Source organism: Phaseolus vulgaris, chromosome 6, assembly GCF_051622355.1.
Source record: "Phaseolus vulgaris cultivar YP4 chromosome 6, ASM5162235v1, whole genome shotgun sequence".
NCBI classification, from domain to species: Eukaryota; Viridiplantae; Streptophyta; class Magnoliopsida; order Fabales; family Fabaceae; genus Phaseolus; species Phaseolus vulgaris.
Genome location: NC_143503.1, coordinates 21,076,034 through 21,136,981, shown reverse-complemented (window position 1 = coordinate 21,136,981; position 60,948 = coordinate 21,076,034). Strand labels below are relative to the sequence as shown.

General features: G+C 31.0%; 6 protein-coding genes across 9 annotated transcripts in view; 1 reads left to right on the top strand and 5 right to left on the bottom strand.

The window, feature by feature from the left end:
* Nucleotides 1–7,260: 7,260 nt before the first annotated feature.
* On the top strand, nt 7,261–12,396 carry LOC137831217 (uncharacterized). Its single transcript, XM_068638808.2, has 3 exons — nt 7,261–8,035; nt 9,216–9,344; nt 10,248–12,396. Exons 1-3 carry the CDS (start codon nt 7,622–7,624, stop codon nt 11,811–11,813), a joined length of 2,109 nt encoding a protein of 702 aa, XP_068494909.1. The 5' UTR covers nt 7,261–7,621; the 3' UTR covers nt 11,814–12,396.
* Nucleotides 12,397–14,028: 1,632 nt separating this feature from the next.
* LOC137831220 (6,7-dimethyl-8-ribityllumazine synthase) lies at nt 14,029–16,476 on the bottom strand. The gene is made up of 4 exons (XM_068638812.2): nt 16,029–16,476; nt 15,825–15,923; nt 14,473–14,645; nt 14,029–14,374 (listed from the first exon to the last, which is right to left on the bottom strand). Exons 1-4 carry the CDS (start codon nt 16,312–16,314, stop codon nt 14,180–14,182), a joined length of 753 nt encoding a protein of 250 aa, XP_068494913.1. The 5' UTR covers nt 16,315–16,476; the 3' UTR covers nt 14,029–14,179.
* Nucleotides 16,477–16,831: 355 nt separating this feature from the next.
* On the bottom strand, nt 16,832–24,908 carry LOC137831219 (peptidase uncH). 3 transcript variants are annotated; one of them, XM_068638810.2, is made up of 19 exons: nt 24,721–24,908; nt 23,538–23,725; nt 22,946–23,050; nt 22,767–22,838; nt 22,435–22,582; nt 21,903–21,985; nt 21,439–21,494; nt 20,513–20,646; nt 20,341–20,431; nt 20,179–20,244; nt 19,737–19,959; nt 19,101–19,202; nt 18,749–18,834; nt 18,554–18,676; nt 17,914–17,983; nt 17,730–17,821; nt 17,482–17,586; nt 17,281–17,411; nt 17,033–17,204 (listed from the first exon to the last, which is right to left on the bottom strand). In XM_068638810.2, the coding sequence occupies exons 1-18, from the start codon at nt 24,879–24,881 to the stop codon at nt 17,295–17,297; spliced, it is 2,022 nt and encodes a 673-aa protein (XP_068494911.1). In that variant the 5' UTR covers nt 24,882–24,908; the 3' UTR covers nt 17,033–17,204; nt 17,281–17,294. The 3 variants fall into 3 exon arrangements, with proteins under 3 accessions (XP_068494910.1, XP_068494912.1, XP_068494911.1); XM_068638809.2 differs by having other exon boundaries at nt 16,832–17,411; nt 24,721–24,907; XM_068638811.2 differs by having other exon boundaries at nt 16,832–17,411; nt 20,513–20,643; nt 24,721–24,907.
* Nucleotides 24,909–26,549: 1,641 nt separating this feature from the next.
* On the bottom strand, nt 26,550–34,242 carry LOC137831216 (peptidase uncH). The gene is made up of 18 exons (XM_068638807.1): nt 33,853–34,242; nt 32,896–33,083; nt 32,175–32,279; nt 31,990–32,061; nt 31,662–31,809; nt 31,124–31,206; nt 30,607–30,662; nt 29,744–29,880; nt 29,564–29,657; nt 29,410–29,475; nt 29,114–29,336; nt 28,464–28,565; nt 28,123–28,208; nt 27,920–28,042; nt 27,472–27,541; nt 27,285–27,376; nt 26,996–27,100; nt 26,550–26,915 (listed from the first exon to the last, which is right to left on the bottom strand). The coding sequence occupies exons 1-18, from the start codon at nt 34,197–34,199 to the stop codon at nt 26,802–26,804; spliced, it is 2,211 nt and encodes a 736-aa protein (XP_068494908.1). The 5' UTR covers nt 34,200–34,242; the 3' UTR covers nt 26,550–26,801.
* Nucleotides 34,243–37,672: 3,430 nt separating this feature from the next.
* Nucleotides 37,673–43,274, bottom strand: LOC137831215 (integral membrane hemolysin-III-like protein). The gene is made up of 6 exons (XM_068638806.1): nt 42,895–43,274; nt 41,516–41,708; nt 40,747–40,900; nt 38,625–40,421; nt 38,454–38,537; nt 37,673–37,970 (listed from the first exon to the last, which is right to left on the bottom strand). Exons 4-6 carry the CDS (start codon nt 39,277–39,279, stop codon nt 37,858–37,860), a joined length of 852 nt encoding a protein of 283 aa, XP_068494907.1. The 5' UTR covers nt 39,280–40,421; nt 40,747–40,900; nt 41,516–41,708; nt 42,895–43,274; the 3' UTR covers nt 37,673–37,857.
* Nucleotides 43,275–58,889: 15,615 nt separating this feature from the next.
* The window catches only part of LOC137831214 (heat shock protein 70 (Hsp 70) family protein), a 5,864-nt gene continuing 3,805 nt past the window's right edge, over nt 58,890–60,948 (bottom strand). For both annotated transcript variants that reach the window (XR_016521703.1, XM_068638805.1), the window contains exons 6-10: nt 60,726–60,926; nt 60,261–60,407; nt 60,058–60,186; nt 59,834–59,964; nt 58,890–59,334 (exon numbers count right to left, since the gene is read on the bottom strand). Coding sequence is in view for 1 of the 2 variants with exons in the window: in XM_068638805.1 (XP_068494906.1) it covers nt 59,253–59,334; nt 59,834–59,964; nt 60,058–60,186; nt 60,261–60,407; nt 60,726–60,926 (690 nt within the window). In the remaining variant the exon portion in view is untranslated. The remainder of the gene's footprint in view (nt 59,335–59,833; nt 59,965–60,057; nt 60,187–60,260; nt 60,408–60,725; nt 60,927–60,948) is intronic.

Here is a 60,948-nt window from a genome sequence, read left to right as displayed (position 1 = left end):
ACATATGTTACGGTGTTTAAAAACTTTCCCTTAAACTTCTCCTCACCCACTTGTTGTCTTAGCTTATGATCATCATTGAAACAAGGGACTATATGTTATAACATATGTATCAATAATTAAAACACAAATCCAATAATAATTCTCATATCATCCTAGATATGTGACTACAAATTTATACAATTCCACCAATCTCAATAAGCATTGTCATATAATATAACTTATTAAACAAAATCACAAAAATCAATTAAATTTACAATTTAATATTCATTTAACATTAAAAATAAATATTAATATACAATCCAATCCATTAAAGAGACAAGAAAAAAAAATTTAATTGTTAATTTTTTTAAACATTTTTTTAGCTTGAGCGAGAATGAACTCACTTGAGCGAAAATTTGGTAGGGATGATTGATTTTCAATGTTGTTTTCACTTTAGCAAAAAAAAAATTCCGCTTAAGCGAAACCATGACTGAAAGCCAAGTTGAGTTGTAGGACTTTTTCGCTTGAACGAGAATTGACTCGCTTGAGCGAAAATATAAAAAAAATCAATTCCAACAACAGAAACAAATGTGTTTTCAATTATTTTTTTTAAAAATATTCTAATAATACAACATCTAAACAATTCAAAACAATCAATTCAAACCATATTTGTTCAAACATCATTATTCAATCATTTTAAGTCAATCTTAATAATTCAAACTCATAAAATTATCAAAATCATAATCAAAACCCAGTTTAACAAACTATATACTTTAACATGCATAATTTAGTTACTAAATTAACTTCTTATCCAAACTAGCAATCCTAACCTTCTATAAAAAAAACATAAATAGTTTCTTTTACTTGAAATGTTTTACTTCTAAGCAACCTCCCAAATTAAATCAATAATGCTAAATTTTAGTATAAGGTTAATCAAGTCGAGATGATCACTTTTCTCAAATGACTCAACCAAGAGTGGTGACAAAATCCTAAGAAAAAAAAAAGAGAAGAAAGAATCTTTAGGATAAATAAGAACTTACTTTGTTTGGAAATATGATAGAGTAGAAATGATCCTTGATTCATTAACTACTATGAGGTATGATTAGATTCTGAAAGAGATGAGGTATGAGAGAGAAATCTTAGAGAGCATAGGGAAGGATAGAAATAGGAAGGGAGAAGTGAGAATGGAGAGATAGATAGAGAGAGAGAGAGTGAGTTGCAACCTTAACAACAAAAAATTTTGTCATAGAAAATTAGCTTACCTAGAATAAAAATTAGGATATGATGCTCATATATTCTCTTCCTCCTTTTCCCAGGTGGAATCATCCGACGTGAGATTTCACAACACTTTGAGCATACTAATATCTCTACCTCAGAATTGCTTTATTTGAAAGTCTATAATTCCAATTGTCTTTACTTCAAAAGAGAGATTTCCTTTTACTTACATTGAATCAGACTCTAGAATATAATTGGGATCAGGTACCCTTTTCTTTATTTTTGATCCATGAAAAATGTTATGAATGTTGGCCAAAGGAATAGGTAAAGTAAGTTCACATGCAACATGACCTATTCTCTTGAGAATCTGATAAGGTCCTATGAACTTTACGGTAAACTTCTTAGATTTGATTGCTCTTCCTACACTAGTGAATGATGTAACTCTCAGAAAAACATGTTCACTGACAGAGAATTATAAATGTCTTCTTTGATCTACATAAGATTTTTGCCTACTCATGAATGTTTTCAATCATTCCTAAAGCATATTGACTTTCTTATTTTGTATTAATTTTGGTCCAGTTAACACAATTTCACCATCTTGAAACCAACATAACGATGTTCTGCATTTTCTCCCATACAATGCTTCAAAAGGAGTCATCCTCACCTTAATAACATAAAAAATATATAATTATATTTAATCTAAAAATGATTGAAAAATATAATGAAATTAATGATGAAATATAAAATAAATATCTTAATAATTAATACTTAATAAATTTTGGATGATTTCTATCTCAGATATAATACCATTTAAAAATTAAAAAATGAAACACTGTATTCCTACTTTTAAATTTATTTTTTCCCAAATCATATATTATCTCTTAAGCTTATTTTGCATCCATTTCTTTTCATATTTCATGTCAAACAAGTGAAGACCAATTTTCACTATATAAGTGGAGACAATTATGATCTTACAATAGTATATGCAACTCACTTCTTGATATGATATTATAGTCTATCCTATCAAGGTTTGATGGGTTTATCGTGTTAGAATATGACCTTAAAAAAGAGGGGGTGGATTGTTTATGAAAGATTTTTGCAAACTTTGAAGGTATAATGAAGTTCAAAGCAGAATCACATATATAGAAATCTAGAAAGCAATCAATTAAAACTGTTTAAGTTTATTAACAGAAAATTAACTAGTTGTTTTTGCAATTCAACCGGTTTTTTATATTAGCAAAATTAAAAAAACAACTTAAAAACAAAATTTAAATGAGTTCAGGGTAAGAGAAAAGCACACAAACAATTTATACTGGTTCACTCTTATCCCAAGAGCTACATCCAGTCCCCAGAAACCACTGGGTATCTACTATGCAATCAAAATCCAGATTACAACCACCAAAGAAGTGACCTTCAACACCTCAAGTCACACACTTCCTTTGGCACACAAACACCACAGAAATCAGAATACCCTCTGATTCTGCACTTACACACCAGTATTCAGAAATACAATAGATTCAGAAAGGATTACACCTGATGAAGATCAAATCAAAAGATTACAACAATCCTATTCCATTTCTTTGAGAAAATCCAAAAGCTTGAATGCAAATCTTGAAAACTCAAATATGTTTTCACACTTTCACACAATGTCTCAAAACTACTATCAAACTTTAAGAGTATAACAACCTCTTTAAATACTCCAAAAGTTGTTAAAAACATTTAAAGTAGGAGTCTATTCAGTTAGAAAACATTTAAAGCTGATTTGCAAACATAACAAAAATTTTGTTATGGATTTTCAACAAACAATCGGTTGAATCCTCGAAACAACCGATTGAATTGGTTTGACAGCAAAGTCAACTAAGTCAAACAGCTTCAAACCCTTTTCAAAAACCTCTAAGTGATAAAAAACCGATTGAAACGACAAAACAACAGGTTGTTTTTGTTGAAGATGGATGAAGCTTCTTCTCTACATAGTCTTAGTGTGTGTTTGATGTACAAAATAGCTTGTTTGCTTTGATGTTTGTAATGCGTTTTTAGATGATCTTGTATTTAGGATAGTGTGAGTTTAAGGTTGCCTTTTGCTTCATGACCTACCCTATGCCAAATCCAGGTGATCAAGATCAAGCACAAAGAGTGTTTAAATGTCTTTCCAAAAAGATCCTTAAGTTTTCTCACAAAATCAGGATACTGCACAAAAATAAATCTGTTTCTTTGTAAAAGAATGGTTTATTTTTGTTTTGCTGAAAGGTTTTTCGAAAGTTTGTTAGGGCACCAAAAAATGCAGTTCAATCAGTTATTTCAGTTAAGCTGAGCTAACAGTTTTCCTGAAAAACAATTTGTTTGTTTCGAAATTAACCTGTTGTTTTTATAACAACTTTTTAACTGGTTTTTGAAAAGTTGTTAGAAACTGATTTCTATAAAATGAAAGGCTTTTCTCACATGAAAGGGTGTTGAGCAATCACGGTTTTAGTAAAGATTAAACGTTTTCTGTGAGAAGAAGGATTGAAATGAGCTTTTGAAAGGGTTTTCCAAAGGGATCTTCAAGTGTGCTTGTTCTAGGAGAACCTTGATCTTGGTGAAGGTGCTGATACTGTTTTTGCTGCAATTGGAACAACTGGTTTTTGTTCTTGCATCTTCTTTCAGGTGTTATCCTCCCTTTAATTCTTGTTTGTAAAGGTGGTTGTGTGAGTCACTCTTTAATAGGGTTTCTTGGAGTGCAAGGTGTGTTGAAATAGAGTTTTTCTGCTTTGGTTGTATGGTTCTTGTAGGGTTCAAGAACTGTTGTGTGTTGAAATTGATTGCAATTGGTTTTTTAGTGAATTCCACCTTGGAGTAAGGTGAAACTGGATGTAGCTCATTATGAGTGAACCAGTATAAAGTGTGCTTGCATTATTCTTCTCATCCCTGCACTCGTTTCTGATTTCTGGTTAATCTGTCAAGAACGAAATTTGTTCATTTGAAATTAAACCTATTATTTCCGGACTTAATGAAACTGTTCTTCTTGATCTGGAAAAGTTCTTTAAACATAAACAAAGCATTTTGAATATGTGTTTTTAATTGGCTTAAGGACGAACAATTTTCTCCATTAAATCTTTGGTAAAGATTCATTCTCTTTGAAGTTTTGTGTTGAATGAACTTGAGTGATCTTTTGGTATAAACTGTGTTCTTCAAGCTGTTAAAAATTAACCAATTTGGTTCGGTTAACTTTCACTGTTTGATCTCAATCCTAATTTGAATAAGTTCTGATTGTGTTAAAGTGTTTTGAAGAATCAATATGTTCTTTTTTAAAATCAAGCTGTTCTTTTTCCTCTGATATACTGTAAACCAGTTTGTGATTTACGGAAATTTTATAATTTCAATTCACCTCTCCCCTCTTGAACTTAGACACTAATAGACCCAACAGTTTTTCCACTTCTTCATAAAACAATCTTTTTCAAATAAGGTTTTGATTCCAAAATGTTTTAGATTCAAACAAAGAGGGGATTACACATCATTCTACCCAAAACCCACCCACACACACAACAACTTCAGCCTTCCATCAAACACCATGGATTTGGAGACATCAAAGCTTCAAGATCATCCTTGATCAACATATCGTGTCACTCGTTATAAGACCACCCACAAATATCTAATTCCACACATGAGATGTCCATACCTTGACGTGAAGGGGTAGTGTATAAGTGAGGACAATCCACACCTTACAAGCCAATTTTGTGAAAATGGATTAAACTTAAACTAACTTCCTAATAAACTTTATGTCTTTATCTAGTCTTTATTCATATTTTACCTCAAACAAGTGAAAAAAGTGGTCAATATTTAATAAAATATTTATAATCATTAAATATAATTAATAGTAGAAATTAAATATTTTTATAGGTTCCTTTAAGTTTACCTAATATTATAATTTTTAGCCAAGTAGATAATACGTAAAATTAAACATAACTTCTAGAAACTTTTCTTACAAAGTTATTAAAATCAAAGGAAGAAAAAAATATTTAAATGGTAGATGTTACAAGGGTAACATTGAAGTAGTTATTAATGTCAACTTTGAAGTAGTTTTAACATTTTGAATGGATAGAATATGAAGATGTCAAATTGGAAATGTTTTATTTTATCTAAATTATGCTAGTCTATAAAATGTAATGGGTGTAACCTAAGAGGTTGTGATTTTAGTGATCCCATGTTGTAATTTTGAATGAAATATAAATATGTATGCATATTGGTACGCGGAATCTTGCCTAATCTTGACTGAGTGTTTTACGTATATCTCACTCAAGTGACCACTCGTCACTTAAGGAAGATACATGTTTCTAAATCTAAATCTTATCACTCAAGCAACAAATATGCTCAAATGATGAGGAACATCGATCAAGTGACAACTTGTTGTTCAAGTGAGGAAAGAGCCAAATACCTCTCATGTATTAATGAAGGACATCATTCAAGCGATAAATCCCATTGCTCAATAAATAACATGTCATTAAAGCGAGGAGAGAATCAAATGCATCTTTTACTTTTCTAGATTATAATTCAAACAAGGATACCTTGTTCAACCAATATTTTATATGACATGTTTTATTGGTTAAAATTGCTTTCAAATATTATGACTTGTGTTCTCAGTTTTTATATGACATTTTTGTCTTTATTATTGAAAAGTCAAGAGTTATACACTAATAAATAGTTTGACATTTAGATTTAGATTCTATGAATGATGTGAATGTTAGTTATTTAAGAGATAAATTAAATTGACCTAGTTTAAAAATAATGTGAAAATTAAATATTGGAAGGATTATGTGAATAAGATATTTAGACTACACTTGTAACATATAATGTAAATGATGAAAAATCAAGAAAAATATTTTACATATGTTTTCTTTAAGTATATACTTTGTGAATAATCATGTATGTTATATTTAAGAAATTTTAATTATGATATATTAGTCTTATGTGAACTTCCTTAACCATTATCTTTTAAAAGTTGTTAGATTTTTTTTATGTTTGAATGTATATTATTGAAACCAATATAAAGACTCACTAATTTTAGTATATTTAAATTTTTATTATTATGTTTCCATGTTATTACCTCACATTTTTTTCATTAAAAACTATCATTTATAACTTTATATGTTTAGTACTAAGATTTTTTTTGTGTGTGCAAATTTTAAGGTTTTAAAGATTAAATCAAACATCAATAATAGGAAGGATTTTTTTTTATATTAATTATTTTAACATTTTATGTTAGTTGAGTTGGTTGTATAACTCATGCAAATTTTATCAATATAAAAAATGGTGAAATTTCAATTCAGTTGACTATCAATATAAATAGTCACACATATAACATCAATTACACACAAAAAAAATGTTATATGTTAATTTTGTAATGATATTTTTCATTTAAATTTTTTCATATAAAAATATACGAAAAAAATGACACTTTTCATATCCATATTGTATTATAATTAATGTAAGAAGTTGACATAGCATGTGACAGTTTTAAAACATGTAAATTCACATTCTTTAGAAATGAATATTTTTTAATTTAATTATTTCAAAATAACTTATTTTAAGTTTACTAGTTATTCTTGTCATTTTTAATATATTAACAAAACAGGAAATCTATTTTAGAGTTTATTTTTAAGTCTTATCAATCAATTATTTTTTTATGTGATAAACAATTAAAATTCATTTTCATTAAAACATTCTAAGATAACTATTATAATAACTAATAAACTTAACATGCTTAAATTAAACAATAATAAAAAATACCCATTGAATTAATTTCATTATTTTAATATTTTTATTAAAATTCAAATGGACACATATGTTCAATAAAAAGTAAAATACTGCTAAGACAAGAATAAGGTAACCAAATAAAAAATATGATAATTCATTGCATTCTATTTAAAAAGAAAGAAACCACTATTTAAAATATTTAAAAAATAAAATAAAATTTGCAATTCATATCAAATAAATATTATGATGTTTTTCTTTTCAATTTCTGATTATTTTATAAACTCCAACAACCAAATACAAAATTTATTTATCGTAAATACAAAAAATAGCCTTAAACTCTCTTAAGAAACTGAGATGACCATTCACCAAAAAAAAGTAGAAATAGTACAAAAGTAGTATTTGAGAGACATGTAAAGTAGAGTGTAGCAGAGATACGTTGACCGTATAAAGATACGCGAAGACCTATACAGTAACGTATACTTGTGTTCTTTCTCTCTCAGTATACTTTCAGATCTTTCTTTTTCATCACACAAAACGCAAACGTTAACCTCTTTCTCTCACTCTCTTTCTCTTTTCTCTTTCTCTCAGAGTTCACCAAAACTTCACCCAACCCTTACTCTCTCACATTTTCTCTCTCTATTTTTTAAGCATTAGTTTCCACAACACTTCCTTCAATGGCCTACACTCGACGGCGCCGATGAAGATCTCCGGCGACACCACCCGCGCGCCGCGCTCATTTCTGTCGACCATTGCAGCTCCCTCGCCTGACTCCGATCTCCAGCTGCACCGCCGGCCATCCCGCCGGCAACCCCGAACTCCGGCTCGCCTCAAGCGGCTTGCCGGAGGTGCTGCCGGAAAACGGAGCAGGCCGGAGACCCCCCTGTCCAAGTGGAAGATCCACAGCGGCGCCAGAGAGGGGAGCGTTGGTGGTGGCGGTGATCCGCTCGAGGAGCTCGACAGGGAAAAGGAACTTCTGCCTCCCGCCGCTGTGTCGGTGAGGAAGCTCGCTGCTGCACTGTGGCGGCTGCAGCTTCCGGAAACCTCGGCGGGTGATGGCGGAGGGCGAAGGGGTTTGAGAAAGATCAGTGAAGATCGGTTGGGAGTTGTTCAGGTAAAACCCTCTATGTTTTCTGTGATCGTTCGTTTGTTTTTTTCTTACTTGCATTTGCTGATTCTGATTGAACTTTGGAGTTCCAGAAAATGTTGTTTTTCTTACTTGCATTTGCGGATTTTGATTTCAGAATTTTTTTTCTTACTTGCATTAGTTGATTCTGATTGAAATTTTTAGTTTCAGAAAATGTTTTCTATTACTTACCGTTTTTGTTTTTATAAATTTTTTACTCGTTTTACATCGTGATTCACTCAGGAATCTTTTAAACCATCTTTTATGGTAGTTTCTCAACAAATTTATGACTTGAAGATAAGTTATTTACTCTTATTTTCTTTTCTTATCTTACTTTTGTTTGGTTTTTATGTAAGTTTTTGAAAATAAGTAATAAAGTGAAATTTGGGGGACATATTTGTAATTAAATTTGGTCAAAAGGAAGTCTTTTCTCATATATATTTTCGTTATTTTGTTGTTGCTTAATTTTGAAGTTTTAGGTTTGACCTTTTTGTGAATCCATTTTTTTCCCATTATTCTGCATGTTCCTTTTTGTGTGATGAAGGTCTTTTTAGTAGGCTTTTTGTGGAAATTGAAATGATTTACTCTTTCTCTCTCTCTCTCTCTCTCTCTCTCTGTCTCTCTGAATCTGGTTTTAGTACTTTTGATAATTTGTTAAAACTTTTATTGGTTGTTTAGTTTTGTGTTAAATGTTTGAAGTTCATTAAGTGTAACCAGTAATGAATAAATGTTTGATAACTAATGAGGGACGTTATGCAAGAATGGAAAGATTGGCACTGGAGTAATTCATGGCCTTAAATGAAAGGGAAAAGAAAATAATTTAAAGCCTAATAAATACGTGTTGTGTAGTTGACTCATGAATGATTGTTGGTCTACTGCAGAACTCATTATTGCCCTTGGTAATAATTGGAGAAATGACTTGACTAGCGTCTGTCAAGATGATTGGATTTGTTATAAGTGTTGTTTAGTATCTGTACTGTCCTGTAAATGTTTGCATGATGTGCTTTCAATGCTTGTTCTTAAGTGAAATGTGCAGTATGCTGATTTGTATTCTTCATTTACTAGAAGTCAGTAATTATCTATGCATGTCATTTTGTGTAATTATTGTTATTATATATTTTATAGCCTTTTTTTCTATTAGTTTAGAGCTGATATCACTTATCTGCAGCATGAAACTGGCCATGTAGACCATCAGTTTTTCAGCCATCAAAATGGCATGATGCATGGTTCTACTATGAAGAATTCATCACAAAGTCCTCGTACGATTTCAGGGACTAAGGGTGGACATTTTTGTGAGGTATTATGTTTTTTATTTATTACTTACAAATATAATAATGGCTCTGGACAACTGAAGGTTCTTATACAGCGAACACCAGATATATCGAGTACAGACTGAATTGTTATTCCCTTTCCTGCATCACGGTCTTGCTCCTCAGTCAGTTCTGCAAATGCTTTAATTTCCCAAAACAATAAACAAACTACATGGAGACTAATCTATTGACAGGGTCCCATTACAATCATGTGTCAGAAGACTATTAATAGAACAGTAGGTTGATCATTGCAGATTTGAATTCTTCCTCCTGAATTTGCTATGTGCAAGAACACTAGATTCTGCAGACTCGCTTCACTATAGTTAGCAGATATCCACGAGCCAATCCCTCTTTAAAAGCTCCTTAATCCTATATGATTTGGGAAGTGGAAGTATTTCTAGTAGCACAGAACAGACCTTGATTTTATTAGCCAGTAAACTTGATTAGTCTATGTTTTGGCCTACAGGTTTCTATGTCATTAAGTTAGGTTATATAATATAGATACAAAAGAAACTGAGAATATTACAGCAACGTACGGTCAAGAACTAATGTTGTGAAAATTTAATATGTCCAGCATTCAGGTAACACACATGCTCATCTAGGCTGGCATGACAGCCGCCCCTTTGATCTTATAAACAAGTAAACAGATATGGTATAAAAGATAGATCTATTGATAGTATATATTTATACATGATATCAAGTGTTGCTTATATATATGGTGTGTATATATGTAATTTTCTTTGTAGATACGCATTGTGCATATTGTTGGACAAACGTCATTTAAAATATCAGTCGTGAAAGAGTTTACAAGCGTCTCACTTTTACTTTCTCCAAGTGAAAGAGTAAACAATTAAAATGCTAATCTCTAACCTGTCTATTTTCTTCTTCAGCTCAAACCGTCTTTCCAGTTTTCGAGTACTGCAATGGAGGGTGCTACAAAGTGGGATCCTGTTTGTTTAAAAACATCAGATGAGGTGCAAAATATCTACAGTCAAATGAAACTTCTCGACCAAAAGGTTAGTACTGTTTCTGCTGTATCTGCTCTTGAAGCTGAACTAGAGCAGGCTCGTGCACAGATTCAGGAGCTTGAGACCGAGCGTCACTCCTCCAAAAGGAAACTTGAACATTTCTTGAAGAAAGTGGGTGAAGAGAGGGCCTCATGGCGAAGCAAAGAGCATGAGAAAATTCGTGCTTACGTTGATGACATTAAATCGGAGTTGAGTCGAGAAAGGAAAAGTAGGCAGAGAATTGAAATTGTCAATTCCAGGCTGGTTAATGAGTTAGCTGATGCCAAGTTATTAGCCAAGCGCTACGTACAGGATTATGAGAAGGAAAGGAAGGCCAGAGAATTAATTGAGGAAATTTGTGATGAGCTTGCTAAAGAAATTGGAGAAGACAAGGCTGAAATTGAAGCACTTAAGAGGGAATCTATGAAACTTAGGGAAGAAGTGGAAGAGGAGAGGAAGATGTTGCAGATGGCTGAAGTATGGCGTGAAGAACGTGTTCACATGAAATTGATTGATGCAAAAGTAGCTCTTGATGAGAAGTACTCACAGATGAATAAATTGGTTGCAGATTTGGAAACCTTTCTCAAATCAATGAATGTGAACCCAAATGCAAAGGAGATGAAAGAGGCACGATCACTTCAACAGGCTGCAGCTGCTGTAGACATTGAAGACATCAAGGGATTTTCATATGAGCCAGCTAATCCAGATGATATTTTTTCTATTTTTGAAGATTTAAATTTCGGTGAACCCAACGAGAAGGATATTGAATCATGTGTTGCTTACTCTCCTGTGAGTCACGCCTCAAAGATTCACACAGTGAGTCCTGAAGCCAACATGATTAGTAAGGATAACTTCCGAAGATGTTCTAATTTATTTATGGATGACAATGGTGATATTGAAGAAGATGAAAGTGGATGGGAAACTGTGAGCCATGTTGAGGATCAAGGATCAAGTTGTTCACCTGAAGGGAGTACCCTATCAGTGACAAAGAATCGTCGAGAGAGCAATGCCTCAGGTAGGAGTGTGCTTGAATGGGAAGAAAATGCCGGTGTAGAGACCCCAATAACTGAAATTAGTGAAGTTTCGTCAGTACCGGCTAAGCAATCAAAGAAGGTATCCTCAATAGCAAGGCTTTGGAGGTCTGGTCCAAACAGTGGAGATAATTACAAGATAATCTCTGTGGAGGGAATGAATGGAAGGCTTTCAAATGGAAGGGTATCCAATGGGGGCGTAATGTCTCCTGATTGGAGACTTGATAAAGGTGAACTAAGCCCCCAAGACCTTCTGATCCAGTTTAGTTCTCCTGAGTCTGCAAATCTGCACAATCGAGGCATGAAAGGGTGCATTCCTCGCACTGTGCAGAAGAGTAGTTTGAAAGCCAGACTTTTGGAGGCTAGGATGGAAAGCCAGAAGGTTCAGTTGCGCCATGTTCTTAAACACAAGATTTAGAATGTAATGTGAGAGCATAGGCAGAGATTCCTCACCTGTATAACTGAAGAATGACCCACAAGCAGCAGTTTTGTTTTGAATTGTAAGAGTACAAATCTACTGCTGCCAGAAAAAAAACTGCTCAGAAATGACAGGGGGTCATGAATAAATGCACTTTTGCTGCCTCAGACTTTCACCATGTTTCAGTTCATCACCACCACTGATATTTAAAGCATTCAAAAGATGATCTTTCAGCCCCTTGTGCCACTGCCTCACTTATATCTATCATGAACGGCCTTGCTTCATTTTGTGCAGAATTCTGTGTAAGTTACAAGAAGCATGTTGCTTGTAGTGTATAATTTAAGTCTGAGGACAAAGATGCAGGGAAACCAAATCATCTTAAGGTATAGATGATAGCTTATCTTTTCAGCATTTTGATTTTCTTTGATGTGGCTAAGAATTTGTCATATAGATTGTAGACCACGAGGATGATTTCTGGCCCCAGGACTCAAAATTCAACTGTGACTCTTTCTTTGGAATAACGAGAACCATTTAACCATTTATCTAAAAGTAATGAAAATGAGATTAGTTTTTTATTTTTTTATTTTTTGGCCTTTTGTTTTAACATAATCCTTTTATTAAATTTAGCTCATTATGCATTTAAATTCAAGATTTTGCCTTCTTGTACTTCCCTTTAAGGAGGAAGTTTCTTTTCAGAAATACTCTGAAAGATTACAAAATAAATGAAGAAAAATAAATTGCTAATATCAGATTGCTAATTTATAAGACATATTTCTATAGAACATGATATTTTCTTCGAGTGAAGATCTATTAATGGTTATAACAATTATGCTTTATATATATAAAGACAATAAAAATATGATAGAATGTACTTTTAATATTTTTATTTTATTTCTTCAAGATTAACCTTACAAGTTGTTAATACTTATTATTTTATTTAGTTTTAAAGTTTGTTGTTTGGAAAAAACTAATATTAAGGAATACAAATATATTTTTTGTTAGAGAACAGACCGATTTGTTTACTTTTTATATAATAAATATTTTAGTAAAACATATACTTCTAACTATTTAACATTAATATTTACATTCAGGATAAAATATGTTTTTAATTTTTCTAAATGAATTTTAATTTCTGCATTTTTTGTTTCCCATTTTTATAAAATTTAAAATAATTTTTTTAGTTCTTGTAAAACGAGTGAATTTCAGTTTAGTTCTTATTTCTATCACTTCAAAATCTAAAATCATTATTTTAAAGCTCTGACATTCATTGATAAATAAATAACTTCCATTTTAGGTTTTTGGAAAAAAATTTAGACGATTACGCTAGTGATTTCCCATTATTAACTATTTTTTTTAACATAAATGAAGTTAATTAATTTTGCATGATAATGTAAATAAAAGAAAACAATGCATTTATGCTTTTCAACATGAAATTACTTAAAAAAGTCATAAGAATCAAAATCCAAACTCGTTCATTTTTCATAGAAATTAAAAATATATATGGTAAAAAATACCATTGCTCTAGAATTTCTACTGTTTAAAACATTTATAAATTACATAATTTATTAATCTATTAAGTATTTCAGATCTTATCATCTGAAATCATATTTCAGACTTTAGTATTTCATAACTTGAAATATAATATTTCAAACTAATGATTCTGTATTTTTAATGCAGAACCATATTCTAGATTCTGTAATTCATAATCATATCTTAAGCTCATTAATTTGAATATCATTATACTTTAGATTACATAATTTGTATTATAATTTTAAAATTTTAAATTGATTATAATAAGGTGTTATGACATAGACATGTTGGTAATTTGGGAGAAGAAAATATGGGATGGAAGAAGAAAATATCTCTCCCAGTTCTCAATATATACACAGTAAACTATCAAGTTCTTGATGAAAAACTAATCCAAACAATTTAACAAGTTGCATTTCTACAGCAACAAGACAAGGTTCACCATTTTCACATCTCTAGAACTCATACACTTTCAATTAATACAACAGGAATATAGATGTATTTTATTAATAAATTTAAAAGTACGTTTGACTGAAGAATTTACTGCAATAAATTAACAGAATGATTGTTTTGTTATGCAAATTGAAACAACTGAAAAGTGGAAATACATATATTAGAAAAAGAAAAAATAGGTAGGAATAATTAAAATTGAAGGATAACTGAAGACACTGAAATAACTGGTGCCATATGAAAACAAAAATTCATGATCATATTTGTGACTATCATTCACTTCAAAATAAAATGTTGAAGAGTTCAAAAGCATGCAAATTGCTGTTTATCATGTCCGTATATACAAGCTAGCAAGTATATGTACATGAAAACATGAACTCTTAGAAACATCACACAGAAGGACTAGATCTGAGAGTCTTCTCAAGTTTCTCAGCTTTAATGTAATCCCTGTCAGTAAGGGGTCCAGCAGGAAAAGGGGTGATTTCCACAATGATATGGGGAGTTGGAAGCTCATCAAAAAGAGCTCTCACATTGTTGCAACACACACTTTCTCCATGAGCACTTTCCCTCCGGATTTGACAACCCTATAATGGTTTTTCATTAGCAACATGTAAGTCAAGCATGTCTTGAATCAAATTATGGAAAAAACAGAAGAAAGGGCTGATGAAAAATTAATTAAGACCTTGTGAGAAGTGGCATCAACAAAGTGGTCATCATCTGATAATAGAGATGCAATAGCTTTAAGCAGTCTTCGCCCTTCGGACTTGGATGGAACTCTATAGTTCCTTCTAAGTGTACCCTTTGTGGTAGGATGCCATTTGCTAACCAATTTCCTTCCAGTAGCAGCTTCCTTTGCTGATCATAGACAAATACACAAAAATGAAAACATGTACTTTGAAACAACATCATCAATAGTAAGAGAGAAGACAGAGATAAGGAAACACATTGGCTTTGCAAGCATTCAAAGTGTAGAGAAAGGGAAAATGAAAGTAAGGCAACTAACAATAACACACAAGACTAGGTGGTAGGTGTTGGAATATTCTAATCCAGTAGTACTATTTATGCACTTATTTAGGTTAAGGACTTGTTAATAGTACAAGCCCAAAACCATTAATAATAAGACCAATAACCCTAAAATGTTTTGACAGCCCCCTCAAGCTTAAACATGTTACAAGTACCAGTAATCCAAGGCAGCAAAGACCATCAATATTAAACCAATTTAACCTTTCTCATTTGGAAATAAGAAACTAATACCCCTGATCCTAGAAAGGGTTGAATTGAAAACCACTTTATAGTGAAGGTCACATGGATCTCCATCAAGTTGAGACTTTTCCAAAGGAATGAGGATCAATGCATGGCCAAATCAAGCTTCCTTGCCTCTCTTGCTTCCTCACCAGTGACTGAGGGAATAACAAAACATTGGAACATCCTTAGCCAATTGCTTCTGGTGAGCACATGTCCCAAGCATACGAGATCGTTCTGAGTCCTCTACCTTTCTCCTCAGTAGTCCACTCCACTTGTCTCCAAAACACTGAATCAAGTATCATGCAACCCAATACCCACCAACATGGTGTGACATGTTTGATAGATAACAAACACTATTAAGCATGTGGTCAATGTTTGATCTTCAGATGTCATGTGTATGAAAGAACATTTGTTAAGTGATGTTAGTCTCTTAAACATGTCTCAGTTAACCTGGAGAGATAAGTTACCCTGAGCTCGCCCAAAAAAGTAGTATAAACCAAGTAATGACCTCCTAACAAGTCTCCAAAACATTTCCAGATATAATACCACCCAATAACCCAAATGGATCCTATACTACCTTCCAAAAGTCTTCAAATCACAAGCATTCCCATTAAACAATGGTTACTTAATCAGAATAGCCTTCACCTCACTGACCAACTCACCCCATATGTTAACACATAGCACAATCAAACCAGCTTCAATCCATTACAAAGATTCACAGTTGTATAAGAAGCTATCACAACTAAGGGAACATGAGCAACAAGTACATCAGACATGAATTGGACAGACCTGGTTTTCCTAGTATGGTCTGGGCCCATTTAGAGAAACCCAAGTCACCAGCACCAGCAGCAACTTCAGATTCATCATTACTCTCCCCAATTTCCAAATCTGAAAGAAAGAAAAAACACATAACACATAAAAATGATGCCCTTTTCCAAATTAAGGGTGAGAAAAATGTAACAATTTTTTTTTTTAATTAATTTGGTTTGGCACCTGAGACAAGTGGATTGGCTTGAGATCCAGCCAAGCCAGCTTTAAGAAGGGCATAGAAGATGCAAATTCTTCCAACCCACAAAACTGGAGCCTCCACCAAAGAGGCATTCACAATCCCACCTCTCACTCTTCTCCCACACACTGAACTCCCTTTGAGTTTGAGGGAAACGCCACAACCAAAGAGCGTTTTGGGGAACCCAGAGAGAAGTAACGAAGAGGGATTATTCAGATTACAGTGGAGAAGAGAGACGCTGCTGAATTGCATAAGGGATGCAGAAAAAGCCATTCTTTTTGCCTCAACAACAAATCGCAGCTCTTTGAGAGATAGAAATGATATTTTTTTCTGTTACTCGCTCCTCACCAGAAACGACGTCGCATTGCACGCATGCGGGGTCGGATCGCAATTGTTTCGGATAAGATGAATTGATGTTTCAAGCAAATACAAAACTCACATGTCATGTCACCAAAGTACATAAAACTTTAATTTTAAAAGTATACACTTTTAATGCATTCAATGTATAAAACATTTTTATATTAAGAAATAATTATGAAATATATAATTTTAAGATGACTAATTAAGGCATATGATATAAATGCAACAACACGTAGATTTGTATAATATTTTAGGCTTCTTCCATACAACGTGTTAAAATTAATTATCACATATTCGACTCTCTTATGAGATATAGAGAAGATTTTGTGTTTAAAAGACGTTTTAGAAAATTAAAAAATATTTAAATTATCAGTTCCACTGAGCAATTGAGCACTACCATTCATTCTTTGGTGAGTTTGTATGGGTATTGTGAGAGTGAAGATGATGTTATATAGTCTTGTATAAATTTATTTATAATTTATTGTTATTGAAATATGATTTGCTTATTACATGAAAAATCCCAACAACAGTATATCAGTGTAGTTTGTGTTTGTAGAAAACACAAGACTGATACTGTAGAAAACAAACATATAGAGTATCTTGAAAACACTTACAAAACATAAATTCATAATTAGAAAACTAGATACACTACTAAACTGAACTCCAAGATAAAAGTATAGTAGAAACTCAGCACAATCTTCTTTCCAATGAGCATTAATATAGACTCTCTACAGAGGGCTGCTATGGTTATGTGGCAGAAGAAGCTCATTGGGGCAAGAATTTTCAACAGAGTTCCTCAGTTACTGCAGAGTTCCTCAGTTACTGCAGAGCTCATAGGACTTTCTTTTACATAGTTACAGAGAAATTCAACATCAGTACCTCTGGAAAAGCCATTAGCAATCGAAGTTGTCAATTTTGATAGGAGTAATATCATCAGCAACATCAAAGTGCCCAATCAATCGTGCAAAGAAGACCATTTCTTGTTCAATTGTATTCTTGATGTTCTCAGCCTGCACCAGCACATTACTGCATAAGGTCAATGTTTCATTCCAAAAGATAAATAACTAAACCAGAACACACCTTTCGGAAACCGTGTTGTTCTCCTTCATACTCAACAAGAGCAACTGGCACACCTTTTTCCTTCACTGCCTGGTATATTTTTTTAGCTTGATCCGGTGGCACAACCTGCAGTTCATAGATTGATCAACTTGATTTTTGAAGATTATATGTAGATTTAGTTGAAAAGGTGACAATTTCCAATTTACATTCATGGTCCTTCAAATGTTAGATATGGTAAGGGAAATAATAATAATAACACTGTTACTAACCTTGTCCTCCAATCCTTGAAATATTATAATGGGACAAGAAAAATCATCAACATGATTGATAGGGGATCTTTCATACATCTGCTTATCACCTCCTGCAACCAGTTGAGTTCAGATAGTTTGAGCACCAAATGAAACAATAAACCAACAAATTTAGATGTACCTTAAAGGGTCATTGTTGACTTACCAGCTAGATTTTCAACATAATGGGATTCAAACTTATGTGTTTCTGCTCTCAACAAGTTCAAGTCAGCTATCTGTTCAATAGACCCCCATTGGCAAATAAACCATTGGAACGAAAATAGTAAGGGATTTAAATGAATGGAATTGAAATATTCTACATCAACTTGTTCAAGTTTATTTGTTTATTTAAATAAGCAAACTCAATCTTGAGATTGACTTGATAATTTAAACGAGGTAATTTTGAAAGTTCAACAAAAATAACGAGTCTATTATAAAGTTATAAATAAGTTAAATTTATGCTTTTTTTTAACAAAAGCTCATACTTTTAATTTGACTTGCTGAAATAAATGAATCAAGCTGTGTATCTAATTTTCTTAAATCAAATCAAAGTTCAATAGTATGACTCCACTCAATTCATTTAGAGGCACAACAATAGCTATATTCTTTGCTGAAGTTAACATATACTGTATTATACTTGATAGTGTATATATATTTATAAAGGTATATATATTTATAAACAATTAAAACTCATTCCTTAAATCTATTAAAACTATTGTAATAACAAAATTTTGTAATAATCATTAGAACAATGAATTACTCAACGGGAATAAATGGGAAAAAGGAGAATCAGAAGATGCACTCACTCCACACAAAGAAGCACCAGCCTGAAAAGTATTTCTGAAAGCAAGAACTGCCAAGGTGGTATACCCACCAGCAGAGGCACCCATTATACACAACCTCTCCTTATCCACCTTTCCACTGTCCACCTAGATAGTAGAATATATCATATACCCCTTTGCTTAACAGATCCATCAACCAAAAAAGTAGGTAACAATTACCAAATATGTAGCACAACTACAACAGTCACTAACATCAACTATTCCCCACTGTCTTAAAAGTCGTTCTCTGTATGCCCTGCCATAACCTTCCAAACAGTATGAAAGACAGAAAAACTAAGTTTCATCTTCTAAACAAGTCAAAGTGACTAAAGCAGGCTACAAGTAAAATATTTAATTGTGACAGGAAAAAAATGAATAGTTTCCAGAGACTCAAATAAATCAAGGACCAAAACTAAAAAACAAATTTTATAGGGACTAAAAGTATAAGAAGAAAGGATGAAAACAAAATCCAGTGCTTCCACTGTGAGAAAAGGAGGTATAAAACTAGTAGTAGACAAGATGAGAAACAAACCAGTGCTTCCACCATAATTAACATCAACAACTGCCCAACCTCGACTAGTCCAATACTGAATGCTCAAATTTAAAATTCCACGAGTTTCTTCAGTTGGGCCACCTGAAATATTCAAAATAAAGTAACGTACATATAAGAGTTTCTTTTGCATGAAGCCATTAGAGTGAGAAAACCCACACATGACAACTTTGACAAAAGTAATTAAGTGCAATGAAAGCAGTAACCAGGTAAAACTGAATTCAATTAAGAAATTTTAGACAAACTTGTTTTGAAACAACTGAATTAAATTAAGAATATTAATGTCAATATTGTTACAATGAGAAACTTAAAACGAACTAATGCAAAGACCGACAAAATCATGAGTACCGTCCTGTTGACACGAGATATAATTGAACCAAAGACAATATGTATTAAAAAATGTAAACACAAAATTACTATTGTCACTTTCATTACAATGCTCTCACAACATAAGCAGCATTAACATACACTTATAGGCAGTTCACTATCAATTATCAAGTAGATCACTAGAAATTAAGCTACAATGTTGGATGCAAAGGGAAGACCCTATTTTCAGCATCTAATTGATCATACAAACAAATAGAATGTGATAATTCCAGATTCAGGACCCAGATTTACCGTGGCTCTTCAATAATAGCGGAGGCTTTTCTTCTTCACTAGCTTGGAAATCAGGATTACAAGGTGGATAAAAGTATGCATAAGCATTTTGACCAGGAACTTCGGTTGGGAATTCAATCAACTCTGGCTTACTGATGTATGAACTATACTTTATACTATCCGGGGATGAGGACCAGATAATATTGAAATCCACTGCTTTTGATTTATCATCATCAAAAGTCACCTGGAAAGCAAGAGAGTTGTTATGGGGTGGATTGAAATAACAATGAAATGCAATGATGGCTGAAATTCTAAATTGCAATTGCTGTTGTGGTTAGTTCTATTGTGACCCTGTTGCGGCTATGTTACAGATGCATTGCAGCAATTCATATGATATAAAATCACACCACAATTTAGGTGTTGTAGTTGTCCATTTAAAATCCTTGGTGGAATAGTAAAGTACCTTGGCCACTGACGATGGAAGAACCTCAGAAGCTCCCTCCACATACAGGCAATCATTACCAGACGCCTAATGAAATGATTCAACAACTAAGATTATTAATGCATTTCAAGAATTTATTTAAAGTCATAAAGAGAAAAACAATGAAGCAATTTTGGAAGTTACTATGTTATTTATATCTGTGTAAGGGAAATCAATCACAGTTAGCTTTGAGCCCTCTACATCAACAATACCCAGATATGACTTTCCATGCTGCCTACAAAAACCAAAACTTTGAATTGAATTACCAATTTGGACACACACCCACACAAATTATAAGTAGTAGACTTAGAATTACCTGTAACTGCAAGCAATTAACTGTTGAGAACTTTGAACAAATTCATAAGAATTCACACCAAAAGTCCACAGTGGCCTTGTAAACTCAGCTTCCAAAGAATAAACTGACACGACCTTATTCTCAGACTCAATCTGCTGTCAATTATTATAGAAGTCAGAAAAGGAAAAGTCAAATGCACGTAATTAATCAAGTTTTAGTGGCTACAGCATGTCCAACCAGAAAAGACAGTCAAGCATGCTTGCAACTGAATTATTTGTCATAACCATCCTTTGCACAGGGAAATCCAAGCCAAACAGAAAAAGAACAAGTGATCATATGAAGAATAAAATATCAACAGAAAGCATTTGTATAACTAATTTGACCTGAACCTTACTGAGTGGATCAAGCCCCAAAAGAAGCTTACTAGAATGAATCATGCTAAAAAATTGTGTTTACGTAAAAAGCCTTCAATTTTTTTATTGTTATTTTGAAATTAGCCATTTAAAGAAAATGAGTTTGTCATTGTTGTTAAAAATCTCACATCGACTAGCAATATGGCTAAATCATAAAATACAAGTAAAGTCCAAATCTCATCTTATAAGCTGGTTTTGTGAAGATAAAGTAGGCTTAAACTCTACTTTCTTAACATGATATCAACATCTTAATTTGGAAAATTAAAATTGGACTCCAATGCAAAATACACTCACATACACATCTAAATAAAAAACTCATAGAAAATTATATTTTTTCAAAACCAGCAAATTTATATTTTATCAGCAGGAAATACATCTAGTTAACTACGAATCCTTCTTCTGAACATCATGATTTCAAAATTATTCAGTGTATTAAAGAGTATTTATTAATGCAAAAATTAGAAAATCAGAAGTTCTTGAAAACTGCCACACATAATTAATGGCTTGGAGAAATAATAGGTGAATGAAAATTACCCATTTGTGGATATTCCAAAAGTCATTTTCCCTATCTGTGATGAAAAACAACTCCCCTGCATAGTCACATAAAATATAATAACCAGAATGCACAGAAAGATCAAAATAAATGTTCCTATTGGAGTTGGTCCTAAGTTTAAAATCAATTTCATCAATGTGAATAGAAACCAACGTGAGTAAGAACCATGAAAGTAAAAACATAAAAGTTCGAAATTATGGAACATTAATAGGTCACAAATTAACATAGATCAAGGATCCTGAGCCTATGTCTGGAGTTATCATGATTTGATGATCTTAAGAAAACATTTACTCAACAAAATTTATCATGACTTGACAATCTAAAGGAAACATTTACTAAACAAAGCTAAATGATTGATGTTACAGTTAATATGTCAACTTTTGGTTGAATAAACTACTAAGTATTGTTTGGGGTAGGGAGTTTACGAAAAGGCTGGTTTATGTACCCTCAGAGGACCACTTGGGCTCAGTTGGAGACTCTACAAGTGAAGGATCATTCCCGGCAACACAAACTCGTTTGTAGATCTCACTGCAGGAAACCATGAGATAATTAAGCTTTAAGTTGAAACATGAACTATGCATATACTAAAAACATGTAATCCGATTATCATGTAGAACTTGAAAACGAGATCCAGGATACAAAGCAGGAAACAAAATGGAGGGTAAAGAGGAAAAACTTTTAGAGGGAATAAAATCTATGCATGAGCCTGTATATATATAGTTCTTGGAGATAAGAGGATGGATAAGTTGTGCTAATAGTTGAGATTTGAAATGTGGATAAAAACCAAGTAATCCTTGCATCCTTTTCTTAATTATGAAAAGGGGAACACCATATGGTGTTGCATAATCAACAAAATATTAGACCTGAGTTGGACTATTCAGAAAAGAACTGAATATATCATCTACATCGCTACATGTTAAGCAAACTATCTTTATTCTTATAACTTAGTAGTGCCATAATAACAGATTTATGCTCACCCATTTTCAGAAATATAGCCAACCCAAAGTTCTGTTTTATCCCATGGCATGTTGGGGTGATTCCACTGAATCCATGCAATTCTTTCACTTTTAGAATCTAGACGTGGGAAAGCATAGAAGTCACTCCCACCAACTAGCACAACTGGTTCTGAATGTCACATAACCGAGTCAGACATCATATCAAATAACTGACTCACAATGAAAACAACCCTCAAGCAACTGAAAATAACAAACTTTTGAAAACCTTGGACGAGAACCAATGAAATACTCATCAGCGATATTCATTCAACCTCTCCACAAGTTAAACACACTAGTAAGATAGAAACTTTTACCCTGAACATCTTTGCTGCCAAGTGCTATGGATACAATAGTTGTAGGTGGATTTAGACTGCTTTCACGACGATCTAGAAACATGATTAAGCATTTATGATCACATAAATGAATGATTTAACAATACTGTGGGAACAAGCTAACATGAGCCTTGAAGATAAACTTATAGTGGATTTCTTACCTTCCCTAACACTAAGAAAACGGTTAAATCGTGTGTCCAATATCCCATCAGCATAGCTGACTACAGGTCCACCATAATCCGGAGTGAGTGGTACAGGAGGCTCATCTACAAGGCAATGAACCATAAAATTCAAGCAATGAAATGCAAACAATGCTTAACATACACCTTCTCAGATTATCATAATGCAAAATCAATATTCCCTAGATTAATCAAATGATATGTAACCTAAGTTAGTTATCAGGAAGATGAATGCTACTACCATACTATTTTGAACACACGCTTTCTTCTTCTAGATTGAGCAACTCACTTTAGAGAATAAATTAAGTAATCTGGATATTGACGAGAAAATCAATTGTTGATATTACGTGTATATATTCACACCAGATAATGAGGGAATATTAACCTTTGATTTTCTTATCAATTAATTCAGATTATTTACTTTACCTTTACCTCATAGAAGTCAAATTTAACATAGATGGAACTACACATCAGATCAAAGGGGCACCAACAAACATGTCATTTCATGGCAACAATATAACAACATTGGAAAATATGGCATTGGATAATGAAAATTTATGCTTGCAATACTCACCCAGAGAACTGATGGACTGCTTGTACAACCTCTGATCTTTGTAATTTGCAAAGAAGATAACATCCCCTGAAACAGTGAAAGCACCACCTCCATACTCCTGAGCCAAAGTTCTCACTCCAAACTCCTTAGGAGTAATATCCACAGCCTCACCTCCTGTGTTTTCTGGCTCAAGAACAAGAACTCCACGCCTGAACCAAAAAAGAGTTACCAAACCAAAAAGAGTCAACATGCAAATTCCATATGAAAAGGGTGAATATTTAAGATTAACTATATAAAAATGTAACAATATTTTATTAGAGTGATTAGAAATATTTAGGTGCTATACTTAAAAAAATGATGTAGTCTTTCATATTTATTTAAGAAAATATTAAGATAAAACTATTTTGCACCCATTAGAATGTGTGCAGAAAAATGCTGGAAGGAAACAAAAATATGAAAATCAATGCATTTTTTTATTTGATTAAAAAGAAGAAGAAAAAGTTAATTTTAAAAGCAAAAATTTGATTTTTATTTTCTCTTTACAATTTTTTCTTTTCTTTAACCTGAACAAAGCATTACAATTCCAGTTAGGGTGGCCATATCCTTTTAGCAGGATAGGATAAAATAGAATACAAAATTAAGGTCCAGTTAAAGATAGTTTTTAGATATAAATTTCAAAATTTTTAAAAAATAAAATCAGTTTTTAGCTTTTTAAAAATAGTTTAGGATATTTTTAGTTTTATTTTTCTTTTCAATTTTTAGTTTCAAAATAAATTAATTTAAAAATATGTATCATATAAAAATGAGGTTAAAGAAGTATACCCACTCTTTTAAATTCGTCTTCTATTATTCACTGAATTTTACTCAAATTTACTAATTTCAATTAGTTTTACATTTTTTTGTTTTTTCGTTTTTGTAATAAATTTCAACCTATGATAAAGCATATATTAAAAAAAAATATGTATAATAATCATATTTAATAAAAAAAATATAAACACGAAAAACGTTTTTTGCCGAAAGTAAACAAAAGTGTAATGTTAAAAAAGGTAAAGAAATGTAGAACAATGCATTTTAGTTAAGCTTCATGCGAACATTTGACTCTTTTGCACTTCTAACTTCTCCAAAAGTGCTTTTCACTCTCTTTTTCTCTTTCATATAGAAAAAAAAGAAGATAAATAACAGAGAATTGAAAGACCTTACTTACCCTGATTCCAGTGGACGGAATTCCAGCCAGATGAGGCGGCCACGGCCATCCACGGCGGTGCCGCCGAGGTCCTTGGTGGCGCCTGAGACTGCGTCGCCGGTGATGGGGGACTTCCACGAGCCATAGGGAGCAGTGGTGAGGTTGACTGTAGAGAACGCCATTTCCTTTGTGTTGTTTCAGTGAAACAATTAAAAAGCCTTTTATTTATTTATTTTATTCCATGTATTTTTACTACAATAAAATATTCTTCAACTTTTTTTAAAATTGTAATTTGCAGTAGAGTATTATTAACAAATCAATATTAACAATTTAATTTATATGTAATATGATATATAACTAATTATCTATAAAATTTATATTTAATGTTCTTTTTTATTTCTGTAATATATTTTTTCAATTTGATTCCTGTAGTTTGAATAGCATGAATAATTTTGTCAAAAGTTGATGTGACGAAATTAACACGTGTTCACGTGTTACTATAAAAATGTCGTCATCATAATTTTAAACGAATTATATTAATTCGTTATTTAAAATTATAATCCTAATTAAAGACATTCAAAAATTGTAGAATGAAATTAAAAAAATTATCATGATGATTAAGATAATTTTATTAAACCTAAAACTTAATAATGCAAATTTATCTCATTTTTATATATTTTGAAAATTAAAATTCTTGATTAAATTGTTAAGAGAACCATATTGTATTTTTAAAATTGAAAATCTTGATGAAACATTTTATTTTATTAATAGAATAATGAAATTAATTAAAAATAAACAAACAATAGGGTAAAAGGAAATTTATGAAAAAAACCTTGATAATAATATCAGTGATTCAATTGTGTAACACGTGTAACGCATGCCCTTAAACACTTGTTTCACTAATGTTTTACATTATCATATTGTCTCACTGCTTTCTTTCCTACAGAAACAAAAACATGAAATTATAATATTTTTCAATTGGAATAAAATCATTTATATAAATTATTACTTCTAAATCTTCATAGGTAATATTATCTTTAATCCTATGTAATCGATATCTGGATATATCGAAAAGAAACTAAATTAAAATATTTTTTAAGGTTTTTCAGTTTTTCATTTTTTGTAATATCCTCGACATTTTATGATAGAAACTAATGACATTTTATCTTTTACATACCTCTTATTTATATATATATACACACACGAAGAAATAATAAGGGTGGAGGAAAAAATACCTCCATGATGAATATTTCTCCATGCGAATATATAATTTGGATGAAAACTTAAATCCAAATATCTACACAATTCTTTTTTTTTTCTCTGAAGTTTAGTTTTTTAAAATGTCCAACTAAAATATTGATTAAATTTAATAGTATATTATGCAAAATATTTATTCAAATAATATAATATTTTAAATGATTATCCAAATAACACGGTTTATGTCAGAATATTCAGCTTTATTTTGAATTTTGTTTTATTTAAAAATTAAACAAAAAACAATTTTATTATCTCGAAAAATAAATACTTTTTAAAAATAAATATTCTGAATAAAATTGTAGGAATATAATATATATATATATATATTTTAAAAAATAAAAGTTCAGAAAAAAGGTAATTATATTAAAGAATAATATTTTAGAAAAATAATTATTTAGAAAACTAATTATTTTAAGAACTAATTAATTGAAAAAAAGGTGAAATTTAATTTGTAAATAAAAATATTTAGAGATGTCATTATTTAGTTGTGTTAAATTAAAAATATATATAACATATATAATATTTATTCATAAATAAAAGACAGATTAAGTAAATGTAAAAAAATCCTATATTAAAAAATATTCCAAGTCAAATTTTAAAAGTCAATTTTGAATTTTTATTTATTTATACAATTTTAATGTTTATAAAAACAGACCTCCAAAAGAAGAGTACCAGGGCTACGGGGTAGTTTGTGCTGTGGCAGAAGAACCTAGTTAGTGCAAAAATTCAAGCAAACCTGAATTTCAGCTCAAGCACTAAAAGTATTTGAGAACAAAGATTTTTCAAGACTTGCTTCAACATGGATGCAAAGAGAAAGAACATGAGTACCACTAAAAATGGCATTCTCAATCAAAGTTGTGAATTTTGATGGGAGTAATATCATCAGCAACATTGAAGTGTCCAACTAATCGTGCAAAGAACACCATTTGTTGCTCAAGTGTGAACTTAATGTTTTCAGCCTGCATTAAACCAGTTATTTGTTGTAATCACTGTTTCAGTTTAAAGGGTAAATAATTGAAGTGCTTGTGGTGGTGTATACCTTTCGGAAACCATGTTGTTCTCCTTCATACTCAACAAGAGCAACTGGTACACCTTTTTCCTTCAGAGCCTGGTAAATTTTGCGAGCTTGTTCAGGTGGTACAACCTGCATTGTGCACGATATATTTATTGGATACACCAAAAGATATATATATATATATATATATATATTTATCATATTAAGTTCTAACAATGACAGAAGATTCAAGAAAAGGTTGACAATTTTCACCCCAAAGTCCTTTAAGCAATGAATATGTCAAAGGGAAAATAATAACTGGATTTTTACTTACCTTGTCCTCCAACCCTTGGAATAAAATAATGGGACAAGAAAACTTGTCAACATGATTGATTGGTGATCTTTCATAGCACCCTTTCTCACCTCCTACAATCAGTTAAGGGATAGATTGAACATCAAATCAAATTAAACAAATAAATCAAAGAAAGTGTAGGTACTTAAATGGTTAATTGTTGACTTACCACCAAGTCTATCGATATAATGGGATTCAAATTTATGAGTTTCCGCTCTCAACATGTTCACGTCAGCTACCTGCTTGAGACACCAATTGACAAATAAATTCCATTGTAAGCACACAATTGTTAAACTTTTATTCTTTGTTAAAGTTATAAGAACATCAACTACATTATACTTCATTTTGATAAAAAGCTGGCTGAGAAAATCTGATCTGTAACCAATTAAAGGGATTATTATTATTAGAGTTTAAAGTAATCACTTAGAAGAATATTATAGCAGAAAAACAATTGTTCATGACATTCTTAATCTTATCTTTCTTAAAACAGTGACATTCTCCAATAGCCAAATAATGTGAACAGAGGACAAGTCAGAAATCCAATACATGGTAGAAACATGAAGCTATAATTTTAGGAAAATGTATACCAAAATTGAAGTATCAGAAGTTTTACTCACACCATATAAAGAAGCACCAGCCTTAAAAGTTTCTTTAAAAGCAAGAGCAGCTAAGGTGGTATAGCCACCAGCAGAGCCCCCTGTAATACATAGCCGCTCCCCATCAACCTTTCCACTGTTCACCTACATAAGAGATTATATTGCACAACCAATCTTATAACATCCTTCAATTACAAATGTACGAAAAAACTTAAAAAACATACCAAGTATGTAGCACAACTACAACAGTCATTGACATCAACTATTCCCCAACGTCCCAACAGCCGTTCTCGGAACTCTCTGCCATAACCTTCCAAACAACATTCTAGTCAGACAAATTGAGTTCCATCTTTTCAGTAAGTGAAATGATTAACATAGGCTACAAATGATACAAATTAAAATAGGGAATAATAAATAACCATAAGCTCCAAGGATGGCCAAAAAACAATGAATAAACTTAAGAAAGAATTACCAGTTCTAGCTACATAAAACAAAAATATGGGTGAGAAAGAATAGGCAATTCAGAAATCGGAATATAATTTTGTAGACATGGTGAGTAACAAACCAGTGCTTCCACCATAATTAACATCAACAAATGCCCAACCCCGACTAGTCCAGTACTGAATGCTCAAGTTTAAAATTCCACGTGCTTCGGCGGTTGGTCCTCCTGAAATATTCAAACACAATGTGCATATAAAAGTGTGTTGTATGAAATCATTAGACTAAGAGAACCCATGTGTAACATGCCATTAGAGGTGATGGACATCACAATTTAGAGAAGAATTACATAATATGTTTTCAAAAGATTGTGTTGGAGAAAAAGTTAAGAAACTAGACACTACAAGATTTAGACTTCGACACACAGGAAAAGTTAGAGGAAAGAATGGTTTGGGCATATTATGTGGGCATCAATTTCTCATTAACATTTTTTGATGAACAGAACTAAACCAAAGTCCGTATGTATTCAACAATGTAAAATCAAAATTAGTACTGCCAGTTTCATTACAATCTATCCATATAATATTCAGCAGTATGAGCATACAGTTCTAACATTTTAAAGGCCATCCATTCTCAATTATCAAGTACATAGATCATGAGATAACAAACTACATATGAATTATGGTTGCAGAGGGAAGACCCCACTCAACAGATTTTCAACATCTAAAGATTTATGAAATAGAATGTGATCAGACCGTATACAAGACCAAGATTTACCATGGCTCTTCAATAACAATGGAGGCTTTTCTTCTTCACTAGCTTGGAAATCAGGATTAGATGGTTTGTAAAAGTATGCATAAGCATTTTGACCAGGAACATCAGTTGGGAATTCAATCAACTCAGGTTTACTGAAGTAAGAACTATACTTCAAACTATCCGGTGAGGAGGACCAAATAATGTTGAAGTCAACTGCTTTTGATTTATCATTATCTAAAGTCACCTGAAAAGTAAGAGCTATATCAGGGAATGCATTGAAATAACTAAATAGAATAATAGGGGGAAGAAGGAAGCACCTTGGCCACTGATGATGGATGAACAGCAGATGCTCCCTCCACATAAAGGCAATCAATACCAGAAGTCTGCAATGGCATGATTGTACAATAAGATTGATAATGCATTTCAAGAATTGATTACCATAAAAACAAAAACAACAATTTTAAAAATTACAATGTTATCTATATCTGTGAAAGGGATATCCAGCACAGTTAGTTTTGAGCCCTGCACATCATCAATAATTCCAAGATATGACTTCCCCTGCTGTCTGCAAACACAACCAAAACCTTGATTGAATGCACTAGATTGGACCCGAGAGAGCAAGAAGTTTACAAGTAGCGGACACAGAATTACCTGTAACTGCAAGCAATTAAATTTTTCTGCGTATGATTTTGAAGAAATTCATAAGAATTCATACCAAAAATCCACAGTGGCCTTGCAAACTCCGCCTCCAAAGAATAAACAGGCAAGACCTTGTTCTCAGACTCAATCTGTAATCAGTTATAAAAGTTAGAAAAAGAAAAAGAAAAACAATCAATTAAATACTTAGTTCCTATTGCACGTCCAGCTCACAAATGTGTTCAAGCATGAGCAGGTTGTTCAACAAGGGAATCCAAGACAAAGGAACAGATTATTATATAAAAAGTGAAATATTAAAATCAAGCATTTATGTTATATTGTGACAAAAGAATAATATAGATATTTAACCTCAAAGATTGGATAATGCCCAAAAAAAGCCAACTAGAACACCTCTACTGTTTTTTAGAACATGGTTTTATGTAAATGTTGTGGCAGAAAGATATTCAAAACCTGACTATTTTCAGAACACGAGTCATGAAATTCATATACTAGCTTTCTGTAAAATCTTATTACCATCAGATGTAGGATTTTCTTTGACATCATCCAAAAACACATCAAAATGATAAATCTCAAAGAGACTCCGCATGTCAAAAACAGCAAAGTCAAATAGGTAGTGGGAAATTCACCTACTTAGGAACCTACACTAAAAAACATAAACTTGTTCAATGAACCTTACTAGTAACATAATAACAGTTTATATCTACCAAACCTCCAAAAAATATATATCCAAACATGACCTTTCATGTAAAATTATCCATAGTAAAATATTTATCAATGCAGAAATTAGAGAACCAAAAGTTAATGAAACCCACTATATATACTCATTCTTTTGCAGGAATAAAAAGGGAAAGAATTACCCATTTATGGAGATTCCAAAAACCATTTCCCCTATCCGTGATGAAAAAAAGCTCCCCTGTTAAATTAAAAATAAAGTAAACCACAATGCACACTTAGATCATAACAAATGTTCCCATTCAAATCAATGGGTAAGCTTTGGATTAATAACATTCAATGACAACAGAACCCATAAATAAGTTATTCGAAAAAGAAACAGTAAAAATAACCTTTTTATTTTTCCATTTCCTGTACAAATCTTCAAAAACAGATTGAAACAAGTAAAAACAAAAAAAGAAAACAAAACAAAAAATAAAATGCAAGTAAATGCCCCAATATATCATAAATTAACCAGATAAAGGATACTATCCCATTATTACCATGACTTGATGATATTAAGAGAAAACAAAATTAAAATCTTGAGAACTACTATTACAAAGTCATCTTTTGGTTCTAAAAACCTCAGAAGTTCCTTATTTTTTTAGGAAGGAGGAGGTGAGGAATGGGGGGAGAGTTACTAGCATTGCTTAGTTTATGTACCATCAGAAGACCACTTGGGCTCGGTTGGAGACTCCACAAGTGCTGGATCATTCCCTGCAACACACACCCGCTTGCAGATCTCTCTGCATGGAACCATAGGATGATTAAGCTTCAAGTTGAAACATGGTATATAATAAGAAAACAGCCACTCCAACTATCATATGGAACTAGGAAACTAGATCGAGAACACAGAATAGGAGACGGAAATGGATGGAAACAGGAAAAATCTTGCGGAAGAAATAAAATCTATGCATCATCCTGTCAGAAAACATTGCACGAAAATTATGAAGACTGTCAATTTAATCAACAAATAATAAATAAACATTGTGTGATTTAGAAAAGAACTAAATATCTGCAAAAATATAAGCTGTTCATATTAAAAGAAACTGTATCATAGATAGACTTGTAATCAATACAAAGAAACTAAAAGCTCACGTAATGCATGAACTAAAATAATATTTCATTGTCACTTCAATTATGCAACCAACATGATAAGCAAACTTAACTTTTTCAAGTTTTGAATTGGAGTTCTACTCACCCTTTTTCAGAAATATAGCCAACCCAAAGTTCCGATTTATCCCATGGCATGTATGGATGATTCCACTGAATCCAAGCTATTCTTTCACTTTTCGGATCAAGACGTGGGAAAGCATAGAAGTCACTCCCACCAACTAGTACCTGCGGTTCTGAATGTCACACAATCTAGTTAGACGTAATATTGATTGCATGATTAAACAGTCAGAAAGGGAAACTATCCAATATATGAAAACTTTTAACAAGCAATACCAAAATATTTATCCCCTGTTTACTCATTATTTATAAATCTCTTCACAGAATATATTCACTAGAAAAGCAGAAAATATTACCCTGAACATCCTTGCTGCCAAGTGCTATAGATACAATTGTTGTAGATGGATTTAGAGTGCTTTCTTGACGATCTAGCAACATGGTCATACATTTCAGACCAAATAAATAAAAGGTTTAACAAATAAAAACAACAGGAACATTTCTAACATAAGTCTACAAGACAATTTTTATCTGGACTGCTTACCTTCCCTTACACTGACAAATCGGTTAAAGCGTCCATCATAGATTCCATCTGCATAGCTGACTACTGGGCTACCATAATCCGGAGTAAGAGGTATGGGAGGCACATCTGTTAGGGAACAAAGCATAAAATTCTAGCACTAATAAGAAGATTGCTTGAAATACTCCTTTGACACTAAATCAATATTTCCAGATAGCTCTAATGAATCTGTATATGTTTAGTTAAATAGACCACAAATAAATAAATAAAAGTTTAATGACAATATATAACAAACATATTACTTACAAGTGTAAGCTACTTATTAATCCAAAGGGAAAAAAATGCCATTTATGTTTACTGAAAGTGGTAGATTGCAGGAGTTTGAAATGGTTACATTAGTTGTTGATGTTTGGATCCTTTAAAATAGGAAGAAATGGAACAAAACCAGTAAGAATCTATTCAATCCCATTCCATCCGATCCTTCTATTTGCCTTTTCTCCAATTAAGCCAATATGAAATGTGAACAACTAATTATTAACTAAGATACTTATCATTCCAGTCACTTCTCAATAGATAATATGAACACTTTCCACCATCCCATCATAAAATATTAACCTTATTCCTTTGATCCTTTACATTCCACACTACTCAGTTATATTCCATTCCACCAGTCAAATAACACGCCATAACATTGTTTTGGAAAATATGGCATTAGATAATGAAAATTTATACTTGCAATACTCACCCAGAGAACTGATGGACTGCTTGTACAACCTCTGATCTTTGTAATTTGCAAAGAAGACAACATCCCCTGAAACAGTAAAGGCACCACCTCCATATTCCTGAGCCAATGTTCTCACTGCAAACTCCTTAGGTGTAATGTCCACAGGCTCACCTCCCGGATTTTCCGCCTCAACCACAAGAACTCCCCGTCTGAAAGACAGTAAATGGCCAAAACAAAAGGGTCAATTTGCAAACTCAAAAAGTTTAAGACTTTCACCTTTTCCAACTTCTAAACTCCTAAAGGTAAAATTGCTTGGGTAATTTTGTGCTACTTTTCAATTTGAACTAGAGCTTTACATGTAATCACCGTGTAATAAAGGTTTGCATTAAATGCAAACATAAGTTGTCGAAGTGAAACTTCGATATAAAAACTTTAATGGGAAAACATCACCAAAAGCACCTAAAGTTTTATCTAGGCTTTGTCCAAGCTAATAAGCCAAAGGGGCACTTGGTCTTTATTAGTTTGTTTGTTTGTTTGTTTGGACGACTACTTGTAGAACTAATTTTTGATGAAATTAAATTTATTGAATTGATTTTAGTTAAGACTAGTTTTGGAATGAAGTAATTTATGTTTAGATTATTTATTCTAAAAAAAAAAACTCAACATTAGTCAATGTAAATTGTTGTATTCAACACAAAAGCAACTTAAAATTATTTTTTTCTCAAAAAAAAATTTAAATCCGAAATCAATCTCTCCTAACAAAACCAAGGACATATCATGCTAAAACCAAGGATATGTTTAGATGCAAGTTACAAGTGATTTGAGAACATTTCTCATAGAAATACAGTGTTTTTTCAATAATAAAGCTCTCAAAACATGTATAGGTTTGTATCAAACAGACCCTAAACATTTACCTAAAATCACTTTAGCAGCTATTCAAACGTGATTTTAGATCATCCAAACAGCACTCAAACATACCCTGAATCCGCCGGACGTGATTCCAGCCAGACGAGGCGGCCGTGGGCGTCGACGGCTGTGCCTCCGAGCCTCTTGGCGGCTCCGGAGACGACGTCGGTGGTGATGGGGGACTTCCAGGAACCATAGGGTGCGGTCATTTTCTCAGAAATGGAAGGGATGGTGGCTGCTGAAGATGTCATTGCCCTTTTGCAGTTGCAGCAGAAGGAACGACGTCGTTGATGTGGGGTTTTGAAAGATACGAACTTTGTGGCGAAACGATTGAGGGCGTTAGAGAAGAAGAAGTGGGAAGAAGAAGATGAAGAAGAAATGCGAGTGAGAGTGAGAACAGTAATGGCGAACGTGGCCATTCTACGTTATTTCTTACAGTTCCCATTATATATAATAAATAATAATTAAAAAAGAGTTTTTCATTCTTATTTATAAAAAAAAATAATTAACTTCACATATATTTTAATTATGTTATATTTTAAAATTTTCATAATGTTTTTCTAGTGAACAAAAATGACATATTACAATTATTGAACTAAAATATCATACATTAACTAAAATTAAGGTATTTAAAAAATCATTAAATTAAGTAAAAATAATTCAATTTTATGTATATTTGATAAAAAAAATTGTGAATTCTTAAATCTATTTTGTTATTATAGGTTTTTTATAACAAATTATTCTACCATCCTCAGCCACCATCATTCTTTCTTTTAGTTTTGTAAAAAATCTTCTTAGAAATCATAATTCATCTACCATTATTTTTTTTAAGGATAAATAAGTTCACTATAATAAATGTTTTATGTCTTTAATAAAACAAGAAAAAAAAATTATATTTTAAGACGACAATTTTTATTAGATTAGTTTTGTTTGAAATCGTTAATCATTAATATAATTGAGCATGCGTTTCATCATATATGTTGATATAAGAAAAACAATTCATTATTTTGAATCTCAATTAAATAATTATGTTTGTGATCACTGAAATAAATAAAAAAATTATTTGATATTACATTGTTTTCATTTTCTGTCAACCAAAGTCTCAAAGTACTTAGACTTGTAAAATATTCATAATTTGAATCTCAATTAAATAAGCATGTTTGTGACCATTGAAATACAAAATGAAAAAGAATATTTGATGTTACAGTGTTTTCATTTTTTTGTCAAGTAATGTCTCAAAAGAAAGTATAATTGTAGTATTTTTACTTAACTATTTGTTGTCGTTAAAATTAATTTATTTAATAATTTTTTTTTACTGAATAAAAAATAACTTTCTTGTAGAAAATATTTGGTAGAATAAGAATGGTTGTAAAACTATAATTTGATGTTAATGTAATTAGATGAATAGTTTGTTCCGTTCAACGTAAAATGTTTTAATGATATAAATATAAATGATGTATAATGTTTAAGTCATATTACACGTCAAAACATTTAATATTTAAAAACAAAATGTAGGGACTTAATTTAATTCAATTTCATACAATAATTAAATATTAGCAATTTATTAACCATATACTCAGATAATTAAAATATAAAAGAATAGAGGGATTTATTTAAAAAAAAAAAAATTAACAATACAAATAGAACAAAAACATAATTAAATATAATAAAATTAGAAACAAAAAAACTCTAATTAAACGACCAGTCATCACCAATTAAATTGATTCCAAATTAATTAATATAACACTAATCAAAATAGGCCAAATTCATGCAATAAATAACTCATGGATTTAGGATTAAGGCTAATCCAAATAGCTGAAAACAAAGCAGAGTCGTTATTAATTTGGGAAGATTATTTTTGTGTTTACTAGAAATAATTTAAAAAGTAAAAAAGGTTAAAAATTTATTTATGTTTGAAATTAAATATTAACTATTTATTTATAAAAGTTACCATATCTTTGAATATTTTAACTTTTCATTACTCTCCTTTCTAACTCTTCAAAATGGATTTTCATTTTTCATCAAGAGAAACTTTTGATTTTAATGTTCTAAGTTATTTTGTAGGTCATTAGAGTTCTTAGGAGTAGTTCATATCATTTCATGTCCTATGAAATCTCTATCATATGGAGGACATGTAAGATGAGTTAATTAAGTGAAAATGTGTCGCTCAAACACACAACATTTATCTGTTTTATAAATAAATTGTTTTTGATATTATCATAAAAGAATTAGAAAATAATATGGTAAATATTTTTATAATTAAAAATTATTTTGATCATAAACAAGGTCAATCAAATTTGTCAATGAGAAAGTGGATAAGGTTTGTTGAACATTTAATTGGGAAGAAAATAAGAATGAAAGGAAGTTACACTTTAACTAATGTGATGTGTATTTGGAATGTTTCATTCTTCCAAAAAAAAACACAAACAAAGGGAGTGAAAGAAAAGATAAATAAATAAAAATTAAGTAAAAATAGAGGTCATTTGATAGGAAATAAATTAATATTAAGAAATATTATTTTACTGGTTATTATATTATTTAATTACTCATTATTATATGGATTATTAAAATAAAAATGTCTTATATATATGGCCCATTATCAATTATGAGAATTTTTTCAACTATAAAAAAATATTAGAAGGTTTACACAGATTATATTACATATATAATTTATTATGTTGAACTTTTCTCTCCTTTCGTCATGTTTTTGCATATGAAGAGAAATGCAATCTCCTTAATCAATATTTGTGTTCTCCTTAATCTCCTTCCACTCTTCCTGTCTTTTTTTTTTCTTATTTGTTTGATAGTACATCACTCATAACAAACTAAGTGTAAAAGAGTTTAATAGTACATCACCATATTTGTCTTTATGATGAGGGCCAATTGGATGAGTAATTAAGTGATTATACACTAATTAGATATTAAGATCATGTGGGACCCATAATCAAGGTTCATATATGTAAAAACTCATTAGATAACTAAAAATATGTGAAGATTTGGAGGTACCAATGTTTCATTGATTACGCATTTAATACTTCACTTACATAAACTCTTCATCTAAGTGAGCGTTGGAGTATGATTAAGGAAAGATGCATCTCAACACTTAAGGAAAGATGGATCTTCACACAATAAACAAATACATACATAAAGAAGGATACAATTTGACAGATAAAAAATGAAATATCTGTCATGGTTGCTTTTGTGGAAATATTTGTCACAAACGATGCTTTTAAGATAATTTTTTATTAAACGTTGATGAAGTGTGATGAAGGAATTTGCCAGCAAAGGCAAACACATAGATCTGTGGATGCAGAAGTGGGAAAACTGTTTGGGGTGGAGTTCTTCAGGATGGTGCTAGGAACAACTTTGGTTATGCAATTAGCATAACTAAATGTATATTCTTATGGCTGAGATGAGGGCAATTGCTTCTAAGTCTCTTTTTTATTAAGATAAAACATAAAATTAAAAAAATGATACGTTTTAATTTCACTTAAAGTGGAAAACAAATAATGAAAATTGATAACATTTCATTATACTCCATCCGCATATCAGTATGTGGTTAACAAGTAATTTTATTGTCAAATGTAAAAGAAAATCAGGCACTTAGATATATCTCAGTGTCTTCAAATATTAGTCTTAAACTTTCATGCAGAAGAAACTCCATGCCAAAAAGGAAAATATGATTGAAATGAGCCAACCTAACCTACACCCTTCTTTTTCCCCTTACACTAATTGATGCATTCCCACTTTCCTAAATATGTGTACCATTGTGATCTATATCATATCTACTTAAGCAAGATCTGAAAGTGGATACTCTGGCATTCAACGCTAAGCCTAAATCCTTTTTCTCAGACTATGTAAGACGAGCAGAAAGAAATAAGGGTATCCAATCTGTACAAGAAGCACAAATTGCAATAGATAACCATTTTCAATTTTTGTGAACAAGATGTTAGATAGTTTCTTTGTCAACTAGAAGATTTTAAAAGAATCAGCATAAACTCTAAGCACTAAACAAAAACAAGAAGTCAGAAAGTCTCCACTGCCTAAGGAAATTTACAGCAGCCCAAATGGGGAAAATCATGATGACGCCTTCAACTTGTCTGAACACTCGTCGTGATCAACTGGTGCTTTGAAGTTCTTCACTGATTTACCCAAGACATTTAGAGCAGCAACACGCTGTAATTCTTTGGCTGTCATCATAGAAATAGTTGAGGTAAAAAACTCATCAGCTTCCTGTTAGGTATATCTGACACAGTTGTGAAAGTATTTTTACACATAAGGATGCACGCATGCAGGTTGGGGTTGCTAACGGCTACAACTGGAACAAAATGCAAATATATCTCTATTCTACCTTCCACCACACTAGTGCTATACGTATAATATGCATATAGTAAAGTTAAAGGTCCATTCAAAATAATGAATATGAGAAAAAGAAAAGGAAAACATGTCAAAGTGCTGACAGTTGTGAAGCATAAAACAAAGATCCGATATGCATAAACTAAGTAATTCACAGACTCGTATCCATTGAACTATACCACAAGCATGATAGATAATGAATAGTCATAAAGAGTTTATTTAGTGCCTAATTCAACACCCCAGATGCAGTATACATTAAGAATCAACTCTAACCTACGATTATAAGAAAGAAACACGCTAAATAACAATTCCATTACCTTCCTCTAATGAAAGCTGAATTGATCTCTTTTCTAACTCAACAGCAAGTTTGCTAAGTTCAACTGAGGACAGGGAGCGAAGCACTGCCAAAGGATAATATGAGCTAAATAAAATATGAAGAACTTCATAAGAAAACATTTGAGTTATTATTCTACGGTTCCTGAACATACTGTGGATATATTCTTCTTGGTCTGATTGGTCCAATTTCTTCAAAACCATCTGCAGTTGTTGGTATCGCTCTTCCCAGTGCAAATTGTTTAATCCCTTGGGATTACCAGTGGTGGTAGCAGGGCCAGAAGAAGCTGTCACATAATCGGACTCAACTGGTGCTAACTTCATTGAAGATTTGCCAAGAGAAATAGGAACTGAAGGCTTTCCAGACGAGTTCATTGAAGAAGCCATAGGAAAAGGTGCAAATGCTGGGAAACAAGAAACCTTTGGTTCCTTTATCTGAGATTTTGGTTGAGCATTCTCCTCTTCACAACAAAGCTGCTTCGAATGTGAACAATAAGCATTAATACTTGGATTTTCAAAAGCAGTGCCCTTACCCAGTTCTGTTTCTGATTTTCTACGGACATACACAAGATGTCCATTTGCAGCATTATTGCCTGGAGATTGCTGAAGATTCTGGTTCACTGGATACTCAGACGAGGGTCTCTTGGTGCCGGAAACTCTATTCGAATCAGTAGCAGGATCCTTATCCTTTAAAAACGAAGGGCTTCCAACAGAGGTTGGCACCATGCTTTTATTATCATTCTGCAGATCTCTCAGTGCTGTCTTCTTTACAGCAACAGTCTGTTGTTTATCACGATTAGGCAAGTCCATTTTACTATCGCCCAGACTACACTCACCAAAATTTAGAATTTCTACCCAGTGTAGTACGAATCGTGCGATTCGAATCTCGATTCTTTACAAATTTCTTCCTCCGCGATACATATTGATGAATCGTTTTGTAGCCCGAATCGTAACATGAGTCGGGTGAACCAGATCTAAGTGTGATTCGCGATGATTCAGTTTCCGTTAGAGAAGAAGATTCGGAGGAAGGAACAAAAAATGAAAAATCAGAAAGAAACACAGAGAAGAAGAAACTCGGGAAGACGAACAATGGAGAAGATGAAACGCAAAAGAGAAAGAGTGAAAAGAGAATATGAGAAGATGAACAGTGAGAAGGGAGAAGATGAACAGAGAGAAGAGAACCCTGAGAGAGAGTTGTTTGTGAATAGGTTTTTGGACTTTAGAATAATATTTTAAAATATAATTTTTTTTTTCATCTTTTTCTTTCTTTTCTTGCACTGACAACTTTAATCATCCTAACTTTTATTTTGTTTTTTATAAAAAATAATACTATCTCTTAGGAAAAACTAATTATTGTTTAAATAATATATAAGTGTTATTATATTTTTTGTTTTGTAAAACTAGTTGCTTACTATTTTCTTTATAAAAAATTCTTAGTAATTCCTTTTATTTATTTTTTATTTTGAAAAGAAAATAAGTTTGAATTAATATAGAATTTTTGTTATATTCTTTATTTTTTTTTATAAAAATTAGTGATTATTGAAGGATTTGATTATTTTGTGTTTTGGGTTATCAGAAATGATGAGATTCGTATACAAGCTTTCAAAAAAATCTGAATATTATCCATTGTAGGATTCACTTTGACATAAAATGATAAATCTGAATGAATCTGAAATAGGTAGACGAAAATTCACCTACATTACTACAAAAACATAAACTTGTTCAATGAATTTTACTAGTAACACAATTCCCATTGATTATAAAACTCAGGATCAAAAGTTCTATAAAATTCAGAAGTTCCTTATTTTTTAGGAAGGAGGTGAGGAACGGAAAAGAGTAACAAGCATTGTTTAGTTTATATACCATCAGAACATCAGAAGACCACTTGGCCTCAGTTGGAGAATCCACAAGTGCAGGATCGTTCACAGCAACACACCCCCTTGTATATCTCTCTGCATGTGCATGGAATCGTAAGATGATTAAGCTTCTTTCAAGTTGAAACATGGCATATAATAAGAAAACAGCCACTCAACTATCATATGGAACTAGAAATCTTGATCCAGAACACAGAATAAGAGACGGAAATGGATGGAAGCAGGAAAAATCTTACAGAAGAAACAAAATCTAAGCATCATCATGTCAGAAAACATTGCATTGCATGAAAACTGTGAAAGTATCAATTTAATCAACAAAATCATAAATTAACATTGTGTATTTCAGAAAAGAACTGAATATCTGCAAAAATATAAGCTTTTATTGTATTAGAGTTCTACTCACCCTTTGTCAGAAATATAGCCAACCCAAAGTTCTGATTTATCCTATGGCATGTATGGATGACTCCACTGAATCCAAGCTATTCTTTCACTTTTCGGATCAGCATTGCTGACTACTGGGCTACCACAATCCATGGTAAGAGGTATGGGAGACACATCTGATAGAGAACAAAGCATAAGAAGATTGCTTCAAATACACCTTGGACAATAACATGACATGACACTAAATCAATATCTCCAGATAAGCTCTGATGAATCTGTACATGTTAACCAAAGTTCATTCGAACACAAATAAATAAAAATTGAATGACAATATATAACAGACATATAAGAGTAAGCCTGCATATTAATCCAAAGGACACAAACACATATGCCATTTATGTTTACTGACAGTGGTAGATTAGAGGAGTTTGAAATGGTTACTTTGATTATTATGTCTGGATAATTTAGAATAGGAAGAAATGGAACAAAACCAACAAGAATCTATTCAATCCCCTTCCATCCAACTCTTCTATTTGCCTTTTCTCCAATTAGGCCAATATGAAATCGAAACAACTAGTTATTCACTATTATCCTTATCATTCCAGTTACTTCTCAATACATGGTATGAAAACTTTCCACCATCCCATCATAAAATATTAACCTTATTCCTTTGATCCTTTCCATTCCATACTACTCAGCTATATTCCATTCCACAAGTCAAATAACTTGTCATAACATTGTTTTGAAAAATATGGCATTGGATGATGAAAATTTATGCTTGCAATACTCACCCAGAGAACTGATGGAGTGCTCTGCTTGTACAACCTCTGATCTTTGTAATTTGCAAAGAAGACAACATGCCCTGAAACAGTAAAAGCAACACCTCCATATTCCTGAGCAAATGTTCTCACTTCAAACTCCTTAGGTGTAATGTCCACAGCCTAACCTCCCGGTTTTTCCGTCTCAACCACAAGAGCTCCCCATCTGAAAAACAGTAAATGGTCAACACAAAAGGGTCAATTTGCAATCGGAAAGTCTAAAACTTTCACCTTCTCCCACTTCCAAACTCCAAAATGTATGACATGGGATATGGAGTATATGATATGAGATCATCATTGGAAAAAACATTTTAGTTAAAATTTATTTAAAAACAAATTAACAAATTTTTAAAAAATTACATTATAGGAAAATATGATAAGATATTAAATAAAAATATTTTCAATAATACATATATAATGAAAAATATATGATAAGAGATCATTATTGGAAAAAAACATTTTAATTAAAATTTATTTAAAGACAAATTAACAACTTTAAAAAAATTCACATTATAGAAAGATATGATAAGATATTAAATCAAAACATTTTCAATAATACATATATAATCTATATATTTCTGATTATATATAGGATTTCTTCTTTATTTCTATAATCATAATAGATATTTATACATTAAATTTTTTAATTTTTGGAAAATTATTATAATAGATATTTATACATTAAATTTTTTAATTTTTAGAAAATTATTATATTTGACATTTTTAAAATTGTTTGTGTTAGAATTATATTAAAGTTGTTATAGACAAAAAAAAAAAATATCTTTTAAAGTAAGATACAAATATATGTGTATGATATGTGTCTAATACACGAACACATAATTTAAGAAATATTTTCTCTCGTATTTTTCCGTGAAAACTTGTGATTTACATGTAATGAAGGTTTGCATTAGATGCAAACATAAGTTATCGAAGTGAAACTTCAATATAAAACTTTAATGGGAAAACATCACCAAAAGCACCTAAAACTTTATCTAGGTTTTGTCCAAACTAATAAGCCAAAGGGCAGTTTGTTTGGAAGACTATTTGTAGAACTAATTTTTAATGAAATTAAATTTATAAAATTGATTTACATTATTTATTTAAAAACAACTCCACATTAGTCCATATAAATTGTTTTATTCAACATAAAGGCATGTTAAAGTTATTTTTCTCTCAAAATCAATCTCTCCTAAGGAAACTAAGGACATCTCATGCTAAAACTAAGGACATGTTTAGATGCAAGTTACAAGTGTTTTGAGAACATTTCTCAGAGAAATACAGTGTTTTATTTTTCAATAATAAAGCTCCCAAAAAATTTATAGATTTCTATCAAACAGACCCTAAACATTTACCTAAAATCACTTTAGCAGCTATTCCAACCGCGAGTTCTGATCATCCAAACAGCACTCAAACATACCCTGAATCCGCCGGACGTGATTCCAGCCAGGCGGAAGTGAGCGTCGACGGCTGCGCCTCCGAGCCTCTTGGCGGCACCAGAGACGACGTCGGTGGTGACGGAGGACTTCCAAGAGCGGTCATTTTCTTAGAAATGGCAGGGATGGTGGGTGGTGAAGTGTCATTACCCTTTTGCAGTTGCAGCAGAAGGAACGACGTCGTTGATGTGGGGTTTTGAAAGATACGAACTTTGTGGTGAAACGATTGAAGGCGCGAGAGAAGAAGAAGGATGAAGAAGAAATGCGAGTGAGAACAGCAATGGCGAAGGTCGCCGTATACGTTATTTTCTTACAGTTTTCATTATATTTAATATTAAAAATTAAATAATAATATCGTTATTCATACATTTATATTGAATGTATATAATTTATTATGTTTAATAAAAATATAAATATATAGACACACCATGTCTTTAGTAATAAAATACGGTATTAATATGTTTTAATGCGGCACACCTGTGTTTATAGATATATATTAATATCCTTATACAAATAAAAACGTAATTAATAATGTATAAAACTACTGATATATTATGTGTTTCTACTAAAATATGTCAACATTTTAGAATACATATATTAAATATCAACATTTTATTCATAATAATACAAATCTTTATTTATTTATAGATGACAATAAATAAGTCTTTTCTTAGTTTTGATTATAAAAAAGAAATATATAAACCATGATATTCATAACAAATAATTAGGTTGTGATATGATAATACACATATGTATAATCATATTTGAGTTAACATTTAATAATAACGTGTAAATATGTGTGTGTCAATATTTAAAATAAATAAATAATTATTTTTATTTAAATTATGAAACTGGCAACTCTTCTAACAATATATTTTATTTAAATCAAAGAAATTGCTTGGTCTCTAATTATTTTATTTAAATTTTTAAATTCAGAAAATTGTTTTAACAACCGATTTAGTAATTACAAAATGATAGAATAATCTTTTAAATCTAGAAAACTGCTTTGAACAACTACTTTAATAATTATAAAATATGAAATAATTAAAATAAAATGAAATGTTGATATAAAGATAAATAAAATAAAATAATATAAAAAAACGATTTTAAAGAAAAATCCTATATATGTATATAATAATTAAAAAAAAGAAATTTTCATTCTCATTTATAAAAAAATTAACTTCACATATATTTTAATTATTTTAAATTTTACAAATTTCATAATATTTTTCTAGTAAAAAAATGATATATTACAATGATTGAACTAAAATATCATACATTAATTAAAATTAAGGTATTTAGAAAACCATTAAATTAAATAAAAATAATTCAATTTTATGTACATTTGATAGAAAAAAATATTGTGATTTCTTTTGCTTGTAAAAATTACAACAACAAAAGTAATATATTTTACACTTACAGAAGATAGTAAATAGAATCTGAACTGAGTTTTTTTACATGATTATCATCTATTACTAGTGTGGTGAAAATAAAATTGTTATAGAAATTATTATATATCATAAAAATGTTAGAAAATTATGTAAATTAATTTTATAATGTAATTGATATGAAATAGATGTTAGAATTTGGATTTAAATATAATTTAATACAATAAAAGGTTTATATATATATATATATATATATATATATTAATATTTAATGAAAATCTAATCCGATAAAGATTGGAAAAGAATAGAAACGGATCTTGTCTTTGTAAAGGAAGTTGTTCACGATTAACCATAAAAAATAGAACGTGAGAATTTTTTTTTGCAAGAGATAGATTAATAAAATAAGATTAAAGAAACTGCTCACATAGGTACTTTGGTAAACATATATTTATTCACACTCAATGACCTTAATAATGGATTATTGAACTATAATAATAAATAAATTCATTGTTTTAATTAATATTTTAATTAGGTTTATTTGGGCCTTAACTATTATTTTTGCTAATTTTGTGTTTTTAGAGCAAATGGTTTCAAGGAAGCGTCTACCTTTGTAATTCTTGAATTAAAACACAAAACAAATTCTGAGGAGAGGAAAGAGAAAATAAAATCTACAATATCTCAGAAACAAAATTAGAAGCAAATCTTATGCAAAATACAAGAATTTAGGAAAGTTGGAAAACTGTTAACAAAATCTAAACTGCAATATTTTCCTAAGATCCTTGGAGAAGAAAAACCTATAAAAGGACACAAGCATCAAGAAGAAGGGAGGGAGCTTCATAGGATTTTCTTAGTTTTTCTTCTTCTTTGTAATTCTTTGGTTATGCTTCTGCATGGAAGGCTAAACCCTTTTGGTTGTTTTCTTTGTAATTTCCCATTGAGTTCTGAGGGGTTTTGGTTAATAAAAATTTCGTTTTTTAATTCCCTAGAGTAGTTGTTTTAATATTCTAAGCCCCTGAAAAACTAGTTTTTGTGAGAGGTTGTATTTGAACGTATGATTGAGAGTCTTCCTTATCTTATACTTTGGCTTCTTAGTAAGTTCACATTATTCTAATTAATTTCTTTCAAGAGAGAGGATATAAACATCCTCATGGAGTATATAACATTGGAGCATAAGTTCAATCTGATTTAGCTCAGTTGGAGGATTGAGAAATGATTAATCTTTAGAGAACCTATGAAGAATTGTGGAAGAACTTGGGGATCGATCAACCACTTTATATTTTCTGTTTTAATCTCTTTTATATTTTCTGCACAAGTATCTCAACCTTTTTTTATTATTATTGTTATCGTTAACTTTTATTTTATTGCTTGTAGATAGATTCTAAACACGGATTTATTGATTTTACTATTGGATTCGTTGGGAGACGACTTGGTGTTATCTTATCACAATTATATTATTATCTCTCTAGTGTTACACAAGTCTATGTTGGAATCATTTTAACTCAAAACGACAACTATCAAATTTGGTGTCGTCGTCAGGGAATCCAATTTGATTTTGGTTATCAGGTTTTTTTTTTTATTTATATAATTTTTTTATTTTCCTAATTTTATTTTTTGCATATTTAACTTGTGTTTTCTTCTTATTAGTTTTTATTTATTTAGTATAGCCTTAAAAAAAATAAACAAAAAAAATATAATATTTAGGATATTTTTTTCTTATTTTATTTTATCTCCTAATATCTCTTATCTTTATCTTGTTTTTATTTTATTTTATCTCCTTATATCTATTATCTTTATATTGTTTTGATTTTATTTCTTTATATATTTTATCTTTATCTTATTTTGTTTTGCCTTTATTTTATATCTTTTTTGTTTTTAGTTTTTTTTCCTGCCATTCTTTATTTATTTTTATTTTTTTGTTGTTGTATTTATTTTCTTTCTTTATTTATTTTTATATTTTTTCTTATTTTTTTAAGCATTAAGTGTAGCATTTGCATTAGTTTTTTTTAGGATTTTGCATTTAGAGTAGACACTTCAGTTGCTACTTTTTGATTTTGTTTCTTTAAATTGAAAGCAATTAGGAAGACTCTTGTTAGGAAAAACTTGGTTTTTAGTTTGTCCACATGTGACACACCTCTCTTTCTTGGGAGTTGACTTGGTTTACTTTTCAATTAAAAAAAAAAGGTTTGCTTTGTGGCGTTTAATAGGTGTTGGTATCCATTCCATATCTCCTTTGTTTTCAATTCCAAAATGGAACGAAAATTAGCTAAAGAAATTTACAATTATGATATTCATTATGATTTAAGCAGCCTCAACATTTTAATCCATATTGTTAGTAGTCTTATGAGCAACCTCAATAGCAACCATATTATCACCAATACTATTTTGATGAAAGTCAAACACCTTTTCAACCATTTTTGCAAAGTGATTATATGTAGCTTTTGATGTAATTTGTTTTGTTTTTAATGAAAGTAGATGCGACATTGCACACTATTAGTATATTTTGTGTGTTAAAAACTCACGTAAAAGTGTGCATTCAAATTAATGTTTTTATTTTTTATTATTATTTTAATTGAGTGCAAGTAAGGATTTTGATGATCACATCAAAATTGTTTTAAGATTCGAAAGTAGAATTGTGATTTCAAAATTTATTCAAATGATTTGAGATCTTACTAGAATGATTTTTTTTAATGAACGTTCGCGATATTAATTTTGGAATTAATTGTATTTTGGATTTGTAATCACCAAAGTGATCAAATGTTTATGTTTTATTTAATTCCAAAAAATTGATAAATTTTATTTCAATTACCTATAGAATGATGCTAAATTATGAATGGTTGATTTTTAGATAAATTGAAATTCATTATTATAAGATATTTATGGATCACCCAAAGGTTGATTAGTTATTCTTATAATTAATGGATATGACTGTTGGTAATAAGTATGCATTATCAGTTTTATTTATATATCCAAAGATAATAAATACTCCTAATTAATGCATATGTATTACTGAATAATGTTAATAGTATTAGTGACATTATGTTTTGTGTACTAATGTATCACCCAAAGGAAAACATTAGTATGAATAGAATGCTTATTATTTGAAATTCTATTGTTTGTTAAGTTTATGACTCAATATTAATGTTAAGTATGTGTTAATTGCAGTATGTATTCCTATATCTTTGCATTCACATGCTTCGTCTGTTCCAGTCTTGAATGATTTAAATTTTTTTAATTGGAGTGAACAAGTCCACTTTCACTTAGGTGTATTGGATCTTGATTTGACTTTTCAAATTGAGAAACATGTTGTTGTTATTGATGCTAGTAGCAATGAAAAGAAAGCTCATCATAGGGCTTGAGAAAAGTCAAACAAACTTAGTATGATGTTTATGCGAATGAGAATAACAAGTAATACTAACTCCGCTCTTCCCAATACTGATAATGCAAAAGAATTTATGAAATTTGTGGAAGAGCGCTCCTAAACTGCTGATAAGTCTCTTGCTGGGACATTAATGAGTACCTTAACCACCATGAAATTTGATGGTTCTCGTACTATGAATGAACATGTCATTGAAATGATAAATATTGCAGCAAGACTTAAGTCATTTGGAATGATAGTGGATCAGAACTTTCTTGTGCAGTTCATCTTGAACTCATTACCGTCTGAGTATGGTCCTTTACAAATGAACTATAATACGATGAAAGACAAATGGAATGTTCATGACTTGGACAATATGCTAGTTCAGGAAAAGACCAGACTTACGAATCAAGGAAACCACTCCATGAATTATGAGAACAATCAAAGACCTCGAAAGAAAGTTTACTAGAAACATGGAGAGGCTAAAAGACCATTAAAGATAAATGAGTCCTCTACTAAACTCTTGAAGAAAAATGACAAATGTCATTTTTGTGGGAAATCTGGACATTTCCGAAAGGATTTTCAGAAACGTAAGGCTTGGTTCGAAAAGAAAGGTAAGCATAATACTTATTAGGTATGTTTTGAGTCAGTCCTTAACTGAAGTTCCACATAATTCTTGGTGGATTGATTCTGGATGCACAAGTCATGTTTCTAATATGATGCAGGGTTTCCTTTCAACCCGAATCATAAAACCAAATGAAAAGTTTGTCTTTTCGGGGAATAGAATGAAGGTTGCAGTGGAAGTTGTCGGGACTTATTGTTTAATCTTTGACACTGGATTTTATTTAGACTTGATGGATACTTTTTATGTACCTAGTATCTCTAGGAATTTAGTTTCTTTGTCTAAACTTGATGTTGCTAGATACTCTTTTAAATTTGGGAATGGTTATTTCAGTTTGTATAAGTGTACTTGTTTGATTGGATCTATGATGGTTTATACAAACTGAATCTTGATTATTTATACGCTGAAACTCTTATGACCTTGCATCATAATGTTGACATTAAACGTAGTTTAGTGAATGAATGTTATGCTTTCTTGGGGCTTAAACGTTTATGTCATATTACCAAAAAAAGGATGGAGAGATTAGTAAAGAATGAAATACTTCCAAATTTAGATTTTACTGATCTAAATGAAATACTTCTTTGGTAATATGTCCCAAACGTTTATGCCACAATAAAACATAACATAACATTCATTCACTAAACTACATTTAGTGCCAACATTATGATGCGAGGTCATAAGAGTTTCAACATATAAATTATCAAGATTCAATTTATATAAACCATCATAAAGAGTATCAGATCTAATCAAACAAGTACGCTTATATAAAACTGAAACAACCATTCCCAAATTTAAAAGAGTATTCAACAAAATCAAGTTTAGACAAAGAAACTAAATTCCTTTAGATACTAGGTACATAAAAAGTATCCATCAAGTCTAAATAAAATCTAGTGTAAAGGATTAAACGATAAGTCCTGACAGCTTCCATTGGAACTTTCACTCTATTTCCCAGAAAGACAAACTTTTCATTTGGTTTTATGATTCGGGTTGAAAGGAAACCCTGCATCATATTAGAAACATGAGTTGTGCATCCAGAATCAATCCACCAAGAATTATGTGAAACTTCAGTTAAGGACTAATTCAAAAACACATAATAAGCATTATGCTTACCTTTCTTTTCGAACCAAGCCTTACATTTCTTTCAATCCTTTTGGAAAGGTCCAAAATTTCCACAGAAATGACATTTGTCTTTTTTCTTCTAGAGTTTAGTAGAGGACTCATTTATCTTTAATGGTCCTTTAGCCTTTCCATGTTTCTGGTAAACTTTCTTTCCAGGTCTTTGATTGTTCACATAATTAATGGAGTGGTTTCCTTGATTCTTAAGTCAGGTTTTTTCCTGAACTAACATATTGTCCAAGTCATGAACATTCCATTTGTCTTTCATGGTATTATAGTTCATTTGGAAAGGACCATACTCAGATGGTAATGAGTTCAAGATGAACTGCACAAGAAAGTTCTGATCCACTATCATTCCAAGTGACTTAAGTCTTGCTGCAATATTTGTCATTTCAATGACATGTTCATTCATAGTACGAGAACCATCAAATTTCATGGTGGTTAAGATACTCATTAATGTCCCAACAAGAGACTTATCAGTAGTTTTGGAGTGATCTTCCATGAATTTCATAAATTCTTTTGCATTATTAGGTTTGGGAAGAGTGGAGTTGCATTAAATTCTTTTGCATTATTACTTGTTATGCTCATTTGCATAAACATCAGGCTATGTCTGTTTGACTTTTCCCATGCCCTGATAAGCTTCCTCTTCATTGCTACTAGCATCAGTAACAACAAGTTTCTCAATTTGAAAAGCCAAATTAAAGATCCAATACACCTAAGTGAAATTGGACTTGTTCACTCCAATCAAAATAATTCAAACCATTGAAGACTGGAATAGACGGAGCATGCAAATGCAAAGATACAGAAATAAATATTGCAATTAACACATACTTAACATTAATACTTCGAGTCATAAACTTAATAGACAATACAAATTCAAATAATAAGCATTTTATGCATACTAATTGATGTGAGTTGATTTTTAGATGTTTTCATTTAGGTGACACTTACTTTAAGATTGAGCTTTTTGGAGTTAATGTTGATGACCTTCGGAAAATTCCCACTGGACACTAACTAACCAAGTGGTTAAGTAGGTGTGAATGTGCATTTCTCAAAGGCAAAGATAAAAGACATTGTATGGTGACATGTATGCAATTGCCAAAATAAAGAAGAAAACTAGACAAAATTAATGGAAAGGAAATATGAAGGAAATGGAAGAAACTTATGGAGATGGTGGTGGGTGGTCACGCCACTTAATGGGTGGAAACCACCAATATAAGTGCTAGGCCGCCACTTGAGAGTTTCATTCTCATCAAGATAAGACCAAAAGGAAGAGGAGACAATACTCACTCAAGCTCTAATAATATTTGTGCAGAGTAACTTTTCTATTCAATTTCAACATCTCAAATACAATGGGTATGCCTCCTATTTATAGGTGAAGGAGCCTTGTAAAACAAACAAGAGGGGTAGAATGGGAAAAGGAAAAAAATGGGCAGCCTTATGGTTTGACTAAGTCAAACCCGCATCCTAGGCTTCTCCTTCTAGAAAATAGGTCAAAATGCCTTCCTAAAGAGTTAGGAACAAGATAAAATGCTATCCACACCCCCTATTATGCTAAAGGCGCACCTTATTCTAGCCCATCTTTGCTATTTTGACCCCTAAAGTGAGCCCAAATTATTTACAACATGTTTTATTCTTAAGAAGACTAGAAGAAAGAATAATTGGTGTTCTGGTCTACGCCTATTTCTTCTTCCGGTAAGCTCCACTAGATTTTTGGTGGGGTCTTGACTTGCTTGTTGAGAAGACTGTGATTTGTCTCTTGGGTCCTTGGTCATCTCCTTGCTAACTTGGTTTGTATCACTAATGTTTTCCTTTGGGTGATACATTAGTACATAAAACATAATGTCATTAATAATATTAACATTATTCAGTTATACATATGCATTAATTAAGAGTGTTTATTATCTTTGGATATATAAATAAAACTAATAACACATACTTATTACCAACAGTCATATCCGTTAATTATAAAACCAACTAAGCAACCTTTGGGTGATCCATAAATGTCTTATAATAATGAATTTCAATTTACCTATAAATCAATCATTCATAATTTAGCATCATTCTATAGGTAATTGAAATAAAATTTATCATTTATTTGGAATTAAATAAAACATAAACATTTAATCACTTTGGAGATTACAAATCCAACATACAATTAATTCCAAAATTAACATCACGAACAATCATTAAAAAAAATCATTCTAGTAAGATCTCAAATCATTTGAATAAATTCCAAAATCACAATTCTACTTTCGAGTCTTAAAATAGTTTTGTTGTGATCATCAAAATTCTTACTTGCACTCAATTAAAATAAAAATAATAATAAAATGAAAACATTAATTTGAGTGCACACTTTTACGTGGGTTTTTAACACACAAAATATACTAACAGTATAATACCGCATTTACTTTCATTCAAAATAAAATTGACATCAAAAGTTATATATAATATATATATATATATATATATATATATATATATATATAAGCATTAGAGGGGCGTGAGCATTACAGGGAAGTCACCTACATATCTTTCAAGTAATTACACTTTTCATATAAATTATTGGTAGCACAAAAGAAAAGTTAATGGCTTCATTCGGCAGTGCAACGCGAAAGAAAAAAAAGATATATTCTATTCAATTAATTCTTCATAATTATGAAATCATAATTTTAAAATTAGGGTTCTTAAAATTGAGGAAATGTTAAAGTTAGGGTTCTTAAGATTTGGGAAAAATATTTTTGATGGAGAATCATAAATTTGAATAACTAGGTTGTGATACCACATGTAAAATAACACATACATAATGCATACAATTATGCACATCATAAGGATCTTTCAATTATGATTCTCACACATAATATTCAATTATAATAGAGATAAACACTTACATGGATCCATGAGAGTTCCTATATGAGTTGTTTCTTTAATCTCCTTTACTTAATCTATCTCTTGCAATTCCTTTCTTTTCACGTTCTTTCTTGATGGTTAACCGTGAACAACTTCCTTTGTAGAGACAGAACTCATTTCTATTCTTTCCCAATCTCTATCAGATTAGGTTTTCATTAGGAATCATAATATATATATATATATATATATATATATATATATATAACTTATCACATTCTATTCAGGCCCAAAAGCCCAAAATATATTTCATATGAGTCACATTATAAAATTAATTTACATAATTTTCTAACATTCTCCCACTTGACATAAATTTACATATGAGCTATAATAATTTCATGATTTAATAGTTACATAAATCATAATGTGCATTGAAAGGCCTTATGTAAATTGGTTTTATCATCAAACAAAATCAAATCAAGGATACATAAATAATAAGAGTCATGACAGTTACATGTCATTTAATCAACACATTTCCTTCCATGTACTATTATGTCATCCTTTCTCCTTAATATGACTTTATAATGAGAAGTCCATAATGGGTGCAAACATAATGTCATTTTCATGAACAATAACATAATTTGTTTTCCACACCGTAATTTACATGCATATACATAAAGTTGAAAACATAGATTTCATAAACTTTTATATATTAATGAGCTCAGAGTGTTAAATAAGCATTAATAATAATATTCATCATTCACAAGTAGACATAATGCTCATATTCTCAACATGACCACTAAATGTTTTAGGTGGTAACCCTTTTGTTAAAGAGTCAATAAGCATAAAATCAGTGTTAATATGTTCTATTGACACTATGTTTGTGAACTTCCTCTTTAACGACAAAGTATTTCAATTTCATATGTTTAACACTTTTCGAATACTTGTTGTTTTTAGAAAAGAAGGTAGTTGTGAAATTATCACAATAAATTCTCAGCGACTTGGCAATATTGTCAACAATTCCAAGTCCTGAAATAAAATTCCACAACCAATTAGCTTGAACTGTGGCCTCAAAGCATGCCACAAATTCAACCTCTTTGGTGGATGCAACAATGACTGACTGCTTCGCACTTTTCCATAAAATCATTCATCCGGATAAAAGATACACATAACCAAATGTGGATTTTCTTGTATCCATACAACCAGCAAAATCTGAATTTGTATATCCAATCACCTCAAGATGATCAAATTTTCTATACGTAAGCATGTGATTCTTTGTTCCTTGTAAGTATCTTAAAACTTTATTTGCAACTTTCCAATGATCGAATCCTGGATCACTCTGGTATCTACGAAGCATACTAACTGCAAAGCTAATATCTGGTCTTGTACATGTTTGAGCATACATCAAACACCCAACAACAAATGCATAAGGGATATTCTCCATTTGTTTTCGTTCCAAATCATTCTTGGGACATTGTATGAGACTAAATTTGTCTCCTTTTTGTATTGGAATAGGAGATGTTGAACATTTATCCATTTTGAATCTCTCTCTTACACGCTTTCTGAGACAAGCCTAACAATCCTTATGATCTATCACAAAATATTTCTATTCCTGTCACATAGTATGTCTCACCCATATCTTGCATTTCAAAGTTATTAGAGAGAAACTTCTTAGTCTTGCTTAATAGACTAAGATCATTAGTTGCAAGCAAGATATCATCAACATATAGAATCAGAAATATAAACTTGCTCCCACTGACCTTCAAATATATACACCGATCAACAATGTTTTCCTTAAATCCAAAAGAAACATTAGTATCATTGAACTTAAGATACCATTGTCTAAAGCATGTTTAAGTCCGTATATTGATTTCTTAAGTTTACACACGATGTATTCCTTTCCTTCTTCAATGAACCCCACTGGTTGGTCCATATAAACATTCTCTTCTAAATTCCCATTCAAAAAGACAGTTTTAACATCCATCTTATGCAACTTAAGATCATAACGAGCTACTAACGCCATGATAATTCTAAAGGATCTTTCTTAAAAACAGGTGAAAATATTTCCTTACAAACAATGTCGTCCTTTTGAGTAAAACTTTTTGGCAACAAGTTGGACCTTATAACGTTCAATATTGTCATGAGAGTCACATTTAGTCTTAAAGACCCATTTACACCTAACTCTCTTACATTTTTCTGGAAATTCCATAAGACCCCATACATCATTGTGCGCCATTGATTTAAGCTCATATTTTATGGCATCTAACCACTTATCAGAATTATCACCATTGATGGCTTTTGAAAAGGAAACTAGGTCATTATCAATGCCTAAGTCATTTTTTGACTCTTGTAGATAAACCACATAATCATTCGAAATAGCAAACTTTATTTCTCTTTGAGATCTTCTTAATACTATTTCTTGTGGTTGTTCTACTACAGGTTCATTGTTAACCTCATGATCATTAATTTGTTGTTCTTCTTCATCGTTAAGTGATTCAACTACATTAGGAACAACAATACTTGAAGTAGAGGTACTAGTTAAAGGAACTTGTGTTTTAACTTCCTCAACCTCCACGTCCCACTAGTTTCACCATTTTCAATGAACCATGCATTTTCAGTTTCAACAATTCTTTATGGGTAGGACAGGAAAACATATACCCTTTTGACTTTGCTAGATAACCAATGAAATATCCACTGATTGTTCTTGCATCCAATTTCTTTTCTTGCGGATTGTATATTCTAATTTCTGTTTGACATCCCCAAACATGCAGGTGTCTCAAACTGGGTTTCCTACTTGTCCACAATTCAAAAGGTGTCTTTTGAACTGCCTTACTAGGAATCCTGTGAGCTGATTTTAAGATTGCACATTTTATGGGTTTCACTTTGTTTATGGTTTTTTATTTTAAGCAAAATATGGTGAGAAACCCAAAGAAGATTCTCACTGGACACAAACTTAACCAAGTGGTTAAGTGTGAAGGTTCACTTCTAGAGGGCAAAGAAAAAATACAATTATATGGTGGTGATGATGAAAAGGTGCAAAATTAAAAAGTATATAAGGGAAAGAAAGAAGATGGAAAAATAATGGACAAAGATGAACACAAGAACATAAAGGAATGAAAAATAAAAACATGAAAGAAAAGAGAAGCCTAAGATGATGAAGGTGTGGTCACGACACTTGGAGGGGAAGGAGACTCCAAGATGGGTGCTGAAGAGCTGCCACTTGAGGTGTTGTGCACTCAAGATAAGAGACAAAGATAATAGGAGACTCAACTCACTAAACACTCTAACAAAGTTTCTTTTCTATTCAAAATTTAATGTAAAAATACATGAGGCAAGACACCCTTTATATAGGAGAGAGTGACTTGGGGAGCAAGAGTGAGAAGGGTAGGGGCATCATTTATGAAAAACCTTCTAGAAGGTAGGTCAAAGAAACCCTAAATCTAGGTGCACATGTTTTGAAAGGTGGGCTTGGCATAAGCCCAAATTACTAAGCACACCCTACTCTAGCTTATTCTTCTATTTGGACCCCCAAAAAGAGCCAAAATTATTTACATAAACTTGTCTTGTAAAAAAACCAGAAGAAAGAACATCTAATGCTCCGACCTATTTTCAGTTCTTTTTCTGTTGAGGTCTTTCTAATGTTTGGTGGGGCCTGGTCTTGTATGATGTGATGATTGACATAATTTTGAAATATCTGTTGTATCCTTAGTTATCTGCTTGTCGAGGTGGTTTGCATCACCTATTCAACAGAACATGGCAGTTTTTAAAAAATACATCCATAATGATACATGTAAAGATGAATTACTTAACATACTCCTAACGATATCCATTAAGGTTGGATTACGACTTTTTGACACACCATTTTGTTGTGGTTTCTTGGCATTGTGTATTAAGCATAAATACCACGTTTCTCAAGAAACTTAGCAAATGAACCAGGGTGTTGTCCACTTTCATCATACTTTCCATAATATTCACCACCTCTATCTGACCTGACAATTTTCACCTTTTTGACTAATTGCCTTTCCACTTTATTTATATAAACTTCCAAAGCATGCACTACTTGATATTTTTCATGCAGTAAATAGACATAACCTTAACGTGAAAAATCATCAATAAAGGTGATAAAATACCTCTTATTGTTGAAAGAATTTACATCAAAAGGTTTACACATATCAATGTGTATAATTTCAAGAAGTTGAGTGCTTCTTGTGGCTCTCTTCTTTGTGTGTTTTGTTTGTTTGCCTTTAATACAATCCACACATACATTCAGATTAGTAAAATCTAAATTTGGAAGTATTTCATTCTTTACTCATCTTTCCATCCCTTCTTTGGAAATATGTTTCAAACGTTTATGCCACAAGAAAGTAGAACATTCATTCACTAATAGAAACAGGTTCTATCTCTACAAAGAAAGTTGTTCACAGTTAATCATCAAGAAAGAACGTGAAAAGAAAGGAATAGCAAGAGATAGATTGAGAAAAGGAGATTAAAAAAATTGTTCACATAGGGACTCTCATGGATCAAGGTAAGTATCTATCTCTATTATAATTGAATATTATGTGTGAGAATCATAATTGAAAGATCCTTATGATGTGCATAATTGTATGCATTATGTATATGTTATTTTACATGACGATCATATATCATAAATTTGTAAATTTTTTAATAATTGTTTTGAGAAACTATGTCTAAGATAATTTTTAAATGATTAAAAGTTTATCTAATAAAGAATTATTTTAGATTATATAATATTGTAATTGAGACCTTATTATTTGAAATAAATGTTACAATAACAGATGACTTGAGGGAGTGGTATTCTTAAATCTATTTTGTTATCATAGGTTTCAAATAATAGATTATTCAACCATCTTCAAAACAAAATCATTCTCTTTTTTCAAGTTTTGTAAAAATACTTCTAAGAAGAGAATCAGTGATAGGAGAGATTGTGGAAGATAGTAACAAGATTAATGTAGAGTTTGAAATCATAATTCATCTAGCATTATTGTATTAAAGATAAATAATAGTTTAGTACAATAAATATTTTCCGTTTTTAGAATAATAATAAAATTACAATTTTAGTACGATAATTTTAATTAAATTAATTTTATTTGAAGTATATTAATGATTAATATAATTGAGTACTATTTGATATGTCATTGTAGTTATGTTAGGAAAAATTATTTAGTTGTCTGTACAAAAAATTAAGAATCCATAGGAATGAAATTAAAGTTGGGAGTTTTTATAAATAGATAAGATGAAATTTGAGAATCAATTCAAACAAAATTAAAGTTTTGGACGTCTGTTTGTAAAAGAAATACAATTTAGAAGGGTAAATGTTCTTTTCCTTGGATGAAAAGACTTTCAAAATATTGGAAAATATCAATATTTGTCAAATTTCCGATTTTACTTAAAAATACTTTTTAGGAAAAAATTGTAAAATATTTTTTAAAAAGTAATGTCATCTATTTAAAATTATACATTTACAATAAAACATTACTAAACTCATTTTATTTTAATTTATTTTTCATAAAAGTATTGTAATGATAATAAAGAAATTCAAACAGTATATTTAACATTTTTAATTTTTGAAAAATTCAAATTATTTGAGTTATGTTTACAAATAATGTAATTGATAGAAAAATTAAATATTAATAAAAAATGAAAATATTTAATTTTATAAAAATTATTCTAAAGGTTTATTTAATGAGTATTTTTAATAAAATCTCTACTAAATTTTTTTAGTTTATTGAGTATTTCTAATTTTTATATTTTTCAATTGAGTCCTATAATTTAATTATTTTCATTAATTCGATTATACGATTGTTATCTTATTTAGTCATCTTAACTATCTTATTTACTTGTAAACATGATTAATATAAAACAATATTAACTAATATAAAGTAACAAGGCGACTTGCTTTAATTTAAAATATAATGAGATGGTCATGTTCAATACCTTCCATGTAATTACCTACACTAAGCAATAACTATTATTATTATCAAACACAATTTTAATAAAATTAACAAAAATGATTTATTTTACAACAGAAATTTTATTAAAAAATATAAAACTTTGAATACTACATTGATCAAAAAACTTAACAGGGATTTAATTAAAAGCACCCAAATCTAGAAGCAACTTAAAATTTAATTAAGCCTATTCTTAATTCTAATTTTTAACTTTTCATTTTCTTTAATCCAATCATTCTAAAAATATCTCAACCTAACTATTAGATTAATGAATAACTGTTTAAAGTTAATTATGGACAAAAATAACTTGATTTCTCCCTAATCTTGTACACATAACTTCAATTTATTTAACCATTATTGATGCACTAGTTAGCATTTGCCATCTCTTAGTTTGTTTAGTACTAAAAAGAATTTGGAAGTAATATGTAATTCAAGTCAAATTCTTCCTAATGTGACTAAGTGAGTCTAAACTATAATACATCAATAATATAACAAATCAATAACTCTAATGTTACACAACACTATTGAACATAACAATCCTCATAGAAGAACACCATATAAAGAAAAATTGATAAATTAAAAAAGAGAGTATCATGAAAAATGTGACCAGCCTAATATTAAACATAATGATTTAATTTCATAGAATATCATGAAGCCGCATAACAACTTATTATATGCTAAAAGAGTTTCACAACAAACTCCAACATCAACAGAGGCTGACCAATCAATTTTGTAAGAATTTCTTTGAGCACAATGGATGAACAAGGGCCACTAATACTCCACACATTTTTATCCCTTAAAGTGGAATCTATTTGATTCATTTGAAGAACTATATCATATCATAATAGATTAGAAAAATTATCAAAATACAAAACGCTGCAAAACAGAAATGCAAGGAATTTTTTTGCTATATTTGTCAGATGGTATCAGTAATGAAAACTTGGCTCTTCAGCTCATGTGGTATAATAATCTCAATGTATTCATGGATCATTGAACGAATCTGGCATGTCTTTATCTTCTGGAGATGGAGAAGTCTTGGATCCCAATATGTGTTGGCATGTTCTAGAAACCATCAAAATGGGACATTTGTTAATGCTGAGATAAAATCAGAAGGAAAAAGACAAACATGTTTGTAAGACCATCTGAACAATGTTATGCACAAGCTAGTGTATCATCCAAAGGACAAAACTTAGATGTAGTTACTTAGGCATTTGTGTTCTTCTTCTATCAAAATTAAATTCACCTCAATAATCTGCCTAATAAATATTTTGATTAAATGTTAACACAGATTACTAAGGTAAAAACTCTAATTTGATGTAGAAAAACATTAAAAGGACTGTATCTAAGTTTTGTCCTAGCTCAGAATTATCATAACAATATTATTTGCAATGAAATCTATTAACTATGAGGAACTTTATTACATGAATCAAAATATTTGGTTGCCTAATAGTACTACAATTTAATGAATACTTATTCCCAGACTCTTCTTTTTAAGTTTTGTGTCCCATGGACTATGAAAACTATAACTATACAGTTCTGAAAAGGAAAACAGAAATCATACAGGTTAAACTCTTCTGTCTTGCTCTTAATATCACTTGACCATAATATTGGGTCAGTATTCTTAGGAAAGGATTCTTGTTGCTGGATCTTCTCTTTCAACCACTGCTCTGCTTTATTGCACTCGTTGATGATCTGAAACAATAAAATCATCACTTGAAAGCTGATCTAAACAATAAAATCATCATCTAATCACAATAGAATATACTAGCCTAATTTTCACTGTACCAGTTCTTTATCCTGGGGTGGAAGGGATTCTGCAGATGTCCGATGCTTTAAAATGCACTTCGATAAATCCTCTTTAGCTTGCACTCTTTCTTTTTCATCTTTGAAACGATTCTCAATTGGATCTACCAGCTACAAGATGACACAGATTGTAAACAATAAGCCCGAAAAGGGATTCAGTGATAGAAAAAAAGAGGAAAAATAACCTTTTTCAGATCTTCCAGTTTTGAAGAATAAGCATTCTCAGTTTCATCAACACCATCCTCATAAAGCCATTCCTCAGTCTCTTGAAGACTCCTAGATATGTCATCCCTCTCGTGTTCACTCGCAAAGCTTCGATATGTGTGGAAGAGCTATTTAAATATGCAAATAAATTTAAATTTCAGCTCACAAAGGAAAATAAACCAAAAACATAATCTTCAAATGCCAGATCCATTGAAAGGGATCCAGATTTGGTATTTCCGACCCTGTGCAGATAAGACCACCCAGAAACTAATTTTAGCCTTACATTTACAAATGAATCACCACAGATAGACATGAAAATCAATTTTCAATAACTACAAGCTATAAAGTTTCTCAATGTGACACTTAAGACTTTTAATTAACTCTAAAAAAGTTAAGCCTCCAATTCTTTAAAAAAGGAACAAATTGTTGAGACATTGAATCTGTACCTTACTCCTCATATCATAGACATAAGACTCCAAACTATTCTTCTTTTCTTTGGTTTGCTCTATAATTATGTCCTGTTGGGCCAACTGGAGTTCTTTTTCACGAGCTTCTGAAATTTCTGCCTTTGTCATTCCACCATAGATATTCTCATTCACTGGCACATCAACCCGTCTGGTACCCTTATCTTTTCTTATACCATCGACCTGTAAAAAAGGTATTATCGAA

Bases quoted from the DNA above. Each gene is read 5' to 3' on its own strand.
- LOC137831219 (XM_068638810.2), bottom strand. From the start codon at position 24,881: ATGGCGTTCTCTACAGTCAACCTCACCACTGCTCCCTATGGCTCGTGG. The intron at 20,432-20,512 runs GTAATTCTAAGT...TGGTTTTTGTAG, and splicing joins TTAATTGCTTGCAGTTACAG to GCAGCATGGAAAGTCATATC. The intron at 18,835-19,100 runs GTTTGTTTCTCA...ACTGTTTGGAAG, and splicing joins TAATTATGGTGGAAGCACTG to GTTATGGCAGGGCATACAGA.
- LOC137831216 (XM_068638807.1), bottom strand. From the start codon at position 34,199: ATGGCCACGTTCGCCATTACTGTTCTCACTCTCACTCGCATTTCTTCT. The intron at 32,062-32,174 runs GTAAGCAGTCCA...CCATGTTGCTAG, and splicing joins ATTTGTCAGTGTAAGGGAAG to ATCGTCAAGAAAGCACTCTA. The intron at 27,377-27,471 runs GTAAGTCAACAA...AACTGATTGTAG, and splicing joins TTATATCGATAGACTTGGTG to GAGGTGAGAAAGGGTGCTAT.
- LOC137831220 (XM_068638812.2), bottom strand. From the start codon at position 16,314: ATGGCTTTTTCTGCATCCCTTATGCAATTCAGCAGCGTCTCTCTTCTC. The intron at 15,924-16,028 runs GTGCCAAACCAA...TCTTTCTTTCAG, and splicing joins AGCCAATCCACTTGTCTCAG to ATTTGGAAATTGGGGAGAGT. The intron at 14,375-14,472 runs GTCTTAATTAAT...AAACCATTATAG, and splicing joins TTGATGCCACTTCTCACAAG to GGTTGTCAAATCCGGAGGGA.
- LOC137831215 (XM_068638806.1), bottom strand. From the start codon at position 39,279: ATGGACTTGCCTAATCGTGATAAACAACAGACTGTTGCTGTAAAGAAG. The intron at 38,538-38,624 runs GTATGTTCAGGA...ATCCTTTGGCAG, and splicing joins CCAAGAAGAATATATCCACA to TGCTTCGCTCCCTGTCCTCA. The intron at 37,971-38,453 runs GTAATGGAATTG...CTATGATGACAG, and splicing joins TCAGCTTTCATTAGAGGAAG to CCAAAGAATTACAGCGTGTT.
- LOC137831217 (XM_068638808.2), top strand. From the start codon at position 7,622: ATGAAGATCTCCGGCGACACCACCCGCGCGCCGCGCTCATTTCTGTCG. The intron at 8,036-9,215 runs GTAAAACCCTCT...ACTTATCTGCAG, and splicing joins ATCGGTTGGGAGTTGTTCAG to CATGAAACTGGCCATGTAGA. The intron at 9,345-10,247 runs GTATTATGTTTT...TTTCTTCTTCAG, and splicing joins AGGGTGGACATTTTTGTGAG to CTCAAACCGTCTTTCCAGTT.